Consider the following 72,089-nt stretch of genomic DNA (forward strand, 5'->3'; position numbering starts at 1 on the left):
TTGTGGCCTCTTTGGCAACGGAGTCAGTCCAATCTGTTTCTGGTTTATATCAATGTGACAGTCTGCTTCAAACAAAGGATCATTAGATTGTTTCAACAGCATCAGACCTGCTCTCATTAAGGGTGGAGGGTCATCATTACAGTCTCTCATGAAAGGGAATTCCCAGTGTTGCACTTAAGAGTCCTGTGTAGTTGTGTGAAGGACAATGGAGACAGTTTGAGAGGATGTCAAATTCCAGCCCACTGTCTCACCTCCATGCAATTTGATCTCAGGTGGTCTGTCTCAGATGGTTAAAATAGACAGTCACCGCCAAGTCATCCACATACTCACCCTTTATTTATTTAAACTGGTGCCACAGGAGTTGTATAAAATGTTTTATCATGTGCGTCAGCTGAGTTTTTGGAGGAGGCTTCTATGACAGTGTCTGTGTGAACTGGCAGAGTGAACAAGCTGGGGCTTGTGTGTAGAATTCCTTCAGGTTCAGGAGTAGGAATTGTGGGTGTGTGCGTGTGTGTGTGTGTAAAATACAGATCATTAAGAGACAAATTATCTGACAAATAACCACAGGACAACAGTTGCATTTTCCTCAAGAATATTTATATAAATCACAACCAAATGTGAACTATCAACAGTTTCAAAATAAAACACGTGTGTGTGTGTGTGTCTGTGTGTGTGTGTAAGAGAGAAACAGAGCGAACAAGGGAGGACGAAACCATATTAAAGATGCAGTGTCCTTTACAGCAATGGCTATATACAGTACAAATTAGCTGTGGATCATGGGTAAAAGTAACATACACATACTCAACCACCCACACACACTCACACACACAAGAACAAAGACATGAAACGCTACCAAAAATGGCATTGTGGGAATAAATTAACACATTGCAAAACTTCATACTGTAATGACTTCTCAGTGCAGTGAGGAAATGAGTCATTGAACATCGAGCAGAGACTGGTCTGCAGGCCAGAAGACAAGTCATCTCGGAGTGAAGCTGCTGATGGAACACAAACACAGTTTAAATTTGATTTTCATACCAAGTGTTGCCCCTGTAAAAACATCTGAGTCATCGTTAAGAAACTTCGGAAGATGAACAATCTTCCTGGAATCCAAGGCCATCAATGATAAATATGGGATTAATCAAGCTGCTTAACCAACGTTGGGCAGGTCAGCCAGCTTTTCTCAATGTTGCCAGTTTCACCCGGGGTCTTTAGTCCTTGAGTAAGAAAGGATCTGCCGAATAAATGTAATGAAAATGTGGAAAATCTCAAATTGACCGCAGTTGCTAAGAATCATAATCAAAGCCTTGTCTTAAAGAGAGGATTTACTAGTTGTTTTGATGGGTGAGGCTGACGTACACTGTCACAGTTGTTTTCTGTCCAGATTTAATTCATTTGACCAATTTAGTGAGTGAAGTGATCATGATTCATTATCTTCTTTAAAAGGCAGAGGGCTCAGTTCTTCAACCATAAACCATTGAGGCGTGGTAACAGCATGGGGGGAGTAAGAAAAATGGACGGATGGGGGAAGGAAAACACAAACAGGCCACTACAATATTCGGGATGAGCAAATCATCAAGTCACAACAACAACATGTCTGAGGGAGAAGTCCTGTTAATGTACAAGAGGGAAGCTGAATTGAGATCAGTCCAGTGCTGCTGCATGCACCTTGTCAGTGTAAAACCAAAAAGTTTCCCTGCTGCTTTTCATGTCCATGGTTAAATCCTTTCTGTTTCATAGAAACTCTTCTCTTCTGCAGTCCCGCGTGTCTCTTTGCATCCTGCAGTGAGGCTGGGGGGGGGGGGGGGGGGGGTGGGGGGGGATCAGTCCCCTCACTGCTAAACCTGTCCGTCACTCTGCTTGTTCTTCACTGACCTAACAGTGTTTGTCAGTAGCCTTTTTTTTTTTTTTTAAGTGGCCGCACCCTGCATATGGCGCCTGGTCATGTGATGACGCACAGCAATGTGGTTTTTCCCACATAAATAGAAAACCAGCAACCACGGTCCCAGTTTCGAACAGAACTCCAAAAGTGTTTTCAATTAAGCTCAGCCAACCCAAGTTTGAATTTGTTCATTCTACTGATGTGCGAAGGGTGTAAGTCTGTTGATATTCAATATTTTTGTTACGGTCGACAAATCACATGTGTGTTGATGGAAACCACGTCATGTATTCAGATTGGTGTGTATTTATTTATGCGTCTGCCATCACATGACCACTTCATTAAGAGCATCCTGCCCTGGCTGTGTCAGTACGGTCTCCAGACAGCTTCAGCAGCCGCCATGTTTGTCGGGGAGCTGCTATGGCTCGACTCCACCTCAACGCCCACTCCTTCATTCTGATTGGGCAAGGACGGGTGCAGGAGGGAGGAGCCTGTGGAGGCGTTGGTGCATGGCGGCAGGATCCTCGGAGGGGAGCGTGAGTCGCTGCTGCCGCCTCCCCCGGCCATCATGGAGAACTGGTACGATCCGGCAGCGGTGGAGTAGTACAGGTGGTACGGGGAGGAGGTGGACTGGAAATGCCCATTCTGAGCCTGGTGGGGCGTGTTCGCAGGATAGGGAGGAGGCAGGTAGGTGTGGTACCGCCCTGCTGGGGTGGTCGCCATGGCCGTCGCCATGCTGATGCCAAGGGCGCTGTTGGAGACAGGGTTGTGGGAGGGGGCGTAGGTGAAGGCCGCCGCCGTGGAAGGGTAGTGCACGCGGGGGTCGGAGAAGCGGGAGTCAGGCAAGGAGGGAAGAGAAGAGAAAGATCGTTCCAAGGTCATCCTGGGGTCTCCAAAGGCTGTGAGGTCAGGGCCTGAGAGAGGGCAGAGGAAAAGGTTACAATCCAGCAATCTACTCACTTAGTCCTGCTGTCTGTCTGTGGGCGTGTGCATGTTCGTGTGTGTTACCTGTGAGTCGTGAGGACAAGTCGCTGAGGGAAGAGCGGCCAGGCGAAAGGGGGTTGGGGGCTGTATGGACAGTGGGTGCGGTTATCTGGCCAAGGTAGGGATACGACTGGTCGTAGGACCAAGATGGAGACGACTGCATCTGTCTGGAATCTGAGAGAGAGAGAGAGAGAGAGAGAGAGAGAGAGTTTAATACCTGACACTTTTAAAGTCTTAGAGCAGTCCGTCATTTCATGAGATGGCTGTTTCCAGTGGAGCCCTAATGGGGAACCCCAGAGGTTTAGTATCACACCCCTATAAAATTGTGAGACTCGTCATTTTTTTATAGGGGAATGATAACATGTGAGGTAATGATGCAGATGACATCATCAGGCTCTTCTCCAAAATCCAAAAAGAAGATGTTATTTAACTGTTCTAAGAGGCTAGGGGATGGACGCGTGTACAATTGTTGGAATGGATTTGATTCTACTTTGACTAACCTTAACTTTAAAATATTTTTATAACTTTGTATGTAAAGTGACAAACTATTGATACCATGATTTGTGGAGAGCATGTTGTTTAAATAAAGGCGGATTCACATGAACTTGGTCGTGTGACAGAAGCTGTTGACGGTGAAAGAAAAAAGAAAAAAGAGAGATGGAGGAGAGGAAGCAATTAACTTGGTGTGGGGGCGGACGGATGAAGGGGAGGGCTGTGTGCGCATGCTTGTGCGTGTGTGCGTGCGTGCGTGGGTGTGTGTGTGTGTGAGTTCTTTCATTCAATCCAGCCTTTTTCCCCACAGTCTAATAAATGGCACTGATCATCCGCAGACTTGCAGACAAGCCTGCATATGCATGTGTGTTTGTGTGAGTATGTATGTGTGGATAGACGAGGAAGCAAATTGTACGCAGCAGCCGAGACGCCAGTGAACGCTTTTCAAGTCTTGCCAAGAGCTCTCCCAAGCACTGACGTAAGTATGTGGTGTTATGTGTGTGTGTGTGTGGGTGTGTGCGTGTGTGCCTGTGTGTGGTGTATCTGGGTGGTGGTAAGGCCTAGGCCCCGTGCCAGGCCCCCTTCCTTTCCTGGCTCCTCTCCCCAGGCTGAGAGCACTAATGTGGGCCAGAAGTCATCCAGTAGATGGCGGGCTGGGTGGAAATTGAAGTAAAACATATAGCCTGGCTGCATAAATGTCAAAACTAATGTGTCTGACACATTTATGTTATTAAAACTCACTCATTCCATGTCGCTTAAGTCTGATATGATGCATGCATGCTTATTTTGCCATGTATCAGGGCTGAAAACAGTGGGTGTGTAGCCCCCAGCCAATAGCAGCTCACAGTGTGCAACGGCGGGACACTATAAAAACAACCACCTCCACTTTTCTCCTCCGCACTTTAGAACATTACCACCATGAAACAATCAGCTTCTAAGGGGGGGGGGGGGGGGCTCTTTAATGTTTCTCCCTTCGTTGTGGATTATGTTGCACTGCATGGTATCAGGTTTACTATAAAATCTAAAACTCAGAAAAATGCATTTGAAGTTCTTAAATGCTAGATTTTTTACAGAAGATCCATTTTAAAGTCAGGGTTGCCAGATCAGGTGATAAAACCAGACCCACCATATAGGAAATGATGATGTTTATGCGGACATTCTATGTGCAGTATTTATAACCAGAGAAGTGAAGTGAGCGGTGACGAGCATTAACAGAGAATTGAAAGTTAAGCGGGGGCCGATGATGGGGGAGAGGCTCTCTAGAGTAAAGGCAACAAGGGAGGAAGAGAAAGAAAAAGATAGTAAGGTCTTGAATGGCTTCATAACGGTTTCCTGTTGCTGTTTTCATTTTGAGAGGCATCCGAAAAAAACTGAAATCAGGAAGCACTGAGAGCTGCCTCTCTATTTATCGTTCCATCATGTATGTATTTGTTTTCACAGCCTTAATATTAGTAACAGTTCGGTTGCTATCCAATTCATGCAACCCCCAGTGAAAGAGTTAAAAGAGACGAAAATATTACCCACTATTGCACTAATAGATTCACATCTATGATGAGGACTAGGTAAGAACTCAGAGTTCCAGTTTGAGTTACAAAGCTGAAGATATTCTGCTCTGTTATGCAGTACTTATGTACTCACATATCCATTTCCATTACTACAGTAATTGTAAAAATGTTCATCTTATGTTCCAGAACTCTACTTTCGAACTTTCGGATCTGGATCTGTCCAGCTTCAGTTTAAATTGATGTTGATCTTAGCCCGTAGTTTAGACTCAGCCTTTCTGGGTGGCAGCTCGGGTGGCAGCTCGTCTCAAAAGTAGCATGTGTCAGCGTCAGTACGTAGTAAGTCTTAACAATGACAGTGTTCCAAGGCTGTGGTTTGGCTGCGTGCGCTGCCTTCACATGGAACCTTCGAGCTTGTGGTTACAACATGGGAAGTCGTGCTTGCTGTTCCAGTGAACAATGTTGCTGGGCGACGGCAACATGGATGCCACGCAGTCCTGTTCCTCAGACTTATTATAAAACTGCAAAAGAAAACTTCATCCTACTAGAATCACTATATATTGGCCTGCAATGAAAAAATAAAGTGCAATGGCCTCTAAACCATTTCTGAAAATGTCAACAACAAAAAAACGAGTGGGCAGGTTGTCCACTAACCAGAATAGGATATTTTATACAAGAGTATAATTAATAGTATTTATGCATTATCCAATGGTGGAATCTTCAGAGGAAGGAATTGGTTTCAAATTCTGACATTTAAATTTTTTTTTTCTTCTAGTAGCACTTCCTGCCAGGTGACTCTCATTTCCTCCTGTCTTGCTTCCTCACTTACAGACACACACATGCACAGATACGAAGGTGTACTACAACAGACGCACTCACACGCATAAACACTCAGAAAATCGTCACTACCGCTGACGGCCGAAGAGGAACAGATACTGTCTTCTGGTGCCAAATAGAGTATCCACGGTTACACAAACTCTCACGGGTACAACACACACACACACACGCACAGACCACAACAGATCTTACTAAAACCACAAGGAGGAACAATGAGGTTGGATGCAAGCAGAGTGCACAAGTTTGGGAACACAGTTTTGGTTTCTGCCTGTTAATAGATGATGGTGCATGCTGCATTGCACTAACATTGAGTCTGTATTGAAGCTCCAGAAATGTGTGAAAACAGACACATCTTCATTCTCCACAAAATATAAAAGAGGAGCACTTCATCCAATTGTGTTTAGTATGAGCCTGAATTCCTATTTCTGCATTAAACACTTCTAAAAAGTTGAAAGTCTCTCACTCAAATTGCCACTGAATGAATGTTAATATAAAGGGAGAAGATTTCAGGGTATGGGAGTGCTTTCGGTTTCTATAGCAAAATGAAAAGCATCACATGGGTGATGCATACCCTGCATCAGTGTTATTTTCGTTGACGACCCTTTTCCCATGACTAAGACGAGACGAAGACGTAACGAAAACGAATCTTTGAAAATAAAAACTATGACTAAATCTATTTTAACTTTCGTTGACGAGACGAGACGAAAATGTTGGTGGTTGACTAAGTCACAATAGTTTTTAAAACATCATCGTATCAGGCCGTCATGAAGTATCAGGAGCGGGCGAGTGAGTCGGTGTGTCTGTGTGTGTGTGTGTGTGTGTCCTCTCAGATGGCGCACCGGTCTGTAGCTCCGCCCCCCGCCCCGCGCACTCACTCAGAGAGACACAGTGAGAGCAGAGCTCGTTCACGTGGAGCAGCCTCTCAGTGACTGACTGCTTCTTAACTATGGAAACAGTGAAAACACAGAGTTTCTCTGGTCTCAGCTGATCAGAGATCAGCGCCTCAGCTTCTTGATCAGAGCAGAAGCTGCAGTTGGTTTCTAACGAGCTGCAGTTTCTGTGTTCGCCTCCAGTCTGACCTGCTCTCACTTTTTGTTTTCACATTTAAAACTAAATATATATTTTTAAGCTATTAGGCTCCAGCTATATGTTTTATAGAAAATGAGTTTAATGTGGCTATTAAATGTGACTAAAACTAGACTAAAATGGAATTAGTTTTCGTCGATTAAAATTAGACTAAAACTAAGAAGGATAAAAATGTCTAAATGTGACTAAAACTAAAATGCATTTTCGTCAAAAGACTAAGACTAAGACTAAATCAAAAATAGCTGCCAAAATTAACACTGCCCTGTACACACTTATATACCTAAACCCATTTTATAATGACATCATCATGACATCATCTATACCATATGAGGACAAATGATGATGGTTAATCCGACTTAGCTGTGGGTTGTTTCTCGAATCTTAATGGCTGCAAATCATAATGTATCACTACACTATATGACAATCTATTCAGGCTTTAGGTCTTATAGTCACTCATCACATGACATCACATGTCTCTCTATTATTTACAGAGACATCTTGGCAAATGTGTTATTCTGGATCATATTTTCTGGATCATATCCTTTGACTAATCGGCTCCAATAGTTGATCACTAGGAGAAACTGTTCCAAGTAACCTGCTGCATCATTTGGTAAAATGACTGGGTCATCTCAATACCTGTGAGATGTTGTTTCACTTCAGGAAGTGACAAGTAAAAGACACAAACCCCAAAACGTCTCTTGCCTCTGTGACCAAGCTGCTTTCAGACCAAGGCTGAACTGATTCACCAACAACCAGCCAATCACACACTGAGTAGACATGGCGTCACCGTACATGTAGTAATTCTTAGACCTCATTTCTGGGCAGGAGTCACGGACAGAGGTTTCTCATTAGACAATAAAATTACTGTAATTTTATTTGCTATGTTCTCTTCGACTTGCTGGTAAAACCTGCTATTCTTTGTGGAAATCATTTTCTCTTTTAATTGAAACAATGACCATTCATAGTTGAATGCAACACAAATGCTGCATGACTCAAGCATTTAAATTTACTGTTATGGCAGCCACTTCGGTGGAATTGACCATACTCTTCCAGCTTAACCACATCGGCCTAATCATCCCTGTTTTACGCAACTGACCATTTGAACATAACCCGGGCGGCTGTGGCTCAGGAAGTAGAGCGGGTCGTTGGGCAACATACTGAACGCCAAGTTGCCCCTGATGGCTGTGCCCAGGACGGGTGAGTGTACAATAGAAAAAGTTCTGCCCACATTGGTACACAATGGGTCTGTGAATGGGAGAATGGCAAAACTGTATGGTATGCTGTGAATGGTCATCAAGACTAGAATAAAGCAGGGTATAAACTCAGACCATATGTCCTAACTTTTTTTTTTCAGCCCAGACTTCGTTAATATAAGGATTCCAACCATGTAGAGTCATGCATAGACTACAGTGGTACCTTAACACTTTTCGGTTGCAGCATGTCATGTCTATTTAAGAACCACGGACCAGTGACTTTCCGGTTCTCTGGAAGGACATGTATCACGGCCCCTGATAGTCTAGATGATTGCCGCATTACATCATATTTGAGCTCATAGGGAAACTGAAGCAGTAGTTCCTCAGTATGAAAGTTATAGGGCTGTGGCTAAAGTGTCTAGATGCTGAAGTGTCCTCAAGAAAGACACTAAATCCAAAATAGATTATTGTATAACAGCTCTGCTTAGGATAAAACGCCACAAATACTAAGGTGGCCGAATTATATAAATGACGGGAATCAACATTTTATGGCAGTTTACCTTTTTTTTTTTACTTCAACTCAGATGTTTGTGTTACTATGAAGAAACCAAAATATTACACTACAAAGAATAATCAGAAAAGGGTGCATTTGCTCTATGACAGAGCTATTACAGTTAAACTGAATGCCTAAAACCTTACTGGGTTAAAGTGACACTGATAAATACAACATGTCCATCTCACTTTAATTTGGTTAATGGACGGTTTGAATTTGGTTAACTGAGCCGAAACAATGAGTCGCTTTGTTTCAGCTTCCCTGTTGAATGTAAGTGACTGCACCACGAATACAGGAAGTGTTTGACAGGAAAGAAGACACACTCTTCTTCTTTGCTGTTTCTTTTCTTGTTGTACTGATCGAGGCTGATTAGACATAAATGTAACCATTGTTTTTTCGGGGCTCTTACCAGCAGTTAACTGCGTGTGCGTGGGACTGGAGAATGTGGCCGAGCCGAGTGCTTGGCGGGTGTTGGCGGAGGGTTGGTGGTGATGATGGTGAGGCGGCGTCACCCTCATCGAGCTCCGCCTCAGCTGCTCCAGCTCAGTTAGCCGCTCAGAGAACGCCAGTGTGCCTGGTTTGACCTCGTCCATTTTCTGACGATGACCTGAGTTGAAATTGTCATGATTACCGATCAACGCCCATAAGTATACAGCCCCAACACCAAAGTTCTGCAAACTCAATCCAGAGCTGGTAGTGTGCAACACAAAGCAACAGAGAGATATTTTCTCTGCAGATTACTCCCTGCTTGTAATCTGATTACATATTCCAAGGATTTCAGCAACAGTAAAAACTCAAAATAGGGTATAAATGTCCAGGCTAACACGCTCTGGCTGTGAATCTGGCGATGGGCGCCGCATAGGCCCACATGTGTGTGTGTGTGGCGGTCTGTCACGCTGTCTGTGGTGCTGGCTGCACTTCAAAGCACTAAGACTGAGCTCCAGTTACAGGCACTTCCTCCCAATGGGGGAAGTGTGCGTGAATGTGTATTTATACTGTGTGTGTGTGTGTATGTGTGTGTGGGCGAGTTAGAGACGAGTGATGGTTATTAACAGCTGAGCGGAGCTGGCAGGAGTCTTCTTCTCTTTCCGTCACCTCCCGTCTCTCCTCACTGTGCTGACCAGTGTCGTTCACTTCACTTCACCTCCATTTAAGAGGACTTTTAATGCGTGTGACATACATGAGTTTTGGCAAAACAAACTCGCTCTGCCTTTTTTTACTGCGCTTTATTCTGCCATTAGAAATCCCCATGTTTCATCACACACCGAGTGGGAGAGGAACTCAGTGTTGCATCAGGTTCCTCATTGACTCACTCAGCCGAGTCTTTGTCTGAAGGGATTTGAGCTCATGTCTTCATTGTGTATCTTCTGTCATACTCTAACTTTCTCAAGCAGGGCTGTGCCATAACATGTGCTTATCTTTGCTTACAAAAAGTGAATTAAGATCAAGCTGCTGACCTCGATGAAACTGTTTAACTGGCCTTAAAAATGTAAATTGTTGTCAGCCTTATCAGCTTCTCTGCTGGTAAGGTTGTAAACACTATTAATATCAATGGCAACAATACCATTGAGCATGATAACACGCGTGGTTAAGGTTAGAGAACGATAATAAGCTCTGGTTAAGGCTGGGAAAAGATTGTGGTGGTGGTTCTATATGCCTTTATGCTATCATCCAAAATATTCTCAATTTGGTATCTTCCTATTTGTCTGTGCAGACAAGTAAATTCCCAACAGTGTCATTTAGTATCATCCATTCTACATGCAGGAGCCTGTAACTCATGCACAGTCAAAGAACAAATGAAAAGAGGCAAGAGGAACGTTTTCATATAAACATTGCAACTCATTAGGAGTAAAAGGCAGCATTAAGCAAGAATTAGAGTGTCCCTTATGTGACAAGGTAAACAGTTACAGGTTGGGGTGGTAGATGGCCATATAGCATGACAGTCTTTCCTTTTGAAGGTGTCCTAAACCTTAATCATTGGTGTATCACAGTGTTCTGGTTTTGGTTAGCTCTGGAGTTACATTGACAGTGTATCATGTGGATGTAACTACAGCTGTGTTTGTGGCAATCCATTTAAATAGGGAATTAGATGGGACCCACAACTTGACCCTGTGGGACTCCAGATGTTATCTTTTTCTGAGAAGGAAGATGTCAACATTTGTGTGTGTGTGTCGGTGTGTGTGTGTGTGTGTGTCGGTGCAACTCACGTCGTGGCTCTCTTGGACCGTCCACTGTAATTTTAATAGCTCTTTGGTATGTGGCCACTTGAGGAGGGTTGGTGAACACTGTGATGGTCAGGGTGAAACTCTTCCCTAAGAGAGGAGAGGACAGGAAAAGAGGGAAAGTGGAGGAGGACAGAGAGATGGGAACAGAATAAAAGAGATGATGAGCAAATAAAAAAGGCAAGGGCATAAAACCTTTTCAAAAACAGAGGTTGACGGTATTGAGAACCTTTTGTGAAGCTAGACACTCTCCTATTGCTTCCCTATATCTCTCCTCAGCTCCCCCTGTGCTCCCTAAATATCCCCTGGGTCTGCTTTATTCATTAAGTCATCTAAGTCATGGACCCCCCCAGACAAGAATAAACCAGGAACCACTCTTTCTATTGCTCTCTCCTGACCATAGCTTTGATTATGTTGTCCTAGCGTATGACTTTAATGGCTACATGCCCTTATATAGTACATACTCATATATTAACACAACACAGTATTATGTATGGTCACTGTATCAAGTGTTTTGGACTATGTGGGTGTGTGTGGTTGCATGTGTGTGTGTGTGTGTGTGGGGGGGGGGGGGGGGGGGGTCACTGCCAGCCTTAGTTTTGGAAGTAGCGCTCACTCAACACAACGCTTGCTGTAAACACACACTTGCAGACCACCACTGTTGTCTGCCGGGGCCGAAGGGAAGTTACCACGTGCAGACAGTCTGATTCAGACACATAATATGAGGGTAACGCCAGGTGTTCCTTACTTCTCTCTAACCCTGCTCCCTTTTTTCTCTCTCTCTCTCTGACCATAACCGCAAACTGCATTTGGACTGTGACAGCTTGTACCCATACTAACTGGGCTCCACTTAGCCGTAACATAAGGGCAGGGAAACTTGCTTAAATTGAAAGCAGGCTCCCCACTGAAGGGAAAGATTGTGGTACAGCTACATTTAGCATCAGTTAAAAGGGTGTGTCGCTGGCTACGGTGCAGTTGACGTTGGCCTCTTTTACCGTGTACAGCTCATGGCTATAGTGGCTGTGGAGAAACCAGTTGTGAGAGGCTGCTTGTGTGAAGTTCACAGGACTGGTGGGGATTTTTGCAAGTGGAAATTGTGTTTTTATGCTTTTTTAGGGTTTCCCTTTCCGCTAGTGCGAAACAGTTTTGTATATTAATAGACTGCCAATTTAAAAAGACTGAAATAAACAAAAAGTGTGACAGTTTAATATTTAAAGAGGCTATATGTAACGTTTCATTCTCCAAGGGGTTATTATATGCAAATCTGAGCAGCGTTACCTCTGCTGTGCAATAAGAGAAACTTACAAAGAGCACCTTTAGGCACCAACTCCACTGAAAACTGTCTGCTCTCCATGTAGGTAGATGTTAAGAAAGTGTTCTTGATTTATACATTTGTTATGTTAAATCTAAGAGTGCTTTGGATTATAGATTCATCTTTTCAGTCTGGACTGAGCCTTGACAAGACAGGTTAAAGTCTACTCACTGTTGTTTGGCAGTTGTTGGTCCATGTGTGACTTTGTATACTTTCCTCTTATTAGATTTACACAACTGGGGCATGAGTTGTTGCCGTAAAATGAAATGTAAACCACACTTTACTGACACTGGCCCTGTGCCTGCTGGTTAATGATAGTTGAAAAGTCCATCTACCATACTGGCAGCCACTAGAGGGTGTGTTGTCACCTCAAACCTTCCTTCTTCGACATATGCACACCCACCACATACTGTATATTCTGCTCCACTCACTGCTACTACTACTTTGTAACCATTACTGAATAATACCACATCGTCTTGAGGGACGATGGATTGTGTTTTTGTTTAGGTTGTTTACTCAGAGAGTTTACAGTAAGAGATTTGGCTGATAGAGAGAGGGGGGAAGGAACAGCTGAGGTCTTTGTGTCTGTTGTGTCTATCAGCCAGCCGGTCGCATCCTACTACACACACACACACACACAGACACACACACACACACACACACACAGATGAACACACAAACACGATGACTAATTCTCCAAGGCATATGCCTAGGACTTTTTTTCTAGTCACCCCCATGTCTCCCTTCCTCTCTGTAGATAAGAGTGCATTTCACACATGAGGTGAATTGTATGTATGTGTGTGTGTGTGTGTGTGTGTGTGTGTGTGTGTGTGTGTGTGTGTGTGTGTGTGTGTGTGTGTGTGTGTGTGTGTGTGTGTGTGTGTGTGTGTGTGTGTGTGTGTGATATAGAGATAGATACAGAGATAGTGTCCATCATGTCAGGGCTTGCTGGATTGGGGTACAACTTCTTCAACAAAGCGTGTGTGTGGGTGTGTGTTTGTGTTACCGGGACAATAAGTTAGTGTTTATACATTTGTGTGTGTGTATGCGTGTGTGCATGTGCATGTACAATGTTGTGAAAGAGAAAAATGATGGTCCTGTGTTTAAAAGAGGAACTAAAAGAGAGACTGAAAACCGGTTGCAAATTGCACACAAACACACACGCACACACACACTCACACACAGAAACACAGCACAGGCATATGGATGTGAAAGGTTGAACCATCATATTAAACTGGCCATTGGCAGATTTTCTTTCAACAACTCTGCTATCACATCTGCATGGAAACAACTAAATAACAATAATTTTCATGTGACAGATAGATGTTTCAATGTAGACAGGTGTTCCTATTGTATGTTTATAACGTCTTTATCAATACTGCCATATATATGGGACATATGCAGGACTGAAACGCCTTTATCGCTAATCCCTTGAGACAATTAGGAATATATATAATGTATACAGATGTGACATTGTCACAGGATGAGAGAAATAGCTGCATTTACATACAAAATGGCTGCAGATGTAGTGACTGGTGCATGTTAACTAACATTATTAGTGCTGTCAACTGATTCAGGTTGTTTAGCTTCAGGTAAAACTTACACTTATATTTATAAAACTCTGAAAAATGTCAAATCAACGGGATTAATTCACCCTCACTCTTTGAAATGACAGCTACTTACATGCAAATCAATGTAAGCCCTGTGTAAATACTGCACAAATCACGAGTGTTTCACTACCTGTGAGTGATAGAGTTGTAACTCAGCGCCTCTGCAAAAAGGGAACACTGACAAAAGTTTGAGAACTCCCACCCACACACACAGAAACACATAGAGAAACCACTAGTCAAACCACTAAACCACCTCATTGGTGTCGGCTGCTGAACTAACCACTTCCTGCACGGACAGTTGATGACAGTTCGGGGTTGTAGAATCTCTGCACAACACGAGGGCCGATGTGGGTGGTTATCACTCAACACCGTAAACGTTTAATGTATTGACAGTTTGCTACACAAATTGTGGTGGAAGAGCTCTAGAAACAAAAGACGTGGCCATAAATAAAATGTCATCACACCCATCACTTCAGGCCAAAATATGAAGGATAGGTCTGATGGGAGTAATCCCATTTGCAGGACCCAAACCAAATCGTACAGGAGCTATGTGTGTCTCCAGAACCTTTATTTCTCTTATTCATATGTGTCTTATTGCTCCATCTTTATCCAAAACCGATTGGCCACATATCAGTGAGCCACACTGTTGCACTGGATGCATTTATGAGGTGTTCTCAAAGATTTCCACTTTACACAAAAACAATCGGCTGAAGGTTGAGAGACACACACATGGTGGGAAAGTCAGAAAGTATTGAGAGATACTTGTGGTTTGGATTTTTTCATTACGACGGAGTAATATGGCCAAATGAAGAAAAGATGAGAATAACGTTGAGAATAAAGTCTTGAAATGAGTCATGATATTTTGAGGAAAAGAAACTTTGATACCCTTGCATTTGACCACTAACAGACATTTCCTCCTCCACAAGAGACAAAGTCTGTGTGGTTCTTTCTTTGGAATAGACAATTCCTTATTCATATTTTTAAATCTTGATACAGAACTATTTTTGTATTTTTTAAACCATAAAAAATAACTTAGCAAGCTGCTCCATTTTCACAAGTCACAATTTGCCCCATAGGGTTTAATAAGAAAAGTAAAGAATAGTGCCAGGTCAGCATAACCTTTAACAGATACAGCGTGGTGCATTTTGAATGCAACAACGTCATAGTAGTATCTCTATTGTTATATAAAAAACAGCGATATTACTAAATGTTATCACTGCCTGATGACTTTAGCCATGCTAGCAACACAGCAGTCACAGTGGTGCTAATGACGTTGGTAACCCCCTGACTTTTCCTGTGGCTCCACCACGATGATTTTCGGTGAAAACAGTTCAACCGATATTAGATGGGGTGCCTGGGCAACCTTTATGACCTTTTGCTATGTGTTCCTAATAAAGTGGCTACATAGCGTATGGCTAATTATTGCAGCGAGGTTATGTTTTCTGAAAGGTTTGGGTTCAATGTGTTATTCAGCTGTAAATCCACTACAACAAAACCAACACAATGAGTTGTGTATCTTAAATTACTTCTGCAATGAAGTGATGCTGGTAGAATGCACCTCATTGTTCTCTCGGCGGTTACATTTGCATGAAAGCAAATTCGGGCTCCTCAACTTTCTTCATTTGAATTTTACCGCATGACTGTGGAATCTGTCAAATATTGACAGTTACTCCTATATGAAATGTTTTGCTGGGGTGAACTTGTCATTTTCTTGCACAATTTGTGAATGTGTGTGTGTGTGTGTGTGTGTGCGCGCGCGTGTGTGTGTGTGTGCAAGCTAGCAGAGCTTGTGTACACAGGACTAGTGTTTTAAATAGATAAGTTGGGACATTTGCCTGCAACCGATTTAGAGTAACTGTGGTGTAGTGTGTCCGTTGAGATGAGGGGAGGGGGGGGTGAACGGGGTGTTACGAGGAAGCTGCGTGAATACTGGAATACTGTTTTTATTCACGTGTACTTCCCCTAATTTATCCACACTGTATTGTGTGCTGGTGCAAAACATACTTATTAGATTTCTACCAGTGCGAGACATTAAAAGGACAACACCACCCACTCTCCCTGGTGGGACTGATTCGACTTTAGCTCACATGTGTGTCTAAACCTAACAAAATCTGTATTGATGTTTTCAATATCTTTGTATATGCGTGTTTTCATGCGTGTGTGTGTATGTACCTCTTCCGCTGCGGCCGACAAAGCGCAGGTCGTTGAATCGAGCCACCTGGTTCTTGATGGCCGCCGTGGCGTTGCGAAGCTCCGCTGAGTAGTTCTCGTCGTTTCCGGCCATCACCGTGACCAAGGTGCCGTCTGGGATGTCGCCCAGCGCAACCACCTTGAGACGCGAGGGAAGACAACAGAAGAGAAGATAGAGTTTTGCTTGTATATATATACAAGAGGGCCTGTTTGCCAGTTGTTTTTTTTTTAATTTTGGGTTGATTTCCCATTGAAGTTGGTGTCAACATTGTCCCTCAATTGAACTGATTGTACAAACCAATAAGCACTAGACATTATTCATGGGTCTTAAGGTAACCATTATACCATACTCCCAGTTCTTATGCCACAAAGCGGCAGCGTATCTTGTTTTGACTCGTGTTCCAAGTTTATTTAAAGATTAAATCCAGGGTGAAGCAGGACATCCATATTTACTGCACATCTCAGCCTAGTGCCTTACTGACTCCACCACTGCACATACTCTATCCCGTACTATCTACGATGTTGTGCAGTTGAACCAAAGCCCTGCTGACTTCACAGTATGTTATTAACTGTAAAACTGCCTAGCGGCATCTCATCTGTCATAAACCACAAGGACATGGCGGTACCTTCATGCTTTAAAGCAGTATAACAGAACGAGTGTTTGTTTCATTTCTGTTCTGGGTTCTAGAACTACAGTTCCCACAGTACCTTGGGGTATAGGCTACAGTAGAGCAAGGAAACTGAAATTGGCTCCACAAAGTGGTGTTCGCCAGTTTATTCAAAGTTCATTGAAGTTTTTTGTTCGTAGGCAGGAACCTGAACTAGGTGGTTGTTGTTGTTGTCATTAACGCGCTGTTGTTGTGATTGCCGTAACTTATGCTTGTGAGTCCTCAGTCAGATCTGTTGGTCAGGGAGGGCCTCCCTCGGGGCCTCACCTATCGTACTTTGGAATTTGCATCGGCTCGTAAAAATATGTCCACCTACAACCACAGCTGCATGACGGTGGACACGGCAAGCTCAGGGGCTAGCAGGTTTTCTGTCTGCTCATGGCCACAAACAAACACAAATAAAGGAAACAAGCAACTTTAGGTCCGAAATGTCATGTCAAAGATGCAAATGAAATAAATGGTCAGTCCGTTCCCCTGTGTGTGATGCTCAGCGCACTAGAGAGCACATTCTCCTGCACCTACGCAAATGTAGTGCCAGGCAGGTTGATTTCCATATTAACGCTAATCACGCCGCACATCCAATGTGCAAATGACTGCGATGGGTACTATGGATGGCATATCCTTTTTAACCCTGCTATTGAGTCATCGCAGCTCACAATCCTAGTCTCAAAATGGGACCTGATTGATGAACCTGCTGGTTAAACCTCCATCTCCTCCTTGCTGTTTTCCCTACAAGTCGGACAGTAGCATTGTTCACTCCTCGTAAAGCCTACTGAGAAAAGCCTGCAATTCAATATGATAGGATAAATATCTTCCAAAAGGAAGTCGCAGTAAAGCAGGACTGAGTCTCCAGGCTTCAAAATATGGGTCTTGACCTGGAAATACTTAATCATCAAAATGACTTGGAGAGGACAAACACACACACACACACACACACACACACACACACACACTCACACACAGATGTCCAGCGGATGAGAGAGAGACTGGCAGCAATGGAGCATGAAACCAGCCCAGCAGAGTAAACAAGACCAAGGAAACAATTATGACGCTCTCAGTTCAAGAGCAAAGTGTGTGTGTGTGTGTGAGTGTGTGTAGGTGTGGGTGTGTGTGTGCTAACCTACAGTTTAAGTGTTGTCATGTATGTAGACTGGAGCATGTTCATGATAAGTGTATATATTTGTGTGTGTGTGTGTGTGTGCATGCACATGTGAGTGTGTCTGTGCGCGCACATCATAACAGTCATCCATTATCAGTAAGAGGCAGTGACATCCGCTCATGATGCTCCATAATGATGCATAATGCACCAAACTCTCCCTCTCACACACACACACACGTGCATGTGCGAACACTAATGCGTAAAACTCAATAAATCAATCACTTGTGTGTTCTGAGGCTAAAAGCTGCTCTTCCACAGAGGGTTTTGGTCTCAAAGTGCAGGAAAGCTGAACACATCCACATACCTCGATACATAAGGGAAGACCACATGAATGTTCTCATCAAAGAGTCTGCTTGATGATGATGATTATTATTATTATTATTATTATTATTATCATCTGCTCACATGTTCTCTCATCAGCTCCCCAGTATACAATCTGTCCTTTTCCACTTACTCTCCGCCAGACCTCTCTGTCTGTTTTGATCCTGATAGTATTTTTGACCATGCATTATTATTATCATTATTGTCATTATTATTATAATTAATATTTTTATTAGTAGTAGTAGTAATTATAGAAGGTAATGGTAAGGTTTTTTAGAGTAGTAAGAGTTAATCATAAATCCTGATATGTAAACCAACAAACCACAGCTGTCAGACTAAAGTGGTAGTGTGGATGAAGTAGCAAAAAATATAAAAAAGCAAGTCAAAGTGACTCAATATTGATTATAATACAGTTCTAAATGTACTTTTCTCCAATATTAATGTGTCAGATAATGGATAAAACAACAATGGTTGATGGGGACTGCATGAGGCTACTGATATACACACCTTGAAGGCAATGGGCAGGGTCTTGTTACACCTCCAGTGTGTCGGCAGCACCGAGCAGAGGAAGTTCGGACTGTCTGACTTCACCAGCTCTCCTGGATGATCTGAGATCACCTGTAAAACCATCACAGGTACATTTCAAACTGGTGTTTCCCAGTAAGACACCAACTGGGAGCTGGGAGGAGACTTTAGGTTTGGGGACACTCTAGACTAGCTGTTATAATCAATTGAACGCATGCTACTGTACCTCCACCATGCCACGGTCGGCCATACGCAGTTTGCCCATCAGAGCGGCCCCGCCTCCGGCCTCCTGGGCCCCCAGGGGCAGGGCCTCGGCCATCTTCCCCCCGGAGGCGAGGGTGGTGGAGGGGGGAGTGTAACGCCGGCCAGGGGCTGGGTCTGAGGAACAGAGACGATCAGATTAATTCATAGGCGTTTGGGGGTAAAATCAATATGGACAAAAATCAGGGGAGATGAAACATTAATCAACTGGAAATAGCAAAATAAAAATTAATCCAAACATTTTTTACCGTTGGCTATTTAGTTAAAATTCATTGCCTTCCTGTTTCCGACTTATCTTGTATGATAATTAAAAAAAATCATAATAATCATGGAATAATTTGAGGTTCTGAATTGTTGTTTAGACAAAAGAAGATACAGATATTAGTTTGAGCTCTGGGACACTGTGAAGGAGGATTTTCACTACATTTAAAGAATAATAAATATTAAATTGACAAAAATCTCTGTGAAATGAACAAACAGGATGTATCGAATAAGACTTAACACACCACACTGATGTAACTCAACCCCACACACACACACCTATATACAGTGCATGATGACACACAACATGGTCACAGTGACTTGAATACCAGAGTGTGGAGTCATGAAACTAAAGACAGCAGCGGCTGCTGCCGCTCCTGCACACACTCTCCTTTAAATGAATAATAGTGAGAGAGTCGGCACAATTTGACAGAAAACACAAGTAAAACAGGGGATTTACATTAAATCCAGCGATAGAGCGTGGTAACATAGAAACATCATAACTTGATCTAGTCAGAGAGGTGAATGTTGCAATGGGAATATGGTAAATAAGTAGGTTAAAAAGCCCCACTTGTCTGCTTGTCTGTTTGTCTGCCTGTCTGTCTGCCTGCCTGTCGCTCTGTAGTTTCAATGGGCCTGTTGCATTGTCAGTCAGCCAAAACCCACAATTGAAGCCACATGCTGGCGGTGTGGAGTTTGGTTTACAGTTTGAAACCTTCCCAATGCTTCCACACTGTACTAACGCAACCTCCACCTCTCAGTGAGGCTGCTGATGTGAATGGCGTGTGTGTGTGGGTGTCTGTGGGTGTGTGTGTGTGTGGAACCCACAGACACCAGCAGCAAATAATCATATTTAAATTAGTCAGCAAATCTGAAGCCAATTCACGATGACCACAAACTTCTCCTGTGAAGTCTTGTCGCTAGATCAAATCAAATTTAAGGACAGAATTGAGATGTGGAGTCATATTTACTTGGCAAAAAATGTTTGAAAAATTCAAAGGAAGATCCGTTTATTTTATTATACTAACTTCACTGCTGTGTTCATTGTGTATAATCTACAGTGTGTAGAAATTTAATTTGTCAAGGACGCAGGGGTGTTCTGTATTGCTTTCAGCCATTGTCGGCCTCGCACCACCGCCTTAGCCTTCAGAATTTGTGCTGTGACTTTTCAACTAAAACTGACTGGAAAGTGGTTTTGATCACACTCTAACAAATCTGTAAGGCACATTTCCACAGGATGGGGCTCTTAGTGTGTCCCGTTACTATAGAAAAACGTAATATTTCAAATTGTAACAGTCTCATATTCTCATATACGAATTTCAAATGAAAAAACAAATACTTTTGTCTATCATGGTTGTCTTGATCAATCATTTCAAATGTAGTATTAATAAAAAATGTAAAGGAAGTTTGCTTTTAATTAAAAAACAATATGAATCAAATATCAGTACATATGGAGGAAGTGACTCCACATGTTCACAACCAAGCTCCCAGCTAAAATTCTAAACATGTTGTACTACATGTTAATGGTGGTGTCCTAATAAGGCAACAAATAGTTATTAATGATTAAATATTTGTCTAACGCGTGGTTAAACAAGGATGAGAACAATCTCAACATGATACTAAACTGAATGCTATAGAGAAAAACCTTGTTTCAAATGTCTTGCCCATTATAAAGCATTGCACGTAGTTCAAATGAGGTTTCACAGTGGAGAAGTAATTGAGCCTGTGATTGATGTGACTGTAATATGAACAGGGGAAGTTACACTGAGCTGGATTATTAGATTCGTAAAATACCTGCAGTTTAAAACCTCCCAACAGCCTGATGCCAACACATCAAGTCCACAAAACACGACATTGTCAACACACACAGAGACTCTTTCTTTCTTTCTCTCTCTCCTTCTTTCTTAAATGAAAATAGATCAAAGGAACCATGAAGCCGTCATGCTGAGGGGCAGATGACTCGCATATGATGACTTAAAATGAAATTTCCCACCCCCGGAACCAAGCGCGTAATGACGGAGAGGATGGAGATTATCAACGAGTGCGTGTTTATTTCCTATCGTTGTACTCATAACGCTTCAACTTTAAGGAGACGATGTGTGTGACTTCAACGACACACATTCATACTAAGACAAATGAAAGAGGGAATCAGAGAAATGACTTGTACCGTATTTTGCGTCCCACAGAAACACCATTTGTGCGCCACAGTGCGTCCACAGATACTCAACTTCCCCGATCTTCTCTATGATCCCGCTCGTCTCCTTCTCCTTAAATCACTTGTTCTCAGCACAAGAAGCTATGGGACGTGTCGGTAAATGCACACGTTGTCCACTTCTTGTTGTGTGTCCTTTATCAAAATGCCGAGTTGCGGCGCGTTATCCAGACGCAGATTCCAGTCCTTGTGCGTAAAAAGCTCTTGGGGACGCGGTCTCAAAATCAGCTCTCCAGCTGTTCGCGGAGTTTTTGCTCCTGTGCTCCGTGCAGGGTGGAGACAGCAGTCACTTTGAAGCATGTGGTACTTTTTGAAAAGTCATCAGAGGTCCTTCTGGCACGGCTGAAATTACGCGTCCACGCATGGCTGGCGTCGCGCGTTTAAAAGGAATTGGAACAAGAAGGAGGAGAGATGAGAAGTAACTAGAATTAAATTAACTTTTCTTTTTCTTTTTTTGGGTGATTCCAAAAGAGCAGCCTACAGCGGATACACCGTTACGCACTCTCTTTCTGTTCACCAACCCTCGCGTCTGGATGAGTGGATATCCCTGTGCACAGCGGCAGCCTTTTACTGGCAGAGCTGTGAATTTGCATCCCATCTGTGAGCCGGGCAGCTGCTAGCCAATGGAAGGGCTTGCCGCTCGCCGTCACTGGAGGGGAACTAACCAATCAGCGATGCGTCCGTCCGACAGGAGGCGGGGTTTAGGGGAGAAAGAAGCGGAGAGAAAGCAGAGGCGCACTTCCTCATGCGCTGCAGAGGAGCAGCTCCTCCATGAATTTAGTACGTGAGGTAAAATACGAAATACAGTGTCTAAAAGTTCCACAAGAAATCGTGTATGATAAATAAATGATAACGTTTTCAACTTATGGGGGGGAAATAATTTCCAAATATCCCCAACCTCATTATATTCCTGCAGAAGCTTTTCTTCTTTTGCTCATCCTGATGCTTTTTACCCCCACATAATTTAAACTCTAACGCAATCCATAATTTTTATAAAAATAAAAAAAAGTCTCATACCATCTGATTTCCAGTGAATTCGCTGTAACAAAAATCCACAATAACCAGTTCAGGCTGCCAGTACCACATATAGACAATAGGGGGCAGTAGGTGATCTAAATCATGTCACAGTCCTGCCTCCAGAAAGAATGACTGAATGGCCATAACTAACTAAATGAATTAAGTAGTGGTTTGAATAAACGTTGTGATTTGAATACCATCCGCTTACAAAAATTGTACAAATATAAAATAATAATTGTAAACGTGGTCCACTCTGTAGATTCTAGTCCTTTTGGCAGCAACCGTGTCCTCTTTAATCTGGCTGCTGATTTGTTTAGCATATTATAAAATAATATAAGTTCTTATTCAGATCCTTCTCAATTGTTTTCGGTGTTTTTGAACTCTTGGGCTGTTTGTTTAGTCTCTTTAGGTTGATTCTGAGATGCAATCTTTTATCTAATTGTAAAATACTTTTTACTCATTTTTATAGTTGCATTATGTGTTTAACTCTGCTATACACATATATTTAGTCAAAAAAAGGCATTGTTGATGAAGATATGATACTTCCAAAAAAAACCATCTTCATCATTTGTATACTTACAGTTATTTAATTCCTTAAAAAATATTCCTTATTTATTCACGATTGTTATTATTGTTATGATTAGTTTTGATTCTCCTTCATGCAAACCCACTGATAGCAGAATTTAATAATTGTGAATTTAGGAGTGAAAACACGTACTGATCCAACAACAAAATATGGTCAGATTAGTTTTGTTTTTTTAAGCTTTAATAAAATTAAATCAAGACATTTGTGAATGGGTTTGGTAAAATTCTATCCGTATGGAAGATAAAGCGAGCCCTGTTTCCCTTCACACAGCTTTCATGGTGCATTACTTTTTAACAAACAACAGAGAGATGAAGATGCGCAGGGTTTTTTCTATCTCTGCATCCCAGAATGCATCCTGATACAGCTCGGCCTCTACGTAAATTTAATCCATTGTTGCTCCAAGTCATACATTTGATGCAAATATAGATTTTAAAACACTTTTACCACTACAGCTGGTGTTATTTATCAACAATATACGTTGGACAAACTACTATGGATATTCACAGTACAACATTAGAATATACTTAAAGTCTCAACTCCATGATTTACGAACTTTGATGGAGTTCCTACAAGTAAATCTTGAACGGCAAGGTTATTTTTTTTTTTTATACATTATGTTGTTGTGTATTTAAAATGTGTTGCCACTTGCCAAATATGTAAATTAACAACATATCCTCATCGTTTCTTCCGATTAAGACAGATTTGTGCAGAATGTTTATACTTGAAAATTAATAAATATATTTAAGAAAACAATTTCATCTTAATATCCGCATTCACCGGACCTATCAACCATATCACATGGTCTTCCTCAGCACATATAGTTTTCATAGATGTCCTTTTCTAGATAATGGAAACTGGAATTTGGTCTTTAAACTTGTGAATCACAACAAAAATAATCAAAGACGAGAACTCAAATACGTATATTATTCCCAATAATCAATAAATATAATTTTATTAAGATTGCTTTGGTAATGTTTCTTAACAATAATAATCAGAGCAACTTCGGGTGGCCTTTACAAGAAACGTAGGATTTGTAGCTCACCCTGGCTCTAGATTAAAAGTAGTGTTTGCACTTCCCATTACCAGCAAACCTAACAAACTGTTACTGGTTATAGGTTAAGTACCCAGCATACTGTGTACCTGCCTGTTCTCAGCGAGGCCCTGTTGGGAGTCAGTCGATTTGATTTGAGTTAAATCAACCAGCTGTCGGATGAGTTTTAGGGAAATGCCAGTCTTTCTCCGCATGCGTCCCTCTTGTAGCCAAAGGGGGGATGATAAAAAATGTAAACGCCTCCACTCTCACATTGGCCTGAGATGGACTTGATGTGATTTGCCCTCGGAAATATCCATTTTTCACTTCCTCGTCAAGGGGCCTATCCCTATTCAATCTGAAGACAATGTCTTATTTTATTTTTTTTGGTCTAGAAAATAAACAAATTCTTCAAATGAATAAAAAGTTTCCTTTAAGATGAATGACTAAACTCACACTTATATTTTTTTCTCTGCATTCACCACGCTGCTGTGTTTCCTTCTACGAGCCCAACATGCTAAACCTGCAGCGAATGCTAAAAACTGCAATTTCATGAAAGTAAGCGTCATTAGATCTGACACTGGGCAGTTATTCCTAGTATAACCATTATAAATAATTCAAAAACCGAAGGATGCTTTGTAACTGTATATCTATGGAAATTGCAGGCCTTACGCCAAGTGTACACACAACAGAGACAGCAACTCAAAGAATATATTCACTTATATATATATTTTATGACGGCCTGCGTTTCCACAGAATATCAAAACATTTTATATTGAATTTAACAAGTATAATAACCGATTTTTACCACTAAACGATTGAATAAAATGCTACAAATGGAAATAGTGTTTTGGTGTATAGAGAGAGAACAGAGAGAGAAAGAAAAGACCTCGACAGAGGGAGAGGAGTTGGATTTCACCCAGCGAGCATTTCCCACTGACTGCCTCGTAATGGGAGCTGCACCGTGTCCCCTGATCCATAATCAATACCCTGGCACAATCACCTATCAAAGTTATTGATACCAGCTTTGCTTCATGTTATCAGGGGCTGTAGAAATATGGCGTCATCAGGGATTCAGTCAGATAAATACCAAAAATGCCTCAAATAAGAAAGATAATAATATGATGTACTTATTACACAGGTATAGAGACAGTTCTTGTACCAATCTGATATTTCTGTAACTAGTTGTTATTATTGTTATAATTCAACTCACAAACTAACTTTTTTCCTTATCTATTTGCAGTTTCAGTTCAGCAAATATTAGCATCAGCCCTTCAAAATGTAGGATATTTGATACATTTGAGAGAAGATCGGTTTGATTTCATCTCAGCATAAAGTCACACACAAAATGCACAATGATAAAAATAATCAATTGAATCAAAAACAGACTGATTATTTGACCGTCGATCAAAAGATAGAAATGATGTGTCCAGGGGAATACTTCAAAAAATATATATCACCTCAAAAGTCAAACATCCTGAAACATAAATTAGAAGCCTCACGTTAAACAAAATGTCATGCTTTGTATTATAGCGTAAAATTCTCTGCCAGTATAACCTACATATCAACAACCCAGTACAACCAGACAACACGTCTCCAGTACTTGAACAGCACTTCAAACTCCTGCAAAGCCTCCTGGATCCCTGCATACAACTCCTCAAAGAAAACTCTCTGTTTTCATTACCGAGTTCCATTTTAACTGTTTGTATTTGTGCGTCCAGACTCTGATTGTTGGTCAAGAGCTGCAAACAATTTGATTGATGGCAAACACACAACGTTTTGCACAGAGGAGTTGTGCACCTCTACGGCCCGTCAGGAGACACAACAACGCGGCGATGAGTCCAAAGTATCTGAATGCAGCGAGTCGTGAAACAGTGGATGAGGGAGTGATTCCTGCAGTGGGAGTATAATGGGAGAGTGCGATGATGATGGGGGACCACCACGGTTTTAAGTATGAAAGAAAATGTGACATTAAAATACATGAGGATTATTGGATATTCATGGTCCCAAATTAAGTAAACACAACATTTCTCCTCCAAATATGGGAAACATGACAAAAACTTTTTTTTCTGTTTATGCTCAGTGCAATAAAAAATAAAACAACACAAAACTGGTGACGACCACGAGGTGCCAAGAAGAATTCGCTTTACCAAAGAGTCCGCTGCCTGTCCGGCCTTTCCTCATCAGGTACATGGCCCAGGACAGGGGGCCAGAGCTGGAGAAGGCCCCAGGGTTCATGCTTCAATCCTGGGTGTAGGAGCAGCAACAGCTGGGGCCAAACTTCCAACGCCCAGAATGGAGAGAAAAGAGGGCATCAAGGGAAATAATAATAATAATAATAATAATAATAATAATAATAATGATAATAATAATATGGAGAAAACGGAGAAAGAGGAAAAAGATAAATATTTTCTTAAATTGTTTGTCCAACGTCCAAAACTTGAAGTCAACGGTAACTTAAAAGAAGGGTCATAACAAAATCTGCCAAGAAGACCTCCAGCCTGTCCTCACCTTCACAAACTGCTTTTATACCCCTCATTCATCTCCTCAGCACCCCCCACCCCCCTCCCTCCATCTCTCCCCATGTAGGCTATTAGTAAAAACACAGAGACGAGCGAGGGAGTGAGAAGAGAGGGAGACGAGGAGGAGGAGGAGGAGGAGGTGAAGAGGCAGGAGAGGATCCAGTCAAGCTTGATTCATTCCCTCCTTCTTTAAAGCGTAGCCATGGGGGACACGACTCCACTTTGCCCTCGGGCTCTTTAAAGCTGCTAATTTTCATTTAGCTACTCAAATGATTTTTCTCCTTTTTCCTCTCTCTCTCTCGCTCCCTCCCTCCCCCCCTCCCTCCCTCCCTCTCACCCTCCCTCTCCCTCACTGTTTGGAAGTTCTACTTGAAAATCGAGGTCACCCGCTTGAGTGATATGAGTTTTTTTGTTTGACAGGGCCCTAAGACTCGTTCACTGTGCAACGCCATTTTGAATTCCAAGTCTGAATTCCCCGGGTCGATGCTTAATGAAGAGAAATACTTCTAAGGCCAAATAGTGAACAGCCCACAAGTTCAACTTTGTCCCGAAGAGAACGCAACACCACGGCCGAATAACGCCCAGCCAAACAAATCAGCTTTTTCGGCTCCGTGCGATTCAAGTGTCCGAAAGACGTCTCCACTCAGGGGCCACATTCTTCAGGGTCTGCTGATTGCATCACAGCGGCCCGACTGGACTGTCCCAGTGTGAAGGCTGCCAACGCGTCTTTCAGTTCTTGAGAATGCTCCGACGGATGAATCCTTAACGGGCCGACCTATTCCAGGATTCGTCTGCGCTTCAGTGACACACAAATAGTTTCTTCAGAAAAGAAGAGTGAGTAATTTCTGTTGTTTTTTGTTTCATTTAATACTCATGTTATGTTGTAATTATGTTTCAGTTTTTTAATCACCAAACATTTTTTAACCAGACATGCAAAGACGTAATTTTCGGACAAAGATTACACCTTTTTAAAACGTAAGACTTTAACTTTATTTTACAATATTCAATCTTATTAATTTGTACTTTTTGGTGATGGAAATATGATAAGTTAGGTAATATCAAGAGAAGTTTTTTTCTTCTATTCTGTTTTCCTTGTGTTTACTGTTTAATTTAGCCACATTAGAAATGCAGGGATATGGTTTGATTGTATGGAGTTAAATAGTGAATATTCAGTAGAATGTAATTTCTGGCGTCTTCTTATCAAACCCCAACTTTTATCAGTGAAAAATAGTGAAATAAAGAGAAAATATTCATCCTCACCTCAGCCTACATTACAACAACGGGACATTTCTATTGAAATGTCCAACTAGCATGTTAGCTCACAGATCCATTGCTCCCTGTTGGTAGGAACACGGTCAAACCTCAAGGTGACCACTATGACACACACACTGGTGGACAGGGAGATTCCCAGAGTGACTCTCCCACGGGCCCTTTGGCTGGTGATATCGCCACAAAACTGTGTGTGTGTGTGTGTGTGTGTGTGTGTGTGTGTGTGTGAGAGAGAGTGAGAGGGATGGAGTATGGATGTGAGGGATGGAGCAACAGCTCCATGCGACCCCCAGTGACAACCTCAGACCGACTGTGTGTGTTTGTGTGTGTGTCTGGGTTATGGTGAGCCACGGTGGTTGTCTGAGGTGTGTGTGTTCTTACTGCAACAAAACCAAGTCTACATAAGCTTAATAAGCGCAATCTTTGTGTGTGTGTGTGTGTGTGTGTGTGTGTGTGTTTTGGTTCAGCAGAATTTAGCACTTTTTCCCTCGTTCTTGTACAGTTTCTATTTTTGATGCAAAATACCACTTTTGATCTTGGTAAAAGTGACAAAGAGAAAATCATAGTTAAAAATGTAAGAGCAGCAAAAACATTTCCTGGCAACTCCATGTCATCAGCTGTTAACATCTTCTTTTGTTATATCTATCTACAGACTCAACGCAAAATTCAAGGCAGTTGTGTTTGTTCAGCTTTTGTTCAACTGTATATGTGTGAGTGTAATTAGAGCGATGTCAAACCGGAGTTAAATTCTGAGTATGTGTAAACTTACTTGGCCAATAAAGTCTGTCACATTAATTTGCATTTCCAAACAAACCTTTTCGACACAGGGGAATCTTAAGTCCAGGCCATGCAGCCACAGGTAAATATTTTTATTTTGATGATCTGTTAAATTTTCTGTTTAATTTACTTTTGTCTATCTTCAACCAGTTCATAATGACTCCTAAAATGCCAGGACCATTCTGGAAATAATCTAATGAAAAAGTAGGCTTACACTCGATTGTGGTGACATGTCTGATAACCAGGACTTTGTATACGAACAGGTTTATCAGATTTGAATTGCATCAGAGATAAGATAAGATAAATTTAAGTGTAAAAATTTGCCTGCAACTCCACCTTCATTATCTTTATTAGCTTTCTGTCAGACCCATTTGTGCTGATCTCACTTGTCAGCTTTTCACCACGGAAATATACACACATATCATACAAAAAATTTTTTGTATGATATGTGTGTATATTTCCAGGCCATGCTACCTGTGGCTGCATGGCCTGGACTTAAGATTCCCCTGTGTCGAAAAGGTTTGTTTGGAAATGCAAATTAATGTGACAGACTTTATTGGCCAAGTAAGTTTACACATACTCAGAATTTAACTCCGGTTTGACATCGCTCTAATTACACTCACACATATACAGTTGAACAAAAGCTGAACAAACACAACTGCCTTGAATTTTGCGTTGAGTCTGTAGATAGATATAACAAAAGAAGATGTTAACAGCTGATGACATGGAGTTGCCAGGAAATGTTTTTGCTGCTCTTACATTTTTAACTATGATATTGAAGTTCTGGTTTCAGGAAAACGTGAACTAGTGAACCTCAACCACATGACCAATATGACCAATGAATATATGAATGTACAAACTTTCAGTAAGGATGGTTTTTTCACAGGTTTTCCTTGTGAAACTGAGCATATCTCGAATTTATATATATATATATATATATATATATTGTATTTAATGAACCACATGTTTGAATTTAAAGTTTACAGATGAGTCTCTCTCTCTCTCTCTCTCTCTTCTCTCTCTCTGCCAGCGGCTGTCTGTCCCTTTCGTCCCCTGAGTTAAGGCCACCCTGAGGCCAGTGACAGTGGCATGGCGAGGATCAATGCCACACACACTCACGCACACACACACACACACACACACTCACTCTGCCACCCTGAGCGAGGGATCAATAGAGGTGAGGAGCGAGTCTGGGGAAAAGGAGATGTCCTCTGGTTTTATCTCTGGTTGCTCATCAGCACCTTTCGCGGCTTCACTCTCTACCAATCCATCCACACATGTTCTTAGCCTGTTTGTCGTTGTTCATGCAAAAAAACGATTCACTCATTTAATGGAATAACTTGCTCAAAACAAATTTTATGAGAGAGCTAAATAGAAAAATAAATCAAAATCATTCAGTAATGTTTTTTTCCCCTGTTGGTAAAGCTGTAAAGGAGCATTAGCTCTGAGTTGGTTCAAGGCCCAATATATAGAGACATTATCGCCACATAAAAATAGTAGATGTTATAGTACAGTACTAAAAAATGTCGATGTCATTTGTTAATTACAGTAAAAAGCAGAGTGGAATTACAATACATACTCTTTATAAACTCTAATCTTTAAGTTGGGAGTTTATTTTTGATCTATGCATGGGCTGCAATTATCTTGCAACACTAGAATTAATGAGTTAGTATCAGTAGAGTAAAGTTTTACTATGAAAATTGTCAATACCATGAAAATAAACCTACAAATAAAGTTTGTCTGTGCCAACGTTAATTTACCTGAATGCATTGTTTCTGTAAAATCTTAACAAGGTTTATGAAATCAACAATGTTGTGTGTTAAGACCAGAGAAAATTTACGTTTTAATCACACACACTCACACACACAGTCAAAATGCTCTGAGTCAGTTCAGACACTTCAGTAGATTTGTATCGAAGTGCTCACATCAATTGATCAGTGACGGAGGAGTTACCAATTGTCTCTAGTTAACAGAGCGGCCAATTCTATCTCTCTGTCTCTCTCTCCCTGTCTCTCTCTTTCACACACACACACACACACACACACAATATATGCACACACACCTCGTCTATAATTCATGGGGTGTATTGTGCGGATGCAGTTAACTGCCGCTTAAAAGTAATTAATTGATTTTCTGACATATCAGTTAGCAGCAGCACCAAATGACACACAAGCACCCGCTCACTTACACAAACACACACACACATCCAGGATAAAATGCACGTTTGCACAAGGACACTAGAATGTTACATGCACACACATAAACACACACACAAGCACAAAGTTGGATCGTGAAAAAGACACTTAACCAAGCTGTAATTAAAATGCTGAGATGAGAAAGATCATTACGTCCATTTGCACATTTCACAACACAAGGGACTTGATTTTTAACTTTGAGAGAACCTGGTGATTGCATTGCATTAAATCAAAAATATCAAATCATTAAATAATCTTTAATTTGTATCTGTAACATTTTTTCAAGCAGTTACAAGCCCTGCATTATCTGACATATTAGTATCCTTCACCCTGCCTGAGTCATTGGTTCATGAGCCCTGATATATCATCATGAATCCTCCATTGAGATGAAGGAGACTGCATTCAATGTGGTGCTATGTGCTCACAGGCTGTTGGAGGACCTTTACGGCTCACAGGGACGTAGCTTTACAGCGGGTACTGCGACCGGCTGCTGCTGTAAAGCTTTCAGAGAGAGCGAGGGAGCAGATGGAGGAAGAGGGGACAGGGTGATCGTCAGCGAAGGTCAGCAAAGGTCACGATGGATTCCTTCATTTCTCGGGGTCATTTGAAGAATACCTTCACGGAGTTATGCAAATCTTGAAGAATAGATAACCACTCATTTCGAAACAGATAGTTGTCCACAACTGTGGACAAAAGCTAAATTCGCTTGAGCCCATTCCTTAACGATGAAATAAAAATAAGAACATTTGTCAAGATTGCAGTGATTAAAATGCAGTTTTCCTTTTGTTTTGTACTGTATGTTTTTGTATTCTTATCTTCTTTATATTCAAGAGAAGGGCAATTTAATATGTCATCAGTACTCTTGGCATTCTATTGGTTTGGGAACACCCGATCTAAGGGTCTAACATTCACGATCAGAGGAGAATCTGAGATTAGATGTTTCAGGCGCTTCGAAAAAACAGGGAATCGGTTCAAGCAGCACAAAATACAGTAAGGACCCCGTTTGAGTACAAGCAGAGCAGCCCTAGGTCAAGAAGGGGCTATTTGAGTGCAAGCGCGAGTGAAAGCGTTACAGAATCTGAGCGTGAAATTCATCAAGTCCTGCTCTCACATGAAAAGACCACACTCTTGGATAAAGACGGGAATGAAAACCAAACTGTAACCATACATTGTAATGTTAACCTGCTTTACTTTGTTATCAATGAGCAAATGAAGCTTGACTTCCATTGTTCACTGGCTTTGCTCTCTCTCTCTCTCTCTCTCTCTCTCTGCAGCTCCCTGTCCTTGTGCCTCGTCCCAATATTGATTCCAGTGGCACCTGGTGCTTCCAGGATGAGACTGTACACATGTTGTAACTCACTCTGTCTATGTAACATTTCCAGTCCCTGATGCGTCTTGTCTTTTGCATTCAAATGATCTTTTAACAAAATGAACACAAGCAGTACACACAAACACACACATGCACACACAGTCCATCTGCTTTCTTTAGTTGTGAGGACGTCCCTTGCTCCTTACCCTAAAGCTGAATGATCTGTCTCCACAACGTTGTGTCAGATCTGGACAATGATCCATTATTTTTTTCAGCTAAAGCAGAAAAATGATCAGGCTTATTTGTATTTCTATCAACCTATCACAAGTGTCATGAGCTGCATGAAACTGATCACTGTCATAATAATGAATTATGTCCATCGAAGAGAACGGCACAAAAAAAACAGTTGTGTGATTGTGCGATCCTATAAACGTACTGTTTTCAGTGTGTGGGTCGAGTCTAAGACATTATTATGATTTTGAAAACAGTAACAGGCCAGACGCCAGAAGATGTTTCTTACTTGACCCTTAAAACCAAGGCTTGAACCTCAAACAGACAGATCAGGGCATGGTGAATGACATGGTTATAACATACAATATAGCGTGGTTGTTACATCCGACAGGAAGCAAAATTCAAGAAAATTGCATTTAAAGGGCAAACAAGGAATTTGTGTTTGTTGTGTGTGTGTGTGTGTGTGTGTGTGTGCATGTGTGCTGAATTATTCAGTCAGCCTCTGCGATGAGAGAAGACCGGCTTTATCCTTGCTAAACTAAAAATTGATTTTCTGACACAAGAAATGAAGGAGAGAGAGAGAGAGAGAGAGAGAGAGAGAGAGAGAGAGAGAGAGAGAGAGAGAGAGAGAGAGAGAGAGAGAGAGAGAGAGATTTACCTATTCAATCATGCACTCAGTCAAAGTTCGTAAAATGTTTATTCTTTCAGCGTGGAAATGGAAATAAAATGGAAGAGGACAGAAATGGCAAAGTGAGACAGTGTGTGTCTGACAGAGGCAGCGAGAGACGGGATGAGACAGAGAGACAGTTAGAGAGAGGAAGGGAGAAGTGCCTCGGGCGGCGTTTAGTGCAGTTTGAATGGCTGAGCAGATGCATTAGAGCAGAAGTTCTTAACTCACACACACGAAAAGGACAAACACACACACACACACACACACACACACACTGCAGGCCGGACCGCCACTGCTGCGCCCTCTGTGTCTGAGCCGTCCGTATGAGACTGAACCGTTAGTGTGACGCATCTGTCAGGATTCTGAGGCCGAGTGAATGTGAAAACACTTTTCTCTCCATCTTGGCGCTCGCTGCTCATCAAACCGGAGCTTTTCGGAAACGCTTTTCCAAATGCACCCCTCGTGATATGTAGGAGGGGAAAAGTTACTTTTCAGAAAGATGTAAAAACAGAAAGATGTGTCAGTCAAATCATCTGCAACATATGAATTTTGTGTCCAGTATTGATAAACGAGACATTGGAAGTGATCGCAGGGCTGGAGAACAAAGCTGCTTTGTTAAATTGACACGTTTTTTTTGCCAACCACCCGAAACAACTCATGAACTTATGAGAGTCACACGCTGAGCTGAATCAGACAGATCCGGACACCTCTCATCTCGTCTGACTTAATGACGGCAAGAAGCTTGGTTCGCTTGTTAGATAACGAGGCCTTTAAATATACAGGAACAGAACCATAACCACATCCCCGATAAAAAGCAGCGAATGATTCTGCAAGGTCCCACATTACTGTTTACTGACACCAGTTTTTTTTTTTTATGTATATATATATATATATATATATATATATTGTCCAGTGGTAAAGTTTTTGAAAAGGTTTGCCCAAATTGTTCACATCCAATCGAAATAGCACCAAGGGTTACAGGGCTGGATGTTTCCCCTTCACTATAAAGGCTTTTGCACGCTAGCAGTGTTTTTTTTTCTTCGTGCTATTAATTAACATGTTAATATGCATGTTATTAGTTTTCAAACCTATATCCAGTCAAGGAAAACTTTCACATAGTTAATGATAGAGCAAACCTTTATGGTTTTTTTTCAGACCCAAGTTGATTTTTCCTAGGTTTCACTTCCGACATGTACACATTAATCCGAATCAATCAGAATGTGATATGGGAAGCATCTTGAAGCTGCAGTAGTAGAATAATAATGATAATAATAAAATTAAGAATAGGTGTGATGCTTAGGTGTCACGCTTTTCCCGTTGGAGCTACATTCACAAAGTCATCGTTTGCAAGGCATAGGACTGCTGAACATTCTGCTCGTGGGAAAGATGAAATGTGTTTTGGGATATGTTGTTTGTTTGTTTGTTTGTTGGAGCTCCGTGGTTTCCCAGTCTCCCCCATCATCATGCTGACAGTGTCTTTGGCCAAGATACTGATCCCAGAACTGCCGTTCATTGACAAAGTGCTGCCCACAGATGCACTGTATGAACGTCTGTGTGAATGGGTAAATGGCGGTAAACTGTACTGTAAAGCGCTTTGAGTGTTTATCAAGACTAAAAAACAATATATGATAGTGCCTCCTGTCTTGATGGGTTAAAATGTGTGTCTTCAGCCATGGCTCACAGCTATTGTTTGTCTGTAAAAAGGATGTAGCCTTCTTGATGCCAAGGATTAAGCAACATGTGACCTAACTCCTGTTGAAGAAAATTAATGAACCAGATACACACAGCTCGTGTTACGCTTAATGTGAATAGTCAGGTGTGTCAATATTACTCTTAATTATTTACTATTCTGAGCTGTTTATTTGCCTGGCCATTATTGTGCAAAGGCTTTAACCCGAACCCTGCCGCTAGCTGGATAGAGCTCTACACAGTTCCTCCCTGATTCTGATATTTAGATCATATTCAGCCTCATTGGTGTCTAGTTTAAGTCAACTCAATTTTCTATAACTGTTTTTAATTCAGAGCAAATGTGTGAGTAAGTGCAGAGGGAGGCGTTAATCTGTAATAGCCATAGATACTATCTGTGGATGGAGGATTTAGAAGCAACAGGATTTCCTGTAAATAAGGGTGTGAAGATGTCATACTAAAGCTGGCGTCCTTAGAGATGTGGGAGATGATCATATCTTTTCAGACAGTCTCTCCCAGAGGACATCTTAGTCCTCCCTTTTTTCTCTGAGGTATATTCAGAGGAATTCAATTTTCAATTTTATTTGTAAATTACCAAATCTCAAGGCACTTTACATAGAAGGTCAGGACCTTAAAATGTATAGAGAAACCCAAAAGTTCCCACAGTGAGCGACACGTTGGCAAATGTGAAGGGAAAAAAACATTAACTGGAAGAAACCTCTAGCAGAACCAAACTCAACGTGGGCGGCCATCTGCCTCGACCGGTAAATAAACCTTAATTGGGTCTGCTCTTATTGGATGACTAGTTGGATGAGTCCACTGGGTCTCCTTCCTGGTCGACGGGTCCACAGTGCTTGAGGTGACAACCTGATGCAGCATCGAGACACCCGTGAAACATCCTGATCAGATGCTCAAACCACCTCAACAGGCTGTTTTTTCAGGAAGTATTAACAGGAAGTGCATTTTCATCACATCCACTGTGCATACGCTTTTTGAAAATTGGCACAAAGGTAAGTACAGATGCCCGTACAGCAGGTTACATTCATTGGCAACCATTGGGTGCTTTCCTGGGTAAGCCTTTGCCTAAAAACAAAGTGGTCTTACACTTGCCCCCCCCCCCCCCCCCCCACCCAAATTAGATGCACTTTCACTGATAATAAGTGATTTGAAAATTTGCTAATTTAACATTACAGGTTTGCTTTGACCAGTTCTTAACGGTCCATTGTTCACACCAACATACTGGAGACATAACCCTCTATACCAGTCACTATAGACTGCTACAAAAATCAATGATTGTTGGCCTACATTGTTTCTGACAGTCAGAGAATGACACTTCCAATCAACTAATTAACTATTAACACCCCTCAGGCTTCAGTTACTTTATGTCTTGTTTGCACGTATGCAACTGTTGTGTGAGTGTGTATGATTTTGTGTGTGTGTCTGTCTGTCTGTCTGTGTGTGCGGACATGCTTGCATGCTAAGTAAGGTCGTAGACTCCAGAAAACACAAATGGATCATCAAAGTGGAAGGAGCCAGCGGAGTCAGCCAATCAGACACCTTAAGCCCGACCACACGGGGTGCATACAGTCCCAAATGAGCCAATGAATAAATCAGAAGGCGTAATCGCTGGGTGGAATTTACAATACAGAATAGAAGGGTGCTAATGGGTACAGGCCACACACACACACACATAAAGACAACTCTTTGCATTCACTTGTTAACCACAATGTGGGGACAAATGGGGATGGAGGGAGGAAAGAGGGTGAGGAGGAGTTAGAAAAAGGGCGAGATGGCTCTTTGCATGACTTCTTCGTTAACCACAGGACTGAAGGGACCTCGCCTTGCCTCACACAGGACACCCATCCCAAAAGACTGCACAAACACACACACCCGCCATCTCGCCCATTAAGGCTGAAGGCGAACCAGTGTGGTCAGGAGAGAAATGGGTTGGGACCAGCGTAAAAGCGCTGGATGATCAGCGGCTTCATCGATCGCCAGATGGCTGTTTCCTGTTGGTGGCTTTGCGAAACTTCGGAGGCGGTTAAAGTCAGCGGGGAAGTGTAGCGAAACAAAGAGGGCGACTGAAAAGACGCACGCGCAACATAATTCTTTAAAATCCAGCAATGTCAATGTAACGTTGTCGTCATTTTGTGTTTGTTTGTGAACCATAGGTACAGATGATAATGTTGAAATAAAACAATTAAAATGTGAAGTTGATGGTTTGTCTCTGAAAGTCCATCTCCATGCCAATCTTAACATGTGCTTACACATACACATGCACACAGACAGACACACACACACACACACACACAATGAAGGTTTGGAATTGACAGAAGTAGCTGCGCATGGCTCCTGATAGTGGATTTGGTGGCACACTGTGGTAAGGTTTAGCTTTACCATTATTATGGGTCTGTGGCCTGGCTGGTGGTTCTCCCCTCACACACACACACACACACACACACAACACACACAAAATGGAAACTCTAACAGACACTTTGCTGATGCCAAAGACAAACAACAGCTTTAAGTTTTTTTAAATTGATACCTCATACAAGGATTACAGTGAATTTCCAAATACCATTCAATGGCTTTCTTTTGTAAACAGCAATGGTGAATTCACACAAAAGGATCTGATCTGAAATGAAGTGTTTGACACATGTCCACCTCTGGGGAGGGGGTTTTGCTTTATATCTAAAAATAGGTGCACATGCTTATTAGCACACATCTTGCAGGCAATCATGTAACAGTCTTCCACAGGATTCTGTTCCCTGACAGGAAACAAAGGATCCTGGTAAATCGGTTACATCTGCACCGAGCCTGAGAAGAAGTTCTGCCTGACAGACAAACTCTGGGGACAATAGACTAACTTACTTTCAATTTCCACAAAAGGTCAAAGAAGCATTCATAATTCAAAATTTGATTGTGATCTTATTATTATTTGCATTATACGGTTTGTCCATGGTTGAGTTGGAGCCAGGTTAGATTTGTTCATAAACCATAACAGTTTCATTAAAAGCAAAGGAAACATTAACCAAGTAAAGTGCAAGTAGGCTGACATTACACGTCAGTCAAATATTCAATAATGACAACACTAGTAAATGTAGATCTACATTTTTACAGTACACTGTACATTATACATTACAAGTTTTATGCGTTGTGTATTTAAAAGGGGCCGGTGAGTGAGACTATTTTGTTCACACTATGTGTTCAACTCCACTTATTATTCATATTTTGGTTTGGATCATACTATAAGTATAAACGACAGGGAGACTGAGCACTCAGCAGTGTGTCCTCCCACAGTCTGACTGTAATGATGGAGTCAGACTCTGACTTTTAAAGGTGGATCAGGCATCTGCAATTAATTACTATATATTTCTCCTCCTTGGCAATCCAGTGGTCAAATGGCCCCCAGACGACTATGAAGTATAAGTAGGTTTCCTGTGCATTAATTATGTTTCTCTGCTCATGTACTTTTGATTTAATTATTCCCTGAAACATTATCTTTCAAATATAAAATATTTTCCGGGAACCAGAGCACATTTTCAATGTACGATAAATGTTAAACGTTTTAGTCCACTTCAAAATAAAAACGACAGGACTAATAACAATGTAGATTCTATTATGTTAAGTCAATAATGCAACGCTCACGGTGAATTACTCATCGTATTATGAATGTATGATGAATATGAATCAAGAGCTGATTAATCCATTGACAGTTTGTTTTTTAAATAGTTTCTCCCAACACTGTCATAAAACAAAGTGGGACGGTGTGGGAATCTGAGATAAAACCACCAGCTGAGTGTTGATACTTTTTGCAGCGGAGAGATCAAACAGAAGACATGGGCTCTGTGATGTGTGGCCAGATCTCCACATGGGAGCCACTGTATGTGTGTGTGTGTGTGTGTGTGTGTGTGTGTGTGTGTGTGTCTGTGTGTCTGTGTGTGTGTGTGTGTGTGTGTGTTTGTGTGTGTGTGTGTGTGTGTGTGCATTTAAGACAAAGAAGACAGACAGACAAATAGCAGATGAATCCATAGAAGGCATTTGGTGCTCATTCCCATGCTTCAAAATGAGAGAGCAAGAGATCACAGCTGGACAAATGGACAGACAAACACACACACACACACACACACACACACATGCAATCAAGAAAGAGAGACTTAAGCAAAAGGAAACCTCTCAACAAGACAATAGATAAAACTGAAGACTTAATTGAGACCTTATGAGACCTTTTATATGTGTGTGCATTTGCGTGTGTGTGTGTGTGTGTGTGTGTGTGTGTTTGTGTGGTTCCAAAGCGCTGATTCATAATGATTATAGCAGACAGCCCCTCATTGAGACTCTTGGTATAAATTCTTACCGTTCAACGCACACTCTCACACATTCACCCACATTCTCTCACCTTCATCGGCAGTTGAGTACAAGGGAAACGCAGAGTTGTAAATTTTGAGCTTTCCAACCGTTCTTTTTTCCATGTAGCTATTTGCAGGGATGGAAACTTGCCTCCGAAAAGAGACGAGTGTGAGAAGATTTGTGTGAAGTTGTATCTTCTTGCCAGAGGTTTGCTGAGGATACTGAAGGTCCCCAGAAGATGAGTCCTGATTATTGTGGCGACCCTTTAGCAGATTGTTGTGACATTCACTGAATCTCTCGTGAAAAAAAAAATCTGACAATATGCATCATAACCAGATGGGCAGATTACCAAGAATTGTACACAGCTTGTTCATGTGAAGTGGTTACAGATGGAAAAACACAGATATTGAGATGTTAAGACATCTCTTATTTCTTCCCATTGGTAACCAGTGGCCTCTAAATTCCTCTTTCTTTGTAAACAGCTTTCTTATTCCATCATCATTTGTTAGCTCTGGCCTCTGAGTAAAGTTGTAATGATTAAAACAAAACAAATTCATAGTGGCCATGTCACTGACACACTCGCTCATATTCTTATGGTTGTGGATGTAATACATCCCTGCCTTTATGGCCAGCTGGCAGAATCGTATATTTGTACTGAATACTAACACATGGTATATCAATATCTACTAATTTCACAAACATCTGTCTGCAGCTGTTGGTTAAAACTCGCAGCCAGATCAATTGATCATTTGAATATTTTTATTCGACTTTATCGGACTGATACAGACTTTCCGAGGGGCTGGTGGCAGTCATGGCGGCAACACTTGTGTAATCCTATCCCTCTTTAGCAGTTCCTCTACAAAGTAAAAGTTCTATGTCTTTAATTTCAATGAGATTTATTTTGAAAAGTCTTCTCAAATAGCTGACATGCAAGGTATGAAAAATTAACAGCAGTTCAAAAAATTATTCAAACTTATATATGAGCCACACACCTAAACAATAATGAAGCTAATTCATTGTAAGACAAATATTGACTATACAATCTTGACCGCAGACAAACCAGGCAGGATGGACGCAAAATGTTCGTTTATCCCTCTGCACCATAGACTGTATGTAAAAAGCCCTGTTACAATGTATTGGAGGCTTGTTATGTTTTAGTTATTGGCATTGATGCTAAGGAATAAGGAATAAAGTGGCTCTGGAGCGTTGCCGCTTAACAAGTAGGTTTAGAATTTTCCTTCTCTGATTTTATTTTAATTTAAAAAAGATCCTGCAAATCTATTAGGTGGCTGTTAAGTCATATATTTCATTGAATTGTCTTTAATTTACCTGTGTAAAAATCACTGTATGAACGTATTGTTTAATAACTGTGTTGTTTCTGTTGGAAAGGAGATTTGCTTCCCAGCCCTTTTCTCATTTGGGCCAGTAGATCACAGGAGGATACACGTGGGGAAAAGTAACCATTCAGTCTTGTCACCTCTGCTGTGGAACATGCACAGTCACCCATCGAGAAGCAGTTGCAGAGTAAACTGAATGGAGAAGGAGGGGCTTCTGGTAAGACAACAGTGCTAATTTCTCATAAGTCCTTCCTCTCTTTCATTTATCCCCTTTTTTTCCGTCTGTCTCACTGACTTCCCAACATTAGCGGCATACTGGAAAACACATTTCTAGCTTCGTGAAAGCTGTGTGTGGGAATCAAATGGCAGGACTCTACTCTGGTTCATCTTTGGAATAATTTTTCCGTTTTATGGTATTTTCTTATTTTTTTTTCCAATGAACCAATCTAAATCATGCATTATGGCACCTAAATCTCCATGTTGCATTATTCTGCACTTCATGATATTCTCCTTCTTCATTCAGTGTAGTGAGGTCAAATGTATTTGTTGACATTACGGTGTTGGATGGGGGTGTTTTCTTTTTATAATTTTTGATACAAAGATATGAGTCTGTATATTTTTAAAAGGTTCAGCGTATAGAATTTAGTGACATCTAGTGGCGAGGTTGCATGTTGCAGCTGAATACCCCTCACCTCCCCCTCCCCCTCCCCCTCCCCCTCCAAACAGGCAAGTCGTAAAAACAGAAGGATGGTTTTCTATTCAATTTCTACCAATATCCCTCTCAACTAAATCTTACACACTGGACCTTTACATGCAATGTGGAAGCAACGGCAAAACACCTGCTTCGTTGAATTGAAAAAAATATAGGATTGTCCAAATTGTCGGTTTCGGGAAACTTATTACAATTTGTCATCTCTGCTGATCTGACAACACTTGGCATGCAGTTAGTCAATCTTCTCCCATCTGGTTTGGTTTCATTTTTTTTTCTTTTTGTTGTTGCGCTTCAGCAGAACACATCCTGTGGAGGTACGCTGCAGGATCCTACTCTACTCTTGCAAAACCAGACTCGTTTCCTGTAGCAACCTGCTCAGGTCCAATAACAAGAAAACATCCAAACTCCACATGCATGAATTATTTCATTAGAGAGAGATCCAAGACCCAAAATGTGGTGGAGGACGCAATACTGCAGAGTAAAAATACAAATTTATTGCAAGTATAAGAGGCTTATTGTGTTGCCTGTATTTAATTGAGTCACGTTAAAGTCAGTTTTATCTCCCATAATCCTGTTGGGCGGTTGACCAATCCTTTATACTGTGTGTGAGATCGTATTTATTAAGTTCACCTTTGAGGCACTTCATGCTATCCCACAATAGAGGGGTAAACTTTGACCTCAGTGTCTTTCTGCAAATACGATAAAACATTTTCATCTCTCCCCGTACTGCTGTTTTTCTCCAGGTCGTTTTATTTTTTGAACGTAAACACACAAACACACACACACACACACACACACACACACACACACACACACAACCCAAAGCCACAGCCACAAACCAAGCAGAGCTTTACAATATACAACCACAACAGAGGGTAGACTGGACTCTCTCTCTCTCTCTCTCTCTGTGTGTGTGCATGACACAGAGATAGAGTAGTGGCGTGTGGTTTACCAGACTGGCTAACCAATACACTGTGAATGCAAAACTGGATACCACCTCATTCTCTCTCACAATTAATCTACCTAGGTTTATACAGTTAAATCACAAAGAAATACACTATTTGCATTGGACATCTACTATATCGGTGGTTTCCAGGCTGTACCCCGCCAATCGGCCAATGTCAGCTGGGATCGGCTCCAGCCCCCGCAACTCCTCATTGGATAAGCAGTATAGATAATGGATGGATAGATCTGCCATATCTATGCAGCTGTTATCATGCTCAAGCTCCGAGATTACGCTATCTACGGGCCTTCTGCTTAGAAGTGATGAAATTAGAGAGCACAGCAACCAACTCTGATCCAGTCGCCTGCTTGTGTTTGATATGAAGGGGTTGGCACAGAAAGAAGACTGCATCAACTGTGAGCGTAGCCAGCACTCATTCTCTGAAGGACTAATTGGGCTGGGTTTCATTGTTACGAGAGCGTCGCTTGCACCTTTAACGTTCCACTGAACCCTGTAGTCGATGTGAAGCAACAGTATTGCTCTGCTGTTGTGTGTGTGTGTGTGTGTGTATGTGTGTGTGTGTGTGTGTGTGTGTGTATGTGTGTGTGTGTGAGTGTGAGAGGGCTTGTCTTTTTTAACGGTCGCTCTGTCGCACGCATCCTCCTCGCTTCCTTCTTCCTTCATTATCTTCTCGGTCTGTTATAGCAAACACCCACAAACACAGACACACAGGCGCGCACACACACACACACACACACACACACACACACACACACACATAACAGACATTTTGAAATAGTGAAACAGCTTCTGTTAGTTAAGCGGGATTGAGTAAACAACACACTTTTTGAGCACTTTTCTTCTGAACTGGAAAGATGCTGCACAAAAGCAGAAGTGGTTATAATTTATCTATTATTTTTTTCACCTCTTTTGGTTGCAAACATTTATCGACACTGAGTTCACTTCATCAGCACAGACATTACCTTCCAGAATTGCACTAATATGCACTATTTATCTACATGCAACAACCAGAGGGCGCATAGACACAGACAAATATATATAATAAAAAAAGTTAAGTAAATAAACAATAATAAGATACACAGATTAATTATAAAACTGAGAAATTAAAGTGTCACCAAAAGGAAAGAGCTGAAGCATTTAACAAACTTTGATGAAAATACATTCATCAAAGTTTATTATCATTGCATTCCATTATCGTATTTATTCCTGACATTTTATCAAATGAATTTATTCTGTGTTGAATTGAAACTTCAATAAAACAATGGCTTACCCCTTTGAATTTTTTTTTTTTTATTGGTGTCTTAAACAATATGATTCTGTTCATTTTATGGTCAAACTAGATTTTATCCATCATTCCTGAGTTTTCGCACGAAGATAAAACCCAGAGGAGAGTTTAAATTAGAGTCCAACATGAGCTTGATATGTGAGAGTAGTGCTGCCCCGGATGGAAGTGGCCTAATACCGGCACCTCCTAGTTCACAAGTGTGCTTTGACAGTGCAATAAGTTATGGATGTGAGAAAGTTCATTATGTCTCTGCTCCGCGGACACGTGAGTGATGTCTGGACGCGGGGACATGCCGAGAGTCAGCATCACCTCTTTTAAAATCAGCCTGAAGCAGACCTGTAGAGTTTCCTCTGTTAAACTTTGCCTCCTACTGATAACACTCACACTTTCTGCCTCTGTGCAACTCACACACACACAGACACACACGCACACACACACACACACACACACAACAGGTGTAGCCTCCAGATAACCAGAATCAGCTCTGGACAGGCGCGTACAATGTGGCTGAAAAAGGCAAACAATGTGGACAAGTGGAAAGTGGCTGGTGAGGCAGGCGGGCCGATGGGTTTCGATCTGATGAGTGGTGTAAATTAAGAGTGACGGAGAAACCACAAAAACAAGCTTCAAAGCACTTTTGATATATGAAGCGAAGGGAGGGGAACAATGCGACTTCGCCGCTCACGTTTTGGAAACGCACAAAAACAACTTGAAGTGGCCCCGCGTTTTCAGACAAGCGTCCGAGATATATAGACTGGGAAAGGAGGGATGGGGAAAAGCGGGAGGAGGCGAGGTGAGGAGGGAGGATGGAGAGGATGGAGGAAAGAGTTGAGAATCATGGATTATAGAATTACATGTCGTAATGAGGAAACAAAGTTCACATGAAGCAGCGATGAGATCTTAATGTGGACTCTGACACACATATTCATAAAATCATATCTGATACAATCACATTTTTGTTCATTCAACATTAGTAGTAACAGTAAACTGTCCTGTTGCATCCTCACTGCTCGGAACAAGCTCAGAATGAAGTCAGAGTAATAATGTGCATTAAACACACACACACACACACACACACATACACGGAGTGAGCTGATAAAGCTGCAGTGCGTCCGTTAGATTTGATCCAAGACTGCGGGACCCACTGACAGACACATGTTCAGCAACGATGACTGGGCGATGACATGACCAGTGACCGACGACCACTGGGACAGCAGGAGACACATTGATTCCGGACACCTCGTGATTTGATCAGCTCATACGACTCCGAGTTTACGACTTGGATTACAAACCCACAAAATCTGTCACGTCCCAGCGACCGACAGGGGAAAAGCAATGCACCCGTATAAGGCAAGCAGATGACATGTGCATGTGGCAGCCATGTACTACACGCAGGAGGGACACACAGGATCTGGTGTCTCTTAGCGTGTGCGGTGTAGGCAGTTACAGTGTTGCAGAGGAGGGTAGGCTCACGCTGAGACACAACATGCAAAGACAAGTTTACTTTGGTCAATTGTGAGGACATTGACAAACGTATATTCATTTCCTGGAGACTTAACCTTCACACCCAACTTCAATATTTGCCCCATGAGGTGGCCAATGAAAAACAATCACCCACTTGCACTCTTAAATAATAGAAAATGGCAGGAGCACCTTGATTCCCGAGATACTGAATGCCAAATTACAACAGCAATAACGGAGAGATATCAATGCAGTCCATTTATGCTCACCTTTAGTTAATGTTAGCATGCTACCATGTGCCACTTAGACAACAGAAAACTGCTGATGCTGATGGGAATACTGAACAAAACAACCAAAATGTCTGGCCTGATAACAGCACGAGATGAGAAGACATCATTGGGAAACAGTTGCATTGTACATCTTGAATTTTTGGGCCTTATTCCACTTTGAACTTTCGATTACACAAAAACTCTTTTAAAGCGGAATTTAGGCTGATTAGGGACAAGAAGTCAGAGCACTGATAGGTTTGAACGGTGATATTGAGTGGAGACTGTTTGGTCAAATGGTTGTGGCCGATACAATCGGCCGACAACTTCCGAACTATTTCTTTGTGTAAAAAGTCCATAGCTTATTTACGTTTTAGCTTTAGTTCTATGGTTAAATGTTCAAATTTCCAATCCTCTTATTGTAATTTTTTACTATCGCTTTCAGTTTCCTGTGCTGTCATGTTCAGAACTGTATTCATGGTTCTTATGATGATGCTCATCACCTTCTCCACATGAATGCACTTGCGGCTGGATGAGAAACCCCAGGGTTAACTGAGGCCGTTGATAACCAGTTTAGTAGGACAGGTTATCAGAACATCACATCTGAAAGCACATCCTGGGTAAGTTGAAGTTGCCTCGCACTCGTACACTTAGTGTGTGATTCAGTCTGCACTAATGGAGCGACAACTCGCGCTCTTAAACTGTCACCTGGGTGCGAGGAGCTTTTGGTGTCGGCAACACAAGTTCCATTTATAGAAACAGCAGCAACATGCGATGATGCTGCCGATGGCCTGAAAACGCCGCGGCTAGGACTTGACCTGTGAAGCTTGTAAAACACCGAGAGGCTGGAAAAAGGAACGCAGATAGACATTAAAGAGACACCTAAAGTACGTAGGTGATGTCAGAAGTGTGAAGCGGTCGTGAAAAAGTGCACTTTTCTGTGCAAACTGCTTGGAAGTGCTGAAACAAGAATTGACAGGAAACTCTCTCTCTCTGTCTCATTCTATCTCCCTCTCTCTCTTTCACACACACACACCCTCACACACACACACCCACAGAGAGGAGCAGTCACAAAGTGTTCTCGAGAATTTCCGCTGCAAAGACAGCCACCGCTGGAGACGTGCAACACGACATCAGGTTTCAGGAAATGCATCCTCTCAGACTATCTATTGTATCAACCCCTGCTGTAACGATATTAATTCAATTCAACAGCTAAAAGATCTCAGAGGAGATTATTATCAAATCGTAGATGAATCCAACACGTCTCATGTTACAGCGCTGTCCATGTTAACTGTAATTGAATCAATACGTTAAGAGGCGGAGACTATGATTTACTACCCACGTATGGATGCCTTGTTGTGCGATTATCGTATAGGTACAAGGAATTATAGGAAATACATGGTCTGACAGTATGCTGGCTAACTTATTTAACAAAACTGTATTTTTGTATTTATTTTTATTTTGTTTTAGTGTTTCTCGAAACTTGATACTGCACCAGAAGATGCTGACTGTAATTTGGAATTAGCTTTAGATGTCTAGTGCTCCACCATGCTGGGTCTGTACTTCTTTGTTGTTAAGCAGACTGTGCACTGGGATTATCATGGAATGAAGCAAATGAAGACGATGTGTGTAGACTGGAAAACCAGAACAATGAGCAAAAAGCTAACGCTCTGCAGAGCTGTGGTAGATCGCAGAGCTATTAATAATCCTCCGTGAGTTCATCCTGCAAGTGACACCTCTCACAAGTCACATTGATCAAGTGTAAATATATGAAATCATATCGATCCGTTCAGCGTTCGATCAATAGTGGCAACTCAGCAATGAGCTTGACAAGCTAATCTTCAAACTAAATCATCCATTATTTCACTTGTTCCTCCCCAAGAGTGGAAATGACACAAAAGCTATATTGTGTGCTCAAATCCGAGGCAAATGTTTTCTATCGTCCTGAAATCAGCGTTCACTGAAGACCTTCTCGCTCAGCTCCTCTTTGAAAATACAGATGTGCTGAACTTTGACTTCATTATAGTCCCTCATGTGCCCCTGATGTGATAGTCCCCATGGACACCACCTCAGGTTCCTGCACGTACAAGTCGGTAATAACGGTTAAGCTGATTTCAGACACGCACTGAACTGTGAGAATCTCCGGCTGTGTCGTTCAGACCCAATTATCCGGATATCCCCCGGAGGATGTGTCCGAAAACAGCTCATGTGTGCGAGTGGTTGGGGATCATCCCTCGCCACACACTAAAAACATTGTTAGATATGTTTATCATAGCAGACGACTCATCATCAGAAGACGTGGCTTATTGGTTGAGTAACACGGAGACTGTTGGTGCTGGGAAAATGAAGCAGGCGTGTGTAGTCATTCACCCAGCTGCTGGTTGATGAACCAGGAAGGAATGCCTGCTACATTCCTCATTCTCCTTCCTCCTATCAGCCTCCCTTATTAGCTGGGGGGGGGGGCGAGAGGGAGGTGGGGGTAAAAAGGTTAATGGTATGTTCACTGCTTTACAGTGCAGTTTTTTTTTTACCATTGAGCACTTTTTCTATAATAACGGCACAAGTTTGGGTTCAGTATCTTGCTCAAGGACACTTGGGCATCCAGAATTGCGATCAAACCACTGAACTTCTGATTGGTGGGTGACCCTCCTTCCCCTGCTTCCCAAAAAAGCAGCAGGTAATCTAGAGGGTCATGGGTAACATTGTCAAAATCAAAATTAAAATTGTACAACTACATTTTAATGCAATTGCTTTCTCTCATAGGGGATTTGGACATTTGTTTGATTTCTTAGTTCATAACGTAAGATGGGCACCAGACTCCAGATGCTGAGCCCCTAACAATCAAACCCCATCATATATTTAAGATAAAATAATGTAAACATATATTGATCAACCCACAGGGCTGAACAAAGCAGCAAAAAAAAACACAGTTGCATCCACACAAAACACACTCACACAAACATACACAGAGCAAGAATAAAATGAACTTACCTCGTACAAAAGCTATCTGATTGGAGGTCAGAGACTCAAGGATACGATGCCATTAATACATTCTTTCAATATTTCTCCCTCTCGAGCCTTCTTAGTATCTGTAAATTAATTTAAAGAATACATGCACATAGTCAACACAAACACACACACATTAGAGTTCATAGAGATCCCCCAAAAACCTGGAGGATAACGTCAACATATGTGTGTGTGTGTAACAAGCATTGATTAGGGCATCTTACAGTTTACGACTCACAGAAAAGTACAGCTATATCAACTTACGTGCACAAATAGCAAAAAAAAACGCAATATAAATATATCATGTACGATATTTTCTAATCACCTAAATAGTTTGTCACCATCACAGAAAAATAAGGTTATTTCCTGTTTGTGCTTTTTTTGAGGTTTTGAAAATGCCAGTGACCTGAGGTGCAGTAATAATGAATAGTTGAAATAGCCCACAGGTGGATGCTGGGGTGGTGGAGGGACTTACTCATCCCGCAGCAATGCTGACACAGCAGCAGCGAGGGGCAGGCAAAGGGAGGGATGGGATCAAAAATGTGTGTGTATTATAGAGGATTGTGGAGAATGAGGTGTGTCACATGAATGGAGCAGCAGTTTGAGTTGGCTGTCTGAACAGGCAAGGGTTTTAGCTGACATGGGGGAATACCCAGCCAGAAGCCGTGTCCAATCGAGAAGTTAGCAAAATTCACGATTGTCGGAAATGTTCAATGTTTCCTGGAACACAAACTGATAATATTTCTGTTTGACGCAGTTGCTCGCAGTTCAACACTGCGAGTACCCTGGGGAAAACAATTGAAGGGAACTCTGCACACAAAGTTGTGAGCCTATGTAGCAGAAGTGTTGAGAAGGGCCGTTGGCAGGAAGGAATGAATGAGTGATGATATGATGCCTCCGCCTCTCATGGTCCGTTTATGTACAGGGAACACGTAGAACTGAATGTGGGCTACATTTCTCTGTATGCCCTTTCCACTTTTAATGTTAAACCTTGTGATGAAAGCAGTAAAAGTTTAAAAACTATAAATAGTCTAGTTTAAACTTAATTAGAATATAAATGCTGAAGAGGAGGGAGGTGTGGTTGTGGTATTCTTACCCCAGCAGCGGTGTCCCAGTCCTGGACAGAGGTCGCTGTCCAAGATCTCTGTGATTTCTCCAGTCGACCACTGCGTTAGATAATTCCACAAACCCCTTCCATCGTCTCACTGCCTTTCTCTGCTTGTGGTGTCTTTCTCTGCCCTAGTCACTATTCACGGTTATTTTCTGCTTCCGCTCTTTCTGTGGCCACGCGCATCTTCCTTTATCTCTCGGTGCGCTTCATGACTGCCTCTCTCTCTCTTGTTTTGGTTTGCGGTTCTCCGAATCCCCTTGCTGATGACTCGTTGTCTTTCGGAGTTGACTCTCCCCCTTCACATTTAATGTCACTGACCAGAGATAGTATTTCTGTCTAGATCAAGAGCCACCTAGTTTGGTTTCTGTTAATCTAGCATTGTGGCTTTGGTTTGTACGTGTGTGTGTGTGTGTGTGTGTGTTTGTGTGTGTGGGTTGTGTGTGTTTGTGTGTGTATAATCAAGCTAACCACCTGCCCCCCTCAGCCAACAGTTTTCACTGAGGAAGTTGCTGTGGTTAGAGCGAGCAAAAAAGAGGGTGAGGTCGTTGCGGTGTGTGCTTCTGAGCGCCTAAAAGTGCGTTTGTGGTTTGTGTGTGTTTGTGAGTGTGTGTGCAGCAAGGGTTACAGAGGGTGAGCGAACCACCTCTACTCACTCCTGCAGCAGTGAGGCTTGGTGGTCAGGCTGTTAAACACCTTTGACCTCTAGTGTATATGCGTGTGTGTGTCTGTGTGTGTGTTTGTTCGTGTGTTTTAGAGAGGGAGAAAAATAGACCTTGACATGAGAGCATGACATTGTTAATATACTATAAGTAAAATTCAGTTTTCAGTCTCTCACGATTACTAAAGTTTTTGATTTGTTTGATTATTATTTCTTCCAAAAAATACGAAACATATTTTCTGGTATTTATAAATTTTTGTACAAGTTTCTAATTTTGACGACTTCTTGGGATGAAGTTATTTCCTATTCCTGGATAAAGTTGTTAACGTTGTCGTCCGAATCCATTGCCTGGATGTTTTTGGCAGGCTCCTTTAGTGTGTTATTACATGTTTATAGCTTAAGGCTGCACTAACAACCATTTTCAAACTGGTTTGGTTGGAACCTACAGACTTTTGAGTTCAATTTGAACTGTAGTGACAGCCGTGAACGTTGCCTGTGGAATCATCAGACCAAAACTTTAGTTTGACCAAGAGCTGGTCTTGGTCCGGCTCAAACAATAAACAAGTCTTTAAATAAAACACTGGGTCTTTCTTATACCCTGAAATAACAGCTTCAAAATCATTTGGCTGATAAACAAACTTATAATATGCAGAATGTCATAGTGCCGCCTGGATGTGCACTATGTAACTCCGGAGCACCGTGGGGGAATATTACAACCTGTTTTACGGCATATGTCACACGCAAACAGCCAGAGCTAGCTAGCTATTAGAGACAACTGCCTCGGGATTTCGGTGCGGACATTGTGGCAGAGCAACGGAATAAACCAAAGAGGACATTGTAGGAAGAGGAGAAAGTGACAGACAAGAAAACAAGCAAGAGTGAATATCGAGGCATATTTCATCCATTGGCGAGAGCTAAAAGAGGCCAGAGGCTGCAGGACAAACTAGCATTGGTGTTGCCTTGCCTTGCCCTGTTCTGCTTGCTGGACATTTGGTTGTGTAAGTCGTCGACTCACTAGTTTTAACCCATTTCCATTGAGATTGACTTTAGTAAATGAGCCAAACAATTTAATTAATTTGAAAACCACTTTGCCACTTGCTAGCTGTCTTAGCTTGTGTGCCACTCTCTTACTCCGAGTTGAGTGTGGGTAATATGCAAACTGGCAGACCCCAAAAACCCAATCAGTCAAAATGGTTCTTTGACCTCTGAGGTAGGTAAGTATAAACATAGATATATATATATATATATATATATATATATAAAGGCTAGATGTCTCGGCCAACCACGTCGAACGTCCGCACATGGCGGCCATCTTGCCACAGTGGGCTCGCTCACCCATAACATTGTGTTGTGGTTGTACGTACTTTTTAAATAAGCCTAACTTGCTCAATTTTCAACCGATTTTTAAAAGGTTTGGTTTGTTACAAACGTCAGAGATGTAGTTATGACACTGCATACTTATGAATAATTATTTTATTTTCTAAAAATAGAATAATGTTCTATATAAGGTACAAGATTACCCTTTACAAATATACATCAAGAATTATTTGATTTGATTTTATTTAAAAAGTACATGTTCCACTACCTACACAATGTTATGGGTTGGCGAGCCGCCTGTGGAAAAGATGGCCACCATATGCTGACGTTCGACGAGACATCTAGCCTTTATATATATATATATATGGGTATAAACAACATCATCTTTAACAGTCTATGATCTAAAACAAAGTCCCTGCTAACTGCTGGCCATCGTTTTTTTGCCATTTAAAACATATTATAGAGGAATAGCTAAGAATTCTGCAGGGACAATGCGAATGTTAAACATCTGCTTGTTAAGTATCTGTGATCAGCCTTTCCAGTGGAAGGTTAATGGAGTGGAAAGGCAGATACAAACAGACACACGCCCACAAGCAACTTGACCCTCAAGTTCACACCCCTTTACGCCCGAGCACCTGCACCGACACACTTCTACCTCACCTTAACTCCATCTCTGCCACCTCGACCCACTCGCACAAACAATGTCAGGACAGCTGCTGCCCCACCTCAGCAGGTTTGAGTTTCTGACACACCCTGACCCTAAGAGCAGCCTACACACTCACTATTTACTGTGAAACCACAAAAACACTTCATGAAAGGGTTCTTTTTACTTTGCTGACACCCATATGCACACGTGTTCTTTGTTAAGTTGTTTTGCACTTAAGATCCAAAAAGAACAGAATCTATAAAAAGTGCTTTAGTTTTTCCCCCTTTTTTTGGAGGAAAAGAGATTTTGCCTTCTTTATGCAGCATAGACGTGTGGTCAGCCAATCACATCAGGATCAGGTACCCAAGCCGTCAGGACACAAGATACTTGAGGGCCGGGTTGGTAAACACACAAGAAGATGTCCTACTGTGTGTCCTGAGAGAGCGCAGTGGGAGACTGGTCACCCATGGACCTCTGACCTCTTACAGACACAACATGACCTCCAGCTGCAACTTCCTGGGCCATGATCGGGTCAGACACTGACATAGACAGCTACCAGTAGCCTCTTTTACACAGCCTGTTCAAGGCGGCAATGCAATTTGACTAAACACCCTGACCTATAGACATTCATGGTCCCCACAGGAAGAACCATTACCTGTAACATTCAGGGAAACGTCTCGAAGGCTATTAGATGTATTGTCATGAAATCCAATGTGAATCCAATCACAAAATGAGAGCGTCACTCAACTGCAAGATGGGACACAAGGCACCGTGAACAGGATTTCAGTACAAACAACTATTCCATTCAAGCCGGGTGCCGTCTTGCCGTTAAATGCAAAACATGGCTGAGAAACTTTCGTTTTTTATACCGTATAAAACAGGTTGTGTAGTTTCATTTATGGGGAATGTGAACAATAACTCCTATGATTAACAGCCTTAAAGATATTCCAGATCTTCCTGACATTTGAACAAACCTGAAAGGAAAGAAGAGAAGTACAGCGAGCAGGAGACCCCTTCTTTTCTTATCCTCTTTTCATTAAACTTTTTCCATCCTGCTGCCTCTGCTTTCCCTCTCCCTTTTTTCCTCCCTCCTTCCTCCCCTCTCTTCATCCTCCTCTACACCCCACAGAGCTCCCACGACATCAAACCCCATCTTGTCTAGACCCTTCTTGTGTGTCTGTGTGTGTGTGTGAGTGTGTGTGTGGCCACGTCATTGTGTGTGTTCTTACCAGCTGCTAAAATACAACAGTTGAAGTGGCCTTTGAATTTGTCAACAAACTAAACCTCCAAAAAAAGTGGATTAAAAAGCTGGAGTCTGGATGATATCCAATGGCAGTCTTTCTGTGTTGCCTGCCACTCACATAAAACAGACTGCCTACATGAATTGCCTACATGGCCAGACTTTGAGTCATCACACTGGACTCACTCATGTGCTTTGAGCATCAGTGAGACGAAGCCCGCTGGCTCCATAAAAATGAGGAGTATGATTCCTGTGCAGCTGTCTGTAAACGTTAGAAAGGCCCTCCTCAGTCTATGCTCAACCAGCTTCAGAGCTCAAATGACCATTACAGGATAAAGGAACTTGCAAGAACATGAGTCAATGTGGTACACTGTAACACATGTCGTTTAGTTCAAACTAAGAAACTAAAGGTCACCTGCTGCCTTCAGAATCGCTGGATCTCAACTTGAAGATAGGCTCTGGTTCCATTCAGATACTTAAATCCTTATTATTTGCTGATGAAACTTCCCTTGGGCTAACTTGACATTCACTTCCACGTTGTTTGAACGCATAATTTCAAGTCAAGGCAACTAATGTTTCACTCAACAGGGATGGCCCAACCCATTCCCTTTTTTTTTTGTTTTTCATCATGTTTTGCAGATTTTAGTTAAATGAATGTTGACGCCCTGAGTTTAATAAAAACTTGTCATGATAAGTGGAAGAAGCACGTTGACTTGACTTTATCATGTTTTACAGGTAACATGTAGAGAAGAGTCATTAATACAGTGTAATGACTGTTTATTAGGTTAACTTTACCCACCAAGTAAGACTACAAAATGCCAAAGTGCCAAGCATCGAACTGACTTGTGAATTAAATATGTCATTTGTAAGACAATTAACATGTTTGTTCATTTTTTTAAACTCTACACAGTCTTCATTTACTAAGCACGGTCTAAGTAACTGTTATTTAAAAGGTCTTGCTCCTGTTTATTTTGTTATACTTTTCTACTTTGTCACGGAAAAAGCAGCTACTACAACCAGTGCAGAAATTCTTGACCCAAGCTACAAGACAAGATTATTACAAGAATTTTATAAACACGTATATCATTTTCTGTGAAGAAGAGGCTGTGATCTCAAGCTGCAAGTCCTTGAATATTTGTCTTGAACGATTCTTTATTAAGGCTTAAAGCACGCGTGGTTAATCCTGGAAAAACTTTGGCACAAACTAGCAGCTGAAAACACGGGATTGACATGTCATCACCTTGTAGGGCTGTTCAGGCAGATTCTGACTCATGTAAACATAATTTAGAGTCATGTGAAGTCCAATACGTGCCTCGATGCAATCTCTCTTTGTCATTGATGTTAAAAGGGAGGGGCCTTCTTCTCCCTATAAGTCTCTGCTTCCTCTGTGTCCTCCTCCTGATTTCTCGGTATAGGCATGTCTAGTTTTGATCTCAATGTCAAGCTGGTCCCTGGTATTAACTATATGGCCTTGGAGTTGCAACATTAACACCGTCTTTACTACAAAGTAATGTGGGGAATAACAGATCAGAACTTTCTCTACAAGCAGGTTTAGAATTCCTCTAGATTTGGAAACATGTGCAAATATGCAGGAGCAACGGCAGTGGGCTGCATGCTTGGTCAAAAAATCCGTGCGCCCCCATAAACGCAGCATGAAGAGTCTTTTTTTCCTCAGGTCTATTTTATTGCATTGTGTGCACATAACTGCAGTGAATCCTTGTGAAACACAAGTGGCTTAGACTCAATAGTGTTTCCTCACAGTAAGGCTCAGTGCAAACCCATCAAGACAATATCATCCTTGAAAAAACTACTGACTTGATAATTACTAGTTATACTTAAGTATTTGAAGCAAAACCAAGGTTTACTCTCGTAACTCTGCTTGGTGATGTTTCTTGTATCTGGTGTCACATGGACTCTGTGTAAAGGATGAAGTGAGAAGACATGGGAGGAGAGGAAGGATGGTGGGAAACTGTTAAACCGAAAGAGGAGGGGATGAGGCCATGAGGGGACAGAAGTGAAGATGTTCTCCCAGTCGGCCAGCTGTCCAGTCAGTGTGAGAAACTCCAGGAAGCACAGTTAGTCACCCCCTCACACACAAACACACATGTGCACACATACACACACAAATACAAAAGCATGCATACACATACACACAGCTGCCCTTATTGGGACATTGCATTAACTTCCATTTATTGTCGACAACATTATCCACAGAACCTGCGAAATTCAGATTCGCCCCATTAGGACCAGGTTTTGGTTCAGATAAGGACTACCGGTCCTGACAAGGTCAGTGTTTTAAATTATTAAACACAAACACGCACACACACACACACACAGACACACACACTCACAGCAGCTGTCTACTGACGACACCCTTTGTTCATTGAGGTGGACGTTAACTATTTGAACTTGATCATATCAAAACCAACAACTTGGGGAACAAAGGTTAGACATCACTGCTCCAGTTATTTCACATGCATGGTTTAGAGTTTGGTCACCTCCATATCATACAATAACTGTTTGCAGGAAAATTGACTTGTGTTTGTGAACATTGTAAAGTTTAACCAGTAATTTAATGGTGTTTAAAGGGTAATGGGATACCTCCACATTGACAGACTGTTTGCTCTCGTTTCACTCTGGAACTTTTGGGAGACCATATTATTTTGTTATGTACGTGGAAACTGAGGCTTAACACTACTTATCAATTTAATTGAATTAGGTTTAATTTACATTCTATCAATCTTTACACACACACAGAGTGAGTGAGAGAGAGAGAGAGCATTTTATTTGTATTGCTCTGCTCCAGTAATTTTGCCATTCCGGTGTGTGTGTGTGTAAGTCAGTCTAACAGATGCTGCTGATAAAAGCATCGTCTGAACAATATTGTCCTCAAAGGACCAGTAAGACCTATTTGGTTAATAGGACAAACATGTACAGTTTTCTGTGTGTGTGTGTGTGTGTGATGTCTCATCATGAGACACAGAAAGGACTTGTGTGAAGTGTTTGTGTTTCACAGGAATATGTGAAGGAGACTCCATCGCCTCCATTCGATGATTCAGCAGCAGGAGGGGGATTCTTCCAGTAAAACACCTCCTCCTCGACACACACATCCACACACATACACACACACACACAGACAGTCTTTTGTCTGCACACAAACACATACATGCAAGTGGATCAGTTAAGTCTTGGAATATATTACATCATACTCAGCGAGTCACAGACACCTGGTGCTGTCATTCCACAGACATGTGTTGTGTCTGTCATTGTGTTCAGTCTGTCAGCAGATCATGGACTGTCGGGTTCTGAGGTAAAACTGTTAGAAGCCTTTCTTTATGTCTTGGTGGTGTCATGACAAAAAACCTAAAACAATATTGATCCCCAGGATGTGTACTAAAGTTAATTAAACCCCTTTTAAATAGTACTCGCTAAATAAAGCTGTTTTTTTGTTAATGCATATCAACCCTTTTTCATATCAACCCCAGCCAGCTGTAAGTTTTTGACTTCATGTAAAACTACTATATTATTAGTAAAAGTCCTGCATTCAAAAAACTAGTATAATACAGAAATATGAATTTAATATAATTGTACTCACTCTGCAGTAAAATAACTATATGATATCTGATTATATTATTACATTGTACTTATGCATCACTATGTTTCAATAAGTGCTTTTATTTAAAAGGCTATCCGGGTATTGACTCTTAGAAAATACCATTGTAAAAGGTTTTTGAGGTTTATTGAGACCGTGTGGTCAGGCCTCTATAACTATATGATTTGTTGGCTCTACGGACTCAAGCAGTGCACACCTCTAAATGTCTGGGCCACACTTGCCCCTTTTAGCTGGACACCTCCTAACTCCCTCTCCTCCTGAGCTTGGACTCTAATGGACAACGTACTCTTATGTCTCGGCCGCACTCGCTCCATAAGTTCGATTCTTATGGAAGAGGGTGTGGTGATGGGAGGGCCCTGCGACGGAGCAATACTTCTTCTTAGGCGTGGCTCTCATCCCCGAAAGCTCTGGGACCACCTTTTTCCAATTTGTCCTTTTTTCGTTGATGACTCATGTTTGTATTTTTTCAGATTTAAAAAGTGTTGAAGGAGCCAAAAGCTAAGTCTTGACCTTCAAACAGAAGTCGCGAGGACCGGCCAAAATGTCCTCACAACAATTGCTTTGAGCAAAAAAAAAAACCAAACACACAGGCGCACACAAACACACACAGCTTTAAGTTATTTAAGGTTAATGAGGCGATGACTGTCTGAACGCTTATTGTATCTCTCTCTCCCCCCCCTCCCTCGCTCTCTCTGTCAGCGGAGAGACTGGGGGTTGGCAAACAGAGCACGGCAAATGTGATAATTGGTCCCCTGTGGTCTTCAGGGGTGCATTTCTGAGTGTGTGTGTGTGTGTGTGTGTGAGAGTCAGAGAGGGAGAAGAAGAACAGAGAGAGAGAGAGAGAGAGAGTTTGTTTAAGGATATGTTTATTTGTTTGTTTGGTATTAAAGAGACTTTTTAAATACCCTTGTTGAATAAAACTTGACAAAGTTCGCAGTAAGGAAATTTGGAGGAAATCTCAAGGAAACATGTACAAAACAAAATAAACCTATAAAACAAAAAGAAAGGAAAGAAAGTGTGAGGGCCATGTTGAAGACACAACAATTCTGAGACTTCAATAATAAAGTCATAATATCATAAGAATAAAGTTGTAGTTGAGAATAAAGTGGTGATATTATGAGAGTAATTTTTTTTCTGTATTTATATTGTTCTTCACTAGTTGTGATGATCCTCTAAAGAGCTTTAGAGGACAGCTTTTGCCACTCACCCATTCATACTGTGTATCTATGAACAGAGGGGGACATCTTTGGTTTCAGCATCTTGCCCACTCTTCGCCATGCATTGGGAAGACTGGGATTGAACTGCCAGCCTTCTGGTAAGAGGAAGACCTCCAGCTGCCTGAAAAGGAAAGAAACAACATGTATCGAGAAAACAAGCAGGACATAGTCAACGGGTTTCCATTGAATTTTACAGACAGAGATGAAGACTGGAGTTAAAAAAGTTTAAAGTGCAGTCTCAGAATTGGTGCTTGGGGTCTACTGTGAGCAGAGCTGGTGTTTTAAAGTCTTACTGTAGCAGGAAGGGATCCTCCTTCAGACACTTTGGGTGGATCAGTCTGCTGCTGAAGGAGCTGTCCAGTGCTGTGATGGTGTCCTGGTGGAATGACAGCTTCCCCATCTTTCCCCTCTGTCCCACCACCTCCACTTGGTCATGGGGGTATCCCAGGACAGAGTTGGCCCTCCTAACCAGTCCAGTCTCCCACAGGAGGTCTTCAGGAGCACCCCTGCACTCCAGAAGACCTCAGTCTCCTGAGCAGAGACAGTCTGCTCTGACCCTCTTAAAGTCTGAGAAACCTGTGCTCTCCGGGGTTTCACTCCTCCAGTCTCTTGAACAAATCTCATCATTAAACTAAGGAACCTCGTGGAGAACACATGGTAACTAACGGCATCGAGTCGGACCACTACCAAACATTCCCCTTCAAGTCTGTGTGGTTCTGTGACTCACCTACGTGAGCACTGACTCTGCTCCAGTTCTCTTTCATGACATATTCTGACAAAACAGTTCACAGATCAGTGTTTCGGTGCAGCGTTCAGTGACCCCTGTGTCACTGTACCATTAACCTTACATCATGGTTTCAGCTCGAGGCCTCTGCTGAGATCAAGAGCAGCTCGATTAATGAGAAACAGGAACAGCGTGTCAAAGAACCGGGAGGGGAATGAAGACACTGGCATTAATCTTTCCCGTGTTTAGTAAGCATTAATTACTTGCAGATTACCAGTGAGTTATGAATCATTTTTGTTGCGTGCAACCCTGATGTTCGGCTGTTCCCAGAACAGACACGCTTCCCTCTCTGTCTGTGCTGACAGTAAGTCCGTCGACCGATGTCCTCTTCTACGTCCTGAGCAGCAGTCAACCACTGGGTCAAACGGTGGGGCATAATTACATTTTTATGAACCAAATCCCATTTGCAAAGACATTCACAGGATCACTTCCTGTTTCGCAAATTGCCTTCAAATTAAAGCACAACATTCATTTAGATGCTGCAATGCTTCATATCACGCTGATTTACAGAGCTTATACTTTGATTCACACGCACTTTTTCTATGAGGAGCAATTTTAGGCTCAGCCTCTTGCCCAAGGACACCACGGTAGGCAGAGGACAACCACTCTATCCCTCAGCCACAGCCACAATGTATAAAAAAAAAGTATAAAGTGTAAAAGTATCTCTTATAATCAGACATTTACTTCTCCCCATGCTGCTCAGGATGAAAAGCAAAGTTGAAACCTTCCTGACCTCCGGCTTCTGCTTGGTCTGGTCACAGAATGGCACATTTCCTCCCAACATCCTCTGACTATCAACAGCCCCCCGAGGAACCACTAGCATGATGGATATATGGCTCAGAGAGAGCGGGGGAACTTTATTACTGCGGCACATGTGGCCCTCCTCCAGTAACGAGGGCTAACGCTGCCGACGCTCCTTCCCTGACGACTCACTTACGATCACAACACATTGTGTGTTTGACATTTATGACATAATTGCCAAATTTAAAGGCCGTGCAGATTGGATGACACACTTGCAGCACATACATATGCATGTGTGTGTGTGTGTGTGTAGGCTTACGATGTAACGACCAGGTTTACGGTGTAGGGCTGGACTGCACACTTGTTATGGGTTCAATTACGACTTGACCTCTTAAATGAGCAAACAGTATTACGAGCTGATTATTTGACGTGTGCGATAAAACATCACTAATGACCTAATTGTTGAACGACACGCAAAGACACACACTCGTAAAGAGACAAATAAAACTGAGGTAGTAAAGAAAATACAGTACATCCTAATGGAAGGACAGTATATAACTCATCAAATATGCAAGGACAGTATTGAACTCATTCAATATTAATTTATATATATATATATATAATTTAGGTACATTTTATTGAGGTTAAAATGAAATCAATTTGAGCAATTTTGATAAATAGCAAAGACAATATTAATTATTGATTTATAAATGTCATAATCACAATATTAATTTGAGCGTAACCCAGACTAGAGCTGTGAGAAACCTTTATCCTGATTTTAGACAAATGAGATTCTCAACACGCTTGACACTGTGATTTGCACCTGTCCTATAAAAATGTCTGACTCTTTATACAGACCTGTAGACATCAGATACAATCAGAATGAATAATAATGTGATGACTAAATATTAGGTAGTAATGTTTTAAATATTGTGTTTTAGATTTTAATTGAATTCGGGGGATGGCGCTGAATTTGTGTCCATGAAAAAGTCGATGACAGAAGGATAAATCTTTTTTTTTTTTTATCTTTGAGAAAATTGGGAGCAGGTCCTCTCAAAGGACGACGCCTTGTTTGCTACAGTAGCCCAGTCTGGACAAACTAAACACCTTTTGAGTTTTTACGACCACTGAAGGCTACCCTTAGGTTCTCCTTCAGGCTTGGGAAGGTAGGTTGAGGTGAGGGGTATTCAGCTGCAACATAAAACTTCACCGATAGACTCCACAGACTTAACCTTTAATTGAATTAAAAATATATATATGGACAATGAAACCGCCACATGCATAGTCGGGGGGGTGGACCTGGTCACTTGGAGCTCAGGCCCTGCCAATGTCAGAGCTTTTAGAAAACTACAACAGCAAGGAAAGAGGTAGTAGCTCATTGTTTGAGGTATACATACTGTATAACCGACATTCCCTTCCTGATCCCCCAGTTGGACTGTTATCAGGGCGGACATTTCCAAGCGACACGGTGGAGGTGAAAAAATGTAATGTGTTGAGATTATATTTGTGTAGTTATTCTGAAGATGTGCTTCTCTTGCTAGGTGGAGTCATTCGATTCCTGTTTCGGGTTGTGTGCCGCTGGTGGGCTTAATTCCAACTATTGAGCAATTTAGTAAAAGTAGAGTTGTCTAATATTTGCAAATAAACAAATCTGAAAACGGTATGATTTTTGTTTAATTTTGGATATAATCAAAGTGGCAGAGTGTGTTCAGGACAGAAGGAGCCACAGCCAATCTTCTGGTTTGTGTATAATGGGGCTGGAGGGATCAGCTCTCTTTCTCCTACCTCCCAGCCAGCAGGGCTTTTGGTTTCGATTTAACTTTAAAATCCTTAATTATCAATGTTGTCTCCCTCATTTTTTGTCCTGAATTTATCACTCACAGCTTGACTACTAGCGATAATGCAAAGCATTTGTATTGATGGATATTTACAGGATTTTAAAGCTAAAAGCAATTAGTATGTATGAGACCCCTGACTTAACTCTTGATTGGGACTTTTACCCATAAGCCATCAAAAAATGTGAATGCAAAACAATTCCTTTCAAGCGGTGTAGGTTTGATGAATGAAATTAAACACTTAATCTACTTCTCTGTGCATTCAACTGCCAGCTGCAGAGCCAGTAATTACCCCAAACACGGATCAACATTATACAACACGTGCACACGCTTACTCGCGTACACACACCCACCCACAAACACACACACACACACACAGGCGGTCAAACAATAGTGGCGTTGTGGGTAACGCTTTGGTTTTCTATATGTTTGGCGTGGAAAACCCCTTCTGCATCTGTTCACTCTCTCTCTCCTTGTTTCCTTGTGTCCCTGCATCCAATCTAATTACCAAGTGAACATGCCACACACACACACGCACACACACACACGTGCACACTTGCATACCATGTAATTACAGGTAAGAGGAGCCAATGTGAGCAGCAGGTGGCTGCGATATCAAATAGTCCGTCCTCTCTTGATTGGACATTTAAACACACCTAAGGGACCCAAACAGAAGTGAAAGGTTATAAGAATCTGCTTGATTGGTTGAAGGAGGTCACATGGGTCAGGGAAGAACCCTTTAAATTTTGGCAGCAATTCAACGTCCTCTAACGCTGTAAAAGTTTTTTACCGACATCTGATCCTTTATCTGCATCTTTGCTGCAAAGAGGAAGGTTAATTGTCTCTGTAAATAAGGGCCTATTTCAGCTGACAACAATTTTGTGTTATCTGTCTGTTAGTTTGTATCATGCAAACACTACAGGACAGATTAGCTCAGGGGGCGGGTCGGGGTATTCTCTCTTTTTCTTTGCCTTTTCGAACATTGTGACATAGGACATGTTTCACTATTTTCATAGATTTCTCAGTGAATATTAATTAATGGATAATGGGGGGGGGGGGGGGGGAAATCTGGCATTAAAGGGGAATGATGTCTATGACTGTCGGGCTCTGGTATCTGATATCTGATATAACTCTTAGAAGTTATATCAGATATCTTCTTCTTACCTTTAGCATCTTTAAAGCCTTCCTGAACATTAAACCCATTCAAGCAAAGACTTAGAACAGAGTGTCAGGGCCGTGTTGAAGATAAAAACCATTAGATATTTCAAGAATAGTGTTGTAATATTGTGAAATTAAAGTTGTAATACTTTGAGAATAAAGTATTTTAGGACATTAGCAGTAAGGAGAACCACATGCTGGAGTTTCCCTCTGACAAAATCTTGATTGCCATCATGGTTTCCTCGAATATCAGGCAGATGTTACAAGTGATGTCCTTACAGTCCAAACATTTCCTCCACTAAAGGGGCCATTTCCTCCCAGTCTCTGTTGATCTTTCTTTCAAATAGAATGTTTCTTCCACAGTATTTCCTTATACGTTATACTTGTGGTGCTGATGTGACAATATAAATATATATATATATATATGTACTCATTCATTTTTAAACTCATACTGAACTTAACAAAATGCTCCACATTGCTCATTTTAACAAAGCCCAAAGGCTGATTCTCAGATATTTCCCCTTTAAAGAGACATGCAGCTTCTGACTTTATTTTCATTATATCATGACTTTACTCTCTTAATACTACATCTTCATATGTGTTAAACTACAACGTTATTCTTATAATTTCAAGATATTAATTTCTCTTCAATAAAGCCAAAATACAGTACACCTAATGAATATAGGTTATACATAATATAACTATAATATAGTTTGCTGCATCACAAGAAATGCCAGGTAAACCAATGATCATGCTAACACAGACAAACCCAGACACATGCATGCACACACACACACACACACACTCATTTCTGATTATTACATTTGTAAAGTTACCACATACTCTTCTCCAAGAAGGAGGTTCCACCTATAATAATTCTAACCCTGACCCTAAAGCAAGTCTTAAAGGGATAGTTCACCCAAAAAGGAAAATTCACTCATTATGGATTTAGCACTAAGCCGATGGAGGGGTGGGTGAAGGACCAGAATATCCTCACAAAGGTCTATGCTCAAAATCACCCTCACAAAGCTGGAAGTACACGCCCCCCCACCTCAAGGATGTGTTAAATTAACACATTATATTATATTGTATTATACTGCATTACATTGCAAATTGCAATCTGACACTGTTCACTGTCTTGCATTTCACTTTTTACTTCACTTTTTATATCTTTTATCTATTTTATTTAGATATGTTTATGTCTAAATAAATGTTACTTTGTATAAATATTAGAAAAACGGAGTAAATAAGAAGTAAATAAGAAGTAAATACATATTGTTTCTTTTTTGCTTTTCTTATGTGTGTTGTATTTATTGTGTTTGTATGTTTTTATTTCGTATGTTCATTGTATGCACCAATAACCAGAGCAAGCTCCTCATAGGTGTAAACCTACTTGGCAATGAATACATTCTGATTCTGATTCTGATTCTGATGCACACACACACACACACACACACACACACACACACACACACACACACACACACACACTGCATTTAGACCACAGTGGTGAAAGGAGTTTTGAGGCCACAGTGAGTCTGCCAAGAGGTCTGTGGTGTGTGGCTTGCCACAATTCTGGTCCAACCCAAACACACACACAAATAATGTGGTATTAATAGTGCTTTTCCTTGTGTCGGCAGAGGTGTGTGTGAGCTTTCGCAGATTTTTAATGCAAAACATGTCCTCTAGATGGACAGCATCCACCACAGAACCAGACGTGGGTTTGATATTAACTACAGCTTCTGTCATCTGACACTGTTGCATTTCATCCAGCTGTAATGTGCGGTTGGTTCCATTGCTTTTACAAATAGGTGAATAATAATTGTTTCATAAGAGATGTGTTTTTACGTTTTCACCTGCATCTATCTAATTGATGGCAGTTAAACAACAAAAGTGTATTTAACAAAAGGTCTGGATGTCTATTTTATCCCCCCCCCCCCCCCCCATCAGTGGGGTTAATAGTTGGTTTAGAGACCTAGACGAGGTCCACGGAGGACTGAGGGAATTAAGATCCTGGAGCTGTTTTGCATTTCCTGAAGCAACTGCAGGCTCCTGGCAGGGACTTAACACATTACTGGAATAACCGGTGGTTCTCAAATTTGAACATCTGCTTTCAATATTGTGTCGGCTGCTACTAGCTAATTGTCAAGTTACCAAAAACACATAAACACACACACACACACACACACACACACAAACACACAAGTGCACACATTTGATTTTTATGGCAACCAACTGATACTGTTTTAATGGTAGACATTACAGATGCATGCACTCATAAACAGGCAAACACACACACACACACACACACACACACAAAAACACACACACACTTTAATACATGTGCTCAATACAGCATTCAACAGTATGGCTCCTTTTAATGATTGTTGATTAGCCCACTGCTCATCTAAATGTTTGAATTTTAATGTGATTTCCCCTTTCCATTTTCTCTCTCTCTCTCTCTCTCTGTCTCTCTCTCTCTCTCTCTCTCTCTCTCTGGTATTCTTTTGGCCAATAACCTTGTTGTTAGTTGTTACTCATGACTGATTTGACTAAACACACTGATTAAAAGGGAGGAAATCATATGTTTCCCAACTTTGTTTGTGCGTGCGAGTGTGTTCATCTGTGTATGTGTGCGTGCGTGTGTGTGTATGTGTGTGTACATGTGTTTATGTGTGTGTGTGTGTTGACTCATGTTCAAAGTATGATCATGCGGAGTAACAGCAGGTGAATCATCCCATGCTTTACTCACCTCGGATGCGAGGATTGGGTTAACAGTGACCCCTACAGGTGTGAGACAGCACAACACCTCAAACACCTCGCTGTGCAGAGGAAACACCCCCAAAAGTAGCACAAAATAATTAAACACAACAAAGCAAGACTGGATAGCCCATTTTCAAGAATCACAATTTGCCTCATGGTGCTTAAGGTGCAACATCCTCTGCCCTTAACCCCTCAAACACTATTATCGGACAACCTTAACTTTCTTTAAAATTGTCTTTTAATTTATTTTATCGAGCATTTTACATGACACTGGTATTTATCCTCTAACGAACCTTCCCTGCTTTCCCCTAAACCTGATGTTTTATTTCCTATCTGTTTTTAACCTGCTGCCTTTGTGAAGCAATTTGAAACGTCTGTTTTTAAAAAGGCTGTTTGAATAAAGACTATTATTATCATTATTATTAAATACGCAGAAGCCTCAGAAAGAGCCGCTAGTGATGGATTCCTCTCCCAGAATGGAGAGAAGTGCAGTCAATTTTTTAACATAGCACATCATCAAAATAACAGAATTTACAACATTCACGAGAAAAGACAGTGTCTCACATAAATAGTGAGGTGTATTAATGATTAAAGAATTGATGCAGAAGTAGAAGTGCAATGAGCAGTAATAGTAGTATATGTGAGGAGGCATATTGTATAGGAATGCGATCTAGTTTTAATAACAATCCAGGACCATAAGGATGGGGAACACCATGTTAATAAAGGCCTCACTTGGCTCAGGTGGACCCCAGAGCGAGCCATTCCATTGAGAGTGAACAGCCGCTCAAACCAGTGTGGCTGATCAAAGCAGACCGGGCCCAAGCAGATACAAGGTGGAGATGAAGAAACGGTCAAGCTGCCAAGTAGCTGCTTTCCCTGGGTAAGAGGAAGGTAAGCAGCTCAAAGGGCCCTAGAGACAAACCCATCTCACACATTTGCTCTTTTTGAAATATTTCTCATGTGCGTATATATTTGTCAGAAGCCGATTCTAACGAGTCTCCGAGATGAAGTGTGCAACGTCTCTCGGGTTCACACAGGAAGAGGAAAAGAACTCAGAGCAGCAAACAGCGAGGGTGTTTTTTCAGCAGTGAGCGGTGACTCTGTCTGCCTATTGTGAGCACTGACAGTTATATTATGCAGGCTGAAAGGCAAACAAAAAGAACCAACGGTTTGTGTGTGTGTGTGTGTGTGTGTGTGTGGGTGTGTGTGCCCAGCGTGCACGACCACAGACAGCACGTCTCCTTGTCTGCTAGCCCTCAAATGAATTCTGTTCTGTTGTTTTTCCACTAATACAGCTACTGGAACAATCAAATATATTGACCAACACACAAACATACACACACACTCACACATACACACACACACACACATACGCATACACACACACATACGCAAACACACAGAGAGGGGGGAGAGACAGATAAGTCTAGTCGTGCACTTGAGATGTGTATTGGCTGAGTTCAATCCAACTGGTCCGACATGCAACATTATCTGGTCCCATACTGGCACCACTATGGACACACACAAACACATGCATATTCACATTTAAAGAGAAGGAGTGATGTACAGACACACACTTGGATATACACAAAAACACAAACAAACACACACAAACACACACACACACACACACACACTCAAACTGACATACGGTAACTACACACTTGCACAAACTGCGTCTCCTGGTCTAGGCCCATTGATCCCAAGTTCGGTGCCACAAGGCTTGGAACCCAGTGCAGATAAGACACACACACACACACACACACACACACACACACCGGACAGACACACAGACTCCAGCTGTAGTTGCAGTTTGTTCCATTGTTTACAAGCCGGTGCTTTCTGTTTTGAGGAGGAGATGAAGTGTCACACTCCATTCAGAAATCTTCAGACAGGAGCTAAAATACTTTTGTGTCTTTTATAAATTGACAACGTGAACACTACCTCTACTTTGAGGATCTGCCTTCTAGCGATCAACCTGTCCCAGTGGTTTATTAAGAAAACAGGCAAGCTTAGAAATTCCACTCCTGATGACGTCCGGAGACTGAGCTTTCGACAGTTAACCAGTGTGTCAAGTGCTGGTACTGGTGAGGAGATGGTGAGTTGTGTGCTTACACAACTCTTGACGTTTTATTAAAGGTAGGAAAATTCAGGGCCAAAGGATTCATACATTCCATCAGAGTGTTACATGGCCAAACCCCAGGACTTTGAGGAGGACTAAAGAATAAAGAAGACAGGTCCAAAATTGGAGTTAGATGGAGTCATTGTGGTAGTATCTTCATCAATGGTAACTTGAATAACCCACCATCAAGTTTAAATGTAAAATCCACAAAGCACCGACAGTTGTATTTGTAACGCTCTACAGGAATGCAACACTGTCTGTCCTCGAATGTGACAAAAATCTGTCTCCAGATGAAGGAGGGAGGATATAGAGAGAGAAACGAGACTGATGGCATCACTCGGCCCTCCCCGAGGGATGACTGAAACCCTTTTAAGGCCTCTCTCTCTCTCTCCCTCTGTCTCTGTCTCTCTCTCTCTCTCTCTCTCTCTCTCTCTCTCTCTCTCTCTCTCTCTCTCTCTCTCTCTCTCCCTCCATCACCTCTTTCTCCAGTTTTCCCCTGTTCGCCCGCCGCCTCTTTCTCTCAGGACCGGCTCTTGCAGTCGATAGGCCCATTAGTAAATAACAGATACATAATTTATTAAATATCCTTAGATACATATTTCAGCATTGAATTACCAGGCAGCGGAAGGGGGGGGGGGCAGCTGACACTTGTGTAAGTAACTATTTCACATTGATGTTGAAGGAAACACTTCGTTGTATTGAAGACTTTCTTTTATTAAAAATAACAAAATATGAATTTATACTGATCACTTGAAAGTAAGCCATATATATTCAAATACTGACTTCAAAACCATTTCATTTTAACAACCCTGTTTAACATTAACAGTTTAAACTTAAATCATTATAATCTAGCTATAAGCAGATATAAAGACATGTTAGGGTAAGGGTTTTGGTTTAGGGTTATTAATGGGTTAGGGTTAGGGTTATTGATGTACAGTATTTGTCAGACATGTATATTATTACAACTGTGTTTATCTACATTTATTGAAGAAAATATTCAATAAAGTCATATTACAAACACATTATTATAAATAATAAATTCCTTTATGTCGAACAGTTATAACCTAAAAAAAAATAAAGACACATTCAAATAGTTATGTTCAATAATTGTAATATGTATTTGACTGATTCTGTTCGAAATTATAGTATAGATGTTGCTTCATTTAAATAGCATGTGCTAATATCAGCATCTGTACGCAAAGATGAACGTCACTCGTGGTTCAAACTCCACATTGCGATTGGACGTTTATCTATACATAGACATTTTGTTCACATTTAAAAATATTTTCTAAAAAGTATTCACAGTACTTTATATTTGGTAATGTCATGTTCTTTTCCACCCTCTGCTGGACAACACTGAAATGCAACACAATTGATGTGTGTTTTCTGCGTTTTGGCTCGATCTGATGTGATTTAGGAAAGTCATGTCGCCAAATATTCCATTCTGCTTTAAAAGGATTTAATATTCAAATAATTAGGGTAACCATAAATTAATACTTGTCAAAATAATCACAGACTCAAGGTACAGGTAATCTATGGTGATCCTTAACCCATGTCCGAAACGCACGATCCGACATGCACGTAGTTACAGATCATGTTGTATATACACTACGTTACTTGTGCGCAGCGGTATTTGAACTAAACACTGAAGTCAGTATGCCAACATTTCGATTTTGAGCCAAATGGAAACGTCAATACATTTACTTGAGGGATTCTGTTGGATGAAAAGTCAGAGGATCACAAAAATGACTGGTGTGTACATCCTCAGGGGAGCATGAATATCCCAAAACTGCGCTTAATCTGTGAGATTTTTTCCCGTCCCTGATTATTTCCAGAAGCTACAGCCTGTTGCAAGCTGCCATTGAGCTCAACGTGGCTACCTTCCACTTTCTACTCTAGAGTCAAAACGGTTATTTGCAGAACTGAGCTTTTGAATGTTTTGCTCCAATGCTCTTATTTTGCATTAACCGGCACAGGTTTCGACTTCATAAGAGCCGTTGTTGTCTAGCGTATTATTTTGCATGGAATAGCCTCTTGTTTCCTTTGCACCGTCAGCCATTAGACTAAAGCCGAAACCCCTGCAGTCAAATACTAGATTTCAGGAAAGAACTGCTGCACATTTTGCACTCAGTATTTTACAAAGATGACAAACTGGCCATGACCACAACTTTTTTTCTTGAAAACAGCCTTGTGCATATTATTTTTATTTCTTTTCATGCTTTTATTTCGACTATATATTCCCCTTGTGCTGCTTTGTGCGTTTCCTCTACAGACGCATATAAAGGGGACATCTTACCTTAAAGATCACAAAAATCATCTCAACAAAGCAGCCATAATCTGTCACATGCAGCTTTTTCTACCACACATCCTCTACAACCTTTGGCGCACACACATTTGCGTCATCTCCAGTATGACGCACTATGCCGTGCAGTTTGCAGAAGTCGAAGTTTCACACGACGGTTACCACAACCGCAAGATTTACCATACCACAAGTGCACACACACACGCACACACACAAACACACACATACAAACACACACACACACACGCACACGCACACACACACACTTCCTTCCACTTTCAGGCCTATGAAAAGTAAAGTGTGAAGGAAGAACAGAAGCTACATCAGTGTCTAATACTAAAGAATAAACCAAACTAACTTCTTGTTAAAACGGACTAACATGATATTCAAATTGTATGTGGTCTTCATCTAAAATAACAAAAACAAAGACAAGGCCAGATTTTCAGTCTAAACACTTCCTACTAAAGTCTAAACACTTTATTTCACTATTGTATGAAATTAAAAAGTACTTTCCACAGCGGTTGAACATGAACGCATCACACTGAGGCGGGAGATGTGCAATGTAGATTATTTGTCTAAACCAGGAAACACAAAGAGAAGAAGGAAAACAAAATTGTTTTAGCTAAATAGTTTAGCCTCTACTGATAATATTATTGGCGCAGACTTGAAAAAATAACCCCCAGAGCTACAGAGTACATCCAACATATTTATATATTGTAAGTAGACTACTGTTCATGTGAAAACCAATGTTTTGCAAAACTAGTTCCTAATCTTAAAGTTTAAAACTGGTCAAACTCACAAAATAGTTCCTACTCTAAGCACGTGGATCATTGCACACACCTTCGCATCGCTCCGATTTCCACTATACATCCCCCATTGTCTCCCCCACATACTAATGTGTAAATATTTATTCATATTTGATGCCACTTTAGATAAAAATCAATGAGGTAATCAAGTTGTCGCTATGAAATCGGCGCTCCGCTGGCATTTTGCATATTCACCAACGCACACATCATTAAAAACACATCCATCGACGCCACCGCCACAAACTCGCTTTTAATTAGTTTGCGCAAACATATCGAGCTGTGCCCCACACAAACACACACACACACACACACACACACACACACACACACACACACACACACACATTGACTACAAGAATGCGAGGTTGTGTGCCAATTGTGCTGAATCTGTATATTTCTCATAAAAACACAGTTTGGGCGGCCTGCGGGTGAGTGGATGTGTTGCATGCTGGGAGAATCAGGACAAAGGTGGACAAGGCAAAGATCAGCTGTGGTAAAAAAAAAAAAATGCCCCAAAATATATAGTTTAAAATATGCAGCCTATATGTTATAAATTCATTCCACCCCTAAATGCATTAGTTGGATTTAAAGGCTTTTTAAAGAGCATTACATTGCTTTTACCCTTTTCAGCATCTTATTAATATTGCTTTGAATTTAATAAAACTTCCCCATGTGCTTCCTCAGAGGACTCTCGATACAGTATATGGCTCTTGGGCAATCCCCAGTGTAAGACCTGATGCCCAAACCACCTCAACTGACTACATTGGATGTGGAGGAGCAGCGGCTCCACTCCGAGCTCCCTCTGGATGAATGAGCTCCTCACCCACATCCATAGAAGAATGACCCAAAACTGATTTTGGCTTCTTGAATTCCCATTCTTAATCTGATGGTCACTATCCAAATAGTCACTATCTATACTGGTGCGGCATCAGCAGGTTTTATTTATCAATCGATCCATGTTTAGACCCTCACTTATGGCTGTGAACTCTGGGATGAAACAGATGAAGTCTGACTTTGCAACTTAACAAAATGAGGTGAGTCTCCCCCGGTAGGGTGTCTGGGCTCGTCCTTGCAGACAGGGTGGAGAGCTCAGATTATCTGGAGGGAGCCCGGAGTGGAGCCGCCGCTCCCTCGTGTTGAAAGGAGCCAGTTGAGGTCTGATTAGAATCCTCCCGGGTGTCGGTCATGTCCCGGGCATGTCCTTCTGGGACGAGACCCCTGAGGAAGGATCGGAACTTGCTGGGGAGCTTACCAATATGAATATAATTACAAACCATTAGAGGACGACACAGGAGCGGATTTTCAATCGAGAAAGTCTCCTGGGTCATCTCGTTTTTTGAAGGGGTGTGGAGAGTCATTGTATTAACGCTCTCATCCTCTCTCAGTAAGTGATGCATGTATGTAAAAATGAATGAACCAGCTGTGGTAGAGTTCAAACGGGAAACACACCAAATTCTCCTCTCACCAACCCAGGTATATCATCTAAATTGTGCTTAATGTGATAAATGCTTTTTTGAGCCGTTGTAGTCAGGTGGCCATTGGGCCTTATCTCCCATTCCGCAGAAATCCCACAGGAATCAAACCTGCGGGATTCCCAAAGAAATGTCAGCATCTACAAGGCCCACAGTGCACAATACCGGTGGTGCTCCTGTTCGATGTAAACATGAACCCTGCTATATTGATGCAACAATGTTAAATCAAGTAATTTTTGAACGCTAAAGCCCCAGCCAGCAGTGGAACACCGGATCTGTTCACTTTAGAACAACAAATGGCCTCCAGTGTGATGGATGCAGCGAGGAGCACTTTACAACTCTAATGTACATAATGTGTGAATTT

The 72,089-nt window shown here is 41.5% G+C and overlaps 1 protein-coding gene across 2 annotated transcripts; it reads right to left on the bottom strand.

The window, feature by feature from the left end:
- Positions 1-581: 581 nt before the first annotated feature.
- On the bottom strand, positions 582-49,175 carry runx1 (RUNX family transcription factor 1). Of its 2 annotated transcripts, XM_062381051.1 has the most exons (9): positions 49,037-49,175; positions 47,926-48,023; positions 18,760-18,911; positions 18,516-18,626; positions 15,843-15,999; positions 10,734-10,838; positions 8,936-9,133; positions 2,888-3,037; positions 582-2,793 (listed from the first exon to the last, which is right to left on the bottom strand). In XM_062381051.1, the coding sequence occupies exons 3-9, from the start codon at positions 18,850-18,852 to the stop codon at positions 2,246-2,248; spliced, it is 1,362 nt and encodes a 453-aa protein (XP_062237035.1). In that variant the 5' UTR covers positions 18,853-18,911; positions 47,926-48,023; positions 49,037-49,175; the 3' UTR covers positions 582-2,245. The 2 variants fall into 2 exon arrangements, with proteins under 2 accessions (XP_062237035.1, XP_062237034.1); XM_062381050.1 differs by lacking the exons at positions 47,926-48,023; positions 49,037-49,175 and adding an exon at positions 21,223-21,787.
- Positions 49,176-72,089: the final 22,914 nt, after the last annotated feature.

The sequence above is a fragment of the Platichthys flesus genome, chromosome 22, assembly GCF_949316205.1.
Source record: "Platichthys flesus chromosome 22, fPlaFle2.1, whole genome shotgun sequence".
In the NCBI taxonomy this organism is placed as follows: Eukaryota; Metazoa; Chordata; class Actinopteri; order Pleuronectiformes; family Pleuronectidae; genus Platichthys; species Platichthys flesus.

What these genes read in the sequence shown, in the direction of transcription:
- runx1 (XM_062381050.1), bottom strand. Translation starts at nt 21,250, where the DNA reads ATGGTGTTTCTGTGGGACGCAAAATACG. An exon ending in TCTGTGGGACGCAAAATACG is followed by an intron (nt 18,912 to 21,222) that starts GTACAAGTCATT and finishes TCTGTTCCTCAG; the next exon opens with ACCCAGCCCCTGGCCGGCGT. An exon ending in CCGACCGTGGCATGGTGGAG is followed by an intron (nt 18,627 to 18,759) that starts GTACAGTAGCAT and finishes ATGGTTTTACAG; the next exon opens with GTGATCTCAGATCATCCAGG.